The sequence below is a fragment of the Brachyistius frenatus genome, unplaced genomic scaffold (genome assembly GCF_029030835.1).
Source record: "Brachyistius frenatus isolate BFR_SWC_R1_liver_20210118 unplaced genomic scaffold, ASM2903083v1 Contig_109, whole genome shotgun sequence".
Lineage (NCBI taxonomy): Eukaryota > Metazoa > Chordata > Actinopteri > Embiotocidae > Brachyistius > Brachyistius frenatus.
Genome location: NW_027210708.1, coordinates 1116882 through 1177829, shown reverse-complemented (window position 1 = coordinate 1177829; position 60948 = coordinate 1116882). Strand labels below are relative to the sequence as shown.

The 60948-nt window shown below is 42.0% G+C and overlaps 6 protein-coding genes and 1 long non-coding RNA gene across 9 annotated transcripts in view; 3 read left to right on the top strand and 4 right to left on the bottom strand.

Moving 5' to 3' along the window:
* Positions 1-739: 739 nt before the first annotated feature.
* On the bottom strand, positions 740-9589 carry LOC138628943 (protein Smaug homolog 2). Of its 2 annotated transcripts, none has more exons than XM_069712347.1 (12): positions 8610-9589; positions 7984-8454; positions 7581-7823; positions 7342-7451; positions 6939-7025; positions 6278-6554; positions 5945-6030; positions 5611-5726; positions 5148-5340; positions 4524-4650; positions 2695-2778; positions 740-1310 (listed from the first exon to the last, which is right to left on the bottom strand). In XM_069712347.1, exons 1-12 carry the CDS (start codon positions 8803-8805, stop codon positions 1282-1284), a joined length of 2019 nt encoding a protein of 672 aa, XP_069568448.1. In that variant the 5' UTR covers positions 8806-9589; the 3' UTR covers positions 740-1281. The 2 variants fall into 2 exon arrangements, with proteins under 2 accessions (XP_069568448.1, XP_069568449.1); XM_069712348.1 differs by having other exon boundaries at positions 8020-8454; positions 8610-9587.
* A 649-nt stretch (positions 9590-10238) lies between these two features.
* gmfg (glia maturation factor, gamma) lies at positions 10239-13898 on the top strand. Its single transcript, XM_069712414.1, has 8 exons — positions 10239-10285; positions 11997-12235; positions 12667-12763; positions 12879-12928; positions 13018-13069; positions 13193-13273; positions 13470-13543; positions 13727-13898. Exons 2-8 carry the CDS (start codon positions 12233-12235, stop codon positions 13796-13798), a joined length of 429 nt encoding a protein of 142 aa, XP_069568515.1. The 5' UTR covers positions 10239-10285; positions 11997-12232; the 3' UTR covers positions 13799-13898.
* Positions 13899-14088: 190 nt separating this feature from the next.
* Positions 14089-19459, bottom strand: paf1 (PAF1 homolog, Paf1/RNA polymerase II complex component). Its single transcript, XM_069712401.1, has 14 exons — positions 19218-19459; positions 18116-18148; positions 17895-17987; positions 17679-17800; positions 17506-17572; positions 17313-17414; positions 17094-17199; positions 16766-16834; positions 16413-16516; positions 16198-16314; positions 15923-16051; positions 15613-15718; positions 15040-15118; positions 14089-14908 (listed from the first exon to the last, which is right to left on the bottom strand). Exons 1-14 carry the CDS (start codon positions 19262-19264, stop codon positions 14424-14426), a joined length of 1659 nt encoding a protein of 552 aa, XP_069568502.1. The 5' UTR covers positions 19265-19459; the 3' UTR covers positions 14089-14423.
* Positions 19460-20644: 1185 nt separating this feature from the next.
* On the bottom strand, positions 20645-22720 carry LOC138628946 (uncharacterized). The gene is made up of 4 exons (XR_011311507.1): positions 22639-22720; positions 21705-21841; positions 21238-21282; positions 20645-21151 (listed from the first exon to the last, which is right to left on the bottom strand). It is a non-coding gene; the product is annotated as an uncharacterized lncRNA (long non-coding RNA).
* Positions 22721-23012: 292 nt separating this feature from the next.
* taok1a (TAO kinase 1a) lies at positions 23013-36275 on the bottom strand. The gene is made up of 20 exons (XM_069712421.1): positions 36181-36275; positions 33111-33360; positions 31942-32013; positions 31706-31807; positions 31556-31601; positions 31313-31409; positions 31095-31208; positions 30888-30979; positions 30589-30682; positions 30157-30238; positions 29901-30068; positions 29583-29783; positions 29286-29414; positions 28728-28964; positions 28509-28637; positions 28215-28418; positions 27834-28073; positions 27447-27659; positions 27126-27308; positions 23013-26960 (listed from the first exon to the last, which is right to left on the bottom strand). The coding sequence occupies exons 2-20, from the start codon at positions 33240-33242 to the stop codon at positions 26445-26447; spliced, it is 3051 nt and encodes a 1016-aa protein (XP_069568522.1). The 5' UTR covers positions 33243-33360; positions 36181-36275; the 3' UTR covers positions 23013-26444.
* A 3281-nt stretch (positions 36276-39556) lies between these two features.
* On the top strand, positions 39557-49710 carry tsr1 (TSR1 ribosome maturation factor). The gene is made up of 15 exons (XM_069712422.1): positions 39557-39754; positions 41485-41588; positions 41672-41900; positions 42643-42777; positions 42888-43342; positions 43848-43992; positions 44352-44536; positions 46747-46961; positions 47082-47241; positions 47336-47446; positions 47550-47682; positions 48297-48413; positions 48576-48716; positions 48811-48885; positions 48969-49710. The coding sequence occupies exons 1-15, from the start codon at positions 39628-39630 to the stop codon at positions 49145-49147; spliced, it is 2511 nt and encodes an 836-aa protein (XP_069568523.1). The 5' UTR covers positions 39557-39627; the 3' UTR covers positions 49148-49710.
* A 9612-nt stretch (positions 49711-59322) lies between these two features.
* Positions 59323-60948, top strand: part of hic1 (hypermethylated in cancer 1) — a 9980-nt gene continuing 8354 nt past the window's right edge. Inside the window, exon 1 of one of the 2 annotated variants that reach the window (XM_069712405.1) lies at positions 59323-59580. The gene's annotated coding sequence lies outside the window, so the exon portion shown is untranslated. Of the gene's footprint in view, positions 59581-60768 lie in introns of those variants that run through there. The other variant, XM_069712404.1, reaches the window with a different exon arrangement.

The following is a 60948-nucleotide window of genomic DNA, read 5'->3' as shown; positions in this document are numbered from 1 at the left end:
GGCCAGAGGGCTGAGATGGGTTTCATTTAGTTTTCTGAGCCGGCATTAGAGTGTAAATTGAAAACACTCTGCCCTCCTCGCTTTTATCAATTCTATATCAAATCAGCTCTAGCACAGTACAAACCCCACCCAGCCCTTTCTCACCCCTTTGGGGATTCCTCGGCACAAAATGAGATTCATCATCATTTACGTAGTCGGGCATAAAATAACAGAGACAAATTGCAGCTGGCATCAATTCTTCAAAACCACTGTTCTTTTTTTTTTTTTTTTAGAAAACAAAACTTATACCATTCTGTTGCATTTCACTACAAATATCTCTCAAATCACACAACCCTTCTCTTTGGCTTTGTATAAGTTTAGAGGAGGACAGTCACTTCTACTTTGACTATGCGTTCAAGGGAGGGATGGGGGGGGGGGGGCAAGACATAAGGTATGTCTACGGTTGAATTGTACATTTTTCCTCAACTCTTTTTGTCCTTTCCTTTTCCCACAAAAACATGTTCTGCGGAGAGGACGAAAATGAACGGAGGAAAGCCGTTTCGACCAACACAGGCCCTGACCAGCACCAGAAATGGCGTCTGTACATCAACACCCGTCTGCGAGTCAAACCTCAGTGAGTGTATCCTTGGGCCAATCACAGTTTAGTGCTTAATGTTAAAGATCATTCAATAAAAGTGCCTTACTTCTGGCTGGGACTTTTTCTGAATCTCCACACTAAGCGGTGCGGTGTGTGTGTGTGTGTGTGTGTGTGTGTGTGTGTGTGTGTGTGTGTGTGTGTGTGTGTGTGTGTGTGTGTGTGTGTGTGTGTGTGTGTGTGTGTGTGTGTGTGTGTGTGTGTGTGGGGGGGGAGGGGGGGGCTGTGTCTGTCAGCGTGTTTTGGATAGAGCCTTGTTCCAAGGCAGAAGGAAAAAGAAAAGTAACTCGGGGCAGAACCCCTTTAAGACAGCACCAATCTACTGTTTTTCTCTCCACTTGGTTAACTGAGCCTCTGCACATCATGCCACAGTCCTGCAGGTGACACGGAGCAGTGTGCACAGTTGACCTGTTTTTTTTTTTTTTTTTTTCTATCTCCTGCAATATAATAATCATCTGTATTCCATTTTTAATAAACTTAATTGTATATAATAAAGTACAAAAATATTAGAGAACATATACACAGTTTTTTTGTCATTTTGTAGTGACTGCTTTGCCTGGTTTTCTGAAGCATACGTATATCTTTGTGCTGGGTGACGAGGAACTGAACAGGCTTCAAATGAAGTGTATTTTTCCTTTTTCTTCTTTTCATATTGTAGATGTCCGGTCTGTTCCATCTGAGAAGGAGATTGGAAAGAAGTATGTTTCAGGACATTTGCGATCATAAAAATATACTGCGTGATACACATTTTCATCCTTCACTGTCAGAGAGTTTTCCTTTTCACGGGTAGAAAAAGTTGCTGAGGCCTTTTTATGTGTTATGTGACAGTAAATCTTACACTCATTGCATGATTTCTTTGAATTTTTATGATATTCCAACTATTGCACATTGCATAAGTCATATTTACGAGACACATTTCTGTATGGGCTCCTTCGACAAGTTGGGGAAATACACCTCACTGCAGACGTTTATTACATGGACAGGATATTATTTTTGTTCTTCGGGCTGTCCTTCAGCATATTCAATTTTAAATAAAATAATGGATATTACAACTTAGATTTACATTAATACTGAAAGAAATGTGTGGGAGATGTACCATTTGATTTGTAAGATGTGATCCATTAGACATCCAGAAACTAAGACAGCTTAAATTAATTTTTTTCATATACTTTCAGACTGTACAAACCACAGACTGTATATAAAATAAAAGTGGACGTAGCTTCCGGCTCTGACAAATTAGGCTGATTCGGGAGTGCTTTAAGCTGCGATACCACCGAGGGCCACTAGGGGTCGGCTCCAAAAAGCCTCCGGCTCCATAGACTCCCATTCAACTTCTCTCATCAAATTCTTAGTGAATAAAATGTCTCCAGCAGTTATCTCGGTGTCGTTAGGTAAAGTCGCTCCTTCTTATTAGTTTCCTGGAGGTTCATCTGAAAATAATCCCTCATTCATTAGAAAATAAACTTCAAAAAAACCTGTTTTTGGAGGGCGTGTCTGTTTGATTGACAGGCCTGTGGTGCACTCAGGTTACAGCTATAAGTGGGCGGGACGTAGTATCACCGGGTTTTCCAACAGATCAGTCAGATCCACCGCTCGCTGCGCCCTTATCTCGTCCAAATATGGTCACTTCCTGCTCCAAACCGCTCCGAACTAGCAAGATGGCGACGTCACTGCGGATTGCCGCTGGAAGGCTTTTTTTTTGTGAAATGAGGGCTTTTATTTTCTAACGACTAAAGCAAGTCATGGCATTTGGCTGACCACCGGTCTAACTTTGGTTCGTCAGTCAGTGACAAACATTCATATTTACAGGACTTGCCCCGCTGATTCCGCCCAGCATTAAATATTAAAGTATAAATATCACTAATGGAATGATAGACGTCATCATTTCTATTTGTACAGGAGAAACTGATGTGTGTTGCTTTCTCTGATGAACAGTCTGTTCATTGAATCTCTTATTGCCTTGATGTATGATATTAATAGTGCGATGTTGTGTGTTTGGTAGCCGTGTGAGGTCTGTGAGTCAGAGGCTTGTTTAGTAGCCGGCTGCTGAGGACACTTACCCCCTAAGGCATGCTCTGTCATACTGAGGCACAGTGACTCCAGCGTGGGGTTGATTTCCAGGTCGGCACCTGGAACTTGGCATTCTGAGGACAAAGGCAAAAATACTCTCAGTCCATAGGAGCGTTGCAGAATATTTTATCATTACGACTTTTTTAAACACTTAATTTAAACAGAAACTTTGAATCTTTCTCTGAGCGGATAAGAAGAAGAAGAAGAATGTGACATTTTAAAGAAAAAAAAAAAAGAACAATTTTCATTATCAGGACAAAAGTAGGCTTTATCTGACCTATGTGTGCAAAAGAATAACTATTATTATGTTAATGTGATCTTCAACTAATCCGTTAGCCCGATGAAAATCTAAGAATGAGGTGATAAGATACTAAATGCACTGAATAGTTCTGTTAGCTGAACAAACAAAACATGGCGAATCCTCTGCTAGCAAAGGTTAACCAAAGCGGGAACCCCGCACACACTGCAGAAACTACAGGTGACGGTGGCAAGTGGTTTGTACTGTTGAGCTACAGGTGACGGTGGCAAGTGGTTTGTACTGTTGAGCTCAGTTCAGACCAAAGAGATGCAACGAGTTGAAACTGCTTTAGCATACTGGAGGGAAATGTTGCAGCAGTGTGAACAGACCCGTCCGTGGTGTCACCTGCACCTGCAGCAAAGGGGTCGGTTTTAGAGTTTAAGGCACGATAGTTAGTTATTTCTGCTTATAAGAGTAAAACACTGACTTTAAACAACAGAGCTGCTCCAGAAAAAGATTAGAGAAATTTACAAAACAGGGGAAATCTCCCGTCTCAAGTTCACGGCATAAATTACCCCTGGACGACTTACGCTCTTTATGTACGCATGTTCTAATTCCTTATTTTACTACAAAGTGTTCGAGTAAACCTAGAAAATGACAACACAACACAGCAAAGCACTCTGTGAACACACTCCACAGTTCACAGGCTGCAGCCACCTTCAGTGGATTAGGAAACACGACCTACGGACTTTTGAAGGTCTTGACACCTTTTAAAATGAAAAATGTAGAATATTTATGCAATTGATCCTTTAAAAATGAAATACATTTCTTATGTCCAGTCTTCTGTTATGGGCGATGGTCTATTAAAACACTATTATTCACTTTTTGGGGTTTCATATAAAATTCCTAGCCCAACAGAACTAAGCAGCTGCAGCTTGTACCTGTAGATATGAAATCTGGAACTCAGCTAAGTTCATATATCTGTATAATTAGAAACTGTTGGCTCACACAGAACGCGCTGTTATGGAAATGTCCTGTGTTGACTCTGTTTCAACAGGATGAGAGCCATTACAGGTAAATTTGCTCGTGTGTGTCATCTGGTGCACGAGACGAGGCCAGCGAAAGGTTATGTATATTGTACAAGGCGACAGATTGTTTACTGCAACATGCTGCTTCGCTGTCTTGTTATTTTGTTCTTGGCACAGAGGGAGAGCCACTCTTTATTCTGGCATCTGACCAATTCATAGACATTTGTTTTGGTTTGTTTTTTGTTTTTTTAGCAGAATTTGTGCAGCTCACTGACAGTCAAATTCCCCAGTTCCAAGTCATCTCTATTCTATTAACCATTTCCAGTTTAGTCGAAAAGGAGTTTGTTTTACTCACAAAATGAAGGTAATACTAGATAATCAACACGTTGGTACGCTAAACGTAGTAACATGTAAACAACATACTGAGGGAGGGAAGTCCGGCAAATGACTATGGCAAATGAAGACGTAAACACGGACCAGGATGACCTGTGTGCGGGTCAGTGCATATATTATTGTCGAAGAAAAGTAAAGGAGGGTTGACCCCGTGTGATACCTTGCTGCTGGAACATGAGCATGGTTTGTGGGGAAGTGTGGACAGGGAGTGAGTGGGTCCGCTGCACGGAGCTGCGACTCTGACTTGGCATGCTGTTACTGCCCCCGGGGTTGGCAAACCACAGGTTCTATAGAGGAAAGAAACAAGTTCTTATTACAAAAACAAACAACTATCAAGAGAGAATGACACGGTTTGTTTTCTCTTTTAGCTCGGTCATTACATAAATAGTCTCAAATCATATAAATCGATGATGCACCCTTGTACTGCCAGGCGTAAACTCATTAAACTCCTGTTTTGTTCTTCATGAGTCAATGACTTCAGGACAAAGCGATTGGAGAAATCAAAGGAAACCACAGAGGAATAAACACTCGTGCTGAAAAGTCTCAGGCAGACAAAAATAAGTTTTAGGTATTAATTGTGCTAAGAAACCGTGTCCAAGTTGTAAGACAGAAACACTTCCATCCACTTTTGAAGAAAAAAAAAGTAATCATGAAGAAAAATAATCAACAAATGGTTTAACATGAGACTTTTTCCATCCATGATCCATTTAGTTTAGAATTTAAATCCAGCTGTACATGTCACAAACTGATGTTAAAGTACCCATCCGTTGACAGGAATACTGACTTGTCTGCCCTGGCCTGCCAACGCAGGACTGGTTAGTGTGTGGCGTGGAGACGCTCCCCCGATCCCACCAGGAAGACACATGCGCGTGGCTGGAAGTCCGCGAGGGGTCATCTGGAACGGCCTTTGGCCCCGCCGCCCTACACCTCCACTCACAGAGCCTGCTGTGGGGAGGGAGTTGGAGCCATAGGTCCAGCTGGAGTAGCAAAACAAACAAACAACAACAAAAAAAGGCAAAGGACAACCGAAATCAATGAGAGTTAAGAGAACTCAATGTTCAACTTCTGAAGCTATTTCACAAGTAATGAGAGTACTGACTTTAATGAGAAAGAGAAAAAGGTAAGAGAGAGAGAGAGAGAATCACAGCAACAGTTAGATAGAACAAAGAGCCTGTTACATTCAGCTGCTGTGACATCCTCCCTGCTACGGAGGGAGATCAAAGGTAAAAGCGGTCGGGCACTCTCACCCTTTCTGTCGGTAAACAGGCATGTCCAGCATAGCTTTCCGAGGGAACAGGCGGAGCAGTTTGAGGACCTGCTGCTTCCACGAGACCAGCCTCTTCTTGTGGGTTTCTGTGAAAGCCTGATACACAGCAGAAGAATAAAAGGCATCAGCTCTTTAAAGCGCGTTAGCATAGTTTCTGGAGATGCTTCGGGGATTCGCAATGTTTAAAACAAGAGGCAGGTTTTATGTTTTAAGTATAGATGTTTACACCGTCATATTTAAGGCATTGCCATCTACAACACTGCGTGAATGAATGCACCGTAATGAGTTATATATTTCAACTTGCAGCTTCTCACCTCGTGCGTCAGACACTTCTCAATGAGCTGAAGGTAACAGCTGATATTTTCCTCGTCGGGCCTTGACACCAGCAGCTGGGTACAAACTGAAACAAAAGAGCCACGGTTTATATATTCATGTCCACTAAGTACATTTCAGTGTAAAAGGACATCTGCAGGTCTGTGGTAAAAAAAATAAAATAAAAGGGGTAGGTGAGAATGGATCATTTGGGATTCATGTTGAATACTGACCTGGACATAAAATAGATTTTATTGCAGTATTTCTGCATGCTGTTGACTGTTAACAGCGCTTCCTAGAAGTATCCAATCAGTGTCGATCCATCATATTCTTACCTTTACCCATGACACGGGTGAACTGTCCAGCAATGTCGCCGTCTGAGATGGGTGTGACAGAGGAGTCTCCGTCGCAGGGAGGTGGGTTGTGGGGTTGGAAGCCCTCTGAGTCCGGCTCTTTATCTGCTCCTGTTTTTGTGGCGTCTGAAGGGGAGGTGGTGACGTTGTCCGAGGCAGGCTGCGCTGCACTGGGGGGACTGTAGGCCTTGATGGGTGTGATGATGATCTGCTGCAGCTCCTGGAGGGCGTTACGCAAGTTTCCTCCTTCCAAAATATCCTGACAAGAGACGGCAACATCGGTGTCACATGCTGTGTAAGCTATTCAGAAAAGCACACATTTGAGTTTCAGGGCGATGTTATGAATACAGAGGAGGATTTTCCAAGCTGCAAATCTGGATTTAAGCTTTAGCAGAACAAACATTTTCTCTTCTGAAAGGTCTTGGAGGAAAACACAGAATCCCCTACCAGCCCTGCTCTATGTCTGTTTCTATGCCAACAGGAATGGGAATTTCCCGATGGAGCCAAGTCAAGTGTCACATGATCATTGCCGAGTACATACTCGAGTGCATTTTTGATCAGCACAGGTGAAAATTCATCAACTCAAAACACGGTTTCCTCTTCATTTTTTTTTAGCACATGATCATCATCCCATCTGAATTACCTTTTCTAAAGACTTGAGAACACACTGCCTCTCTCGCAGTTTCTGGATGCTCAGGGCAATCTTATGCCTTGCTCCTTTAGTGACGTTCTGAGAAGGAAAGGCAGAAAATAACAAGAGGGCATGAGAAGCAGTAGTCAGTTATTGTGAGAACAATGGGCAATTTGTACAGTTTCTAAATAACAAACCTAATCACCATCAGTTACATTAAAGCCAAGGGGCAGAGGTAAAATCACACCATTTGTATATGTGATTGGCTCAATATAACTGTAGGGTGCGTTGTTTAATTTCATGCCTCATTGAGAGTTGATATATCGTCAGGTTTGAGGACGGTAATGTTCCTGATTGATACCGAGTGTAGAAAAATCAAAGGCTGCCCCCACTGTGAATGTAAAATGGTAGAAACCTGTGACTCCAGGTGCTGCTCTGTAAGAATCATCATCTCCTCGTAGGTCATCTGGGAGAAAAGCGATGCGTATTTATGAAGGCGCAGACTCTTCAGCCACGCCGGAACATCTAGAACAGTCAAACAACAGTTGTGTTATATTTTAGCTTCCATCATCACAGCTGTTGGCTGCGCACAGCTTTTGCGGGAGCCAAAATGCTGGAAGTGCCCTCGGCTAAGTTAAGGTAATGAACTCGGACCTTTCATGCCGCTGCCATCCTCCTGAAAGGTGTTGCGAGCGGAGCCCTGCTCTTCTGTCTGCTCACTGCCCGATGAGGCTACACTGCTCTGAGGTGAAAGCGGCGCGTGATCTGATGGAATGAAGTTCCCTCTGCCCCCTATGTCATCCTGGCTTAGCCATTCAGAGCCACAAGCCTGGGGACTGGAAGGAATAATTGACATGGACTTCTTCAGAGGACTCGGCTGCATCTGTCCACCCAAACCTGACAAGAGAAACAAACCATACATGAGCGGCAACAGGAAACAAGTGCACTCGGAGAGAAAGAAAAGTTGACAAAATTAAGAATGCCAACAAAATGCACACAGTTTCCTCTTCAAGTTTTGTCCCCAGTAAACAGAACAGAAGCAAATGAGAAACATTACCTGCATTATTGCTGTTAATAGGTGAGGACATCCCACCTGTGAAAGGCATGTGTCCGTTCTGGCCTGCTGGAGACGTGCTGGATGAGGGGGACTTTTCGTGCCAAGCCAGGCCGGGGTCCAGAGCCTCAGCAGAGCTGGGCCATTCATCCGAGCCCTGGCGTGGGTGGTACGGGCTGGTCGGAGCCCGGGGTGCATAGCCACTGGAAAGGTGCTCCTCCAGGTGGTTTAGCCACATGGCCAGAGAAGTGCGGTCATCCAGTGTGGTGGCAGGGTGGATGAGTGCGTAGGACAGCAGCTGCCTGCTTTCTTCTACGAACAGGCTACTCTCAATAGTGTGACTCAACACCTTCTGCAGTAGCTTCATGTACTCACATTTGGCCTCGCTATTGCGCGGCTGCAGCAGAGGCAGATGGGACAATAGCAAGGACACCACTTTCTCTTTTGGCTCCTGATGCCACTGGCTGACAATTGCTAATGACAAAGGAGAAAGAGAGAAATTTACCAGTGATTAAAAACCATTTTTTAAATACATATTATATAGCCTGCTTCAGTTTTAGAAACAGAACGAACAGTTCCACAATAAAAAATATTTAATAATATATAATGACACTAAAACTCCCAGGTACCTGCATTGTTGGCCTCAGCTTCAAGGATGTGGATCTCGGTGCAATCTGCCAGCCAGTGTTCAAGGCAAATGTGAAGGAAGCGGGCCTGGGTGCGGGACACCCTCTTCAGGAGGGACAACAGTGCCACCGTCTGTTCACACTCATTCCAGCCTTTGAACCAGTCTGTGAGGATGCCTACCTGGTCTCGGAACATCATGGCGCGTCTCCTCGGTTAGGAGAACAGGAATGTGTGGATGGAGAAGGGGCTACTGGGAAGGCTGCTCTGTCAGACACAGACAGGATGAGTCCAGCCCCGCACAGCGGGGTTGTATTTTCAACAGTCCTGGGATCCCCTCAGACTGGACCGAGGGGCCCTCACATGGTTCATGTGCAGGAGGAACTGCAGACAGGGATGCCGTCGGGATTTTGGGGAAAATGTCTTGAGGCTGAAAGTGTGTCAACTGAAGTAGGTAATGCCCCAATGAGGAAAAGATGTGGGTTGTTGTTTTTTCACTCTGGCATGGTCAGGATCACATCATCTGTACCCTATTAAATCAACAAACATACACAGTGGAAATTCTTAGATGACAATTCATACAATGTCCATTACAATTGTAAAATATAAAATATTATTCAGACCAATATTTTATTCGGTATAAATTCATTCCAATTTTGTTTAGCTTCTCTTTTACTTCTTTCACCAAGAGCCAAATCACATGTGAAAATGTGAAGCTGATTGTTTAGGCAATTCAAGTCTATCCATCTATGCCATTGACTAAATACTAGAATCTGTTCTTCCTGTGATCTGAAGAAAGTTTTGTTCATATTTTTTGGACATAAGTTGTCCGCCCCAAAGTTGTAACCGAAGGAGTCGTGATTTTCTTAGACGAAGAACGAAGATGTACAATCAACCTCGGGGGAGTTCAAAAACTGAGCAGACAGCGGGATGTTTATAACGACGGCGCATTAATAATATATTTATAAAATATGGAAGGCCCGATAATAAAATGCACAGAACGGCACCGATATGAAATTGAACATCAAACTGGAGCTCGCAAATTGTTCCGTCGTTTTAAAATCAAGACTCTACATTCGTAATTCATCTTAAAGGTTCAAAACAAAATGAAATATATATATATTTAGTAATTTATATAAACAATGTAATCCAAGCGTGTTATTTGAGTTGTGCTTTTTTTTTTTTTTTTACTGATCACTTTATAAAGATTTGTGCCAATCATCATCGTCTTGGTCAGCAACGATGAAGGAGCAAGTCACTCACAAAAAAAAAAAAAAAAAAGGTGTGCCGGTCTTTTCTCAAAGCACATCCAAGCTCGGAGCAACGACGTGTACCGACTCAAAGCGGACCTGCTGTTTACGGAACAAGGGGGTCATCGGCGCCCTGTTAAGTCACGACAGATCACCGTCGCGCAAAGTTGATGATCCGCTTACTAAAAAAAAAGGGGAAAAAAAAAGCGGCCCAAGACAAGAGCACCTGTAACCACAACATGTGTAGTGTTTGTGCCATCAGCTCCGGTGGAGGGAGGCTGTTATTATCCCTTTAAAGCTGTATTAAAGCGAAGAAGGAGGAGGAGGAAGAGGAGGAGGAGGAGGAGGAGGAGGGTGGGGAGGACATTAACAGCCGGTTAGCTGAAGTTAGCTGGGTCGGCCTCGGCTGCGATGGAGGGACCCGGGACTCGGTATTGTTTTCCGGTGACGCTGTTGCTGCCCTGTTTCTCCCGTTAGCGGTGAACACGTTATAAAAATAATAAATAAAAACAACACACACACACACACACAGTCATTTTAACCGACGACAGGTCGGGAGACAGAACAACAACAACAAAATAAAGTTACACGAGCGGTGGTTAACAAGAGATTAAGACTCGAATCGGTTTGGTTGTTTACCTTTTTTTTTTGTTTTTGTTTTTTTGTGTGTGTCGGTTGTCACTCGGTTTAGCGAGTTGAGGCTAAACGTGCTAACGCATAGCTTAGCTCGACGGTGGCGAGCTACGTGTTAGCGCTAGCTCCTCGGCTAGCAGGCTTCGCTAATAAGATGCGGTAACGTTAGCTTAGCTGAAAGAAGCGCAGATTTCAGTCCCGCACGTGGTATTCCTTAAAGATATTCCTCCGCAGCGGCAAGCCTCTGCGGTTTCAAGCATACCGTGTTAAAGAATGTATGTACAAAAAAAAAAAACACAAAAAAAAAATGTTATAAGCGATACAGAAAATAAGGAGTGTACGCCTGGAGAAATCTACTCCGGTTTTGAGTTGACGTAAAGACGTCGTTTCGACGTGCGACGTCATCACGTACGTCCGAGCGTGTCGTTCCGCCCACAGGGCTCGTAAATCGAAAGGGCTCTTGATAGTTTTTTTTGTGCATTATGGGCATTATTAACCACTTTGGGGGGAAAAATAAATAAATAAATAAATAAGAGGACATGTATCTTAAAGTTATGTGGAAGCAATATGCAACATTAACAAAAAGATTCAGTATAGACTGAAACAGGGGCTGCAACTCGTGATTTCTTTCATTATAGAATGATAAATTATTCTTTTTTTTTTCTTAATAAATTCGATTTGTCAATAAAATATATATTTATATATATAAAAAAAATCTCATGTCACAAAAGCCTAAAGGGATTAACAAAATGCCTGTTTACGTCTGTTCGACAGCAATAAACCTAAATGAAAACAACAGAAAGCAGCAAAGCACCTGCTGTGACATTACTGATTTGGCGTGCGGCAAGAGCTGCTGCAGCTTCTACCAGTAGAGAGCAGTGTAGCAGCAAATGTCTTCCTCATAAGATACCAAATAAATTCATCAGCAAAAGAAAACTGTTCTCAGTTACAGATTGTTCTCTGAATTACAGTCATGCATTGAGTGTGAATGAAGTGGAGACAAGTTTAAAAGTTTAGTTTGAGGCATGTTGGGAAGTGTCCCAAATCACAACACAGAACAAGTGCAAGGTGCCTCAACAGAAACTGAAAAAAAAAGATACATTACAATCTGATCTAATACAGTTTGACGTCATATAACACAATGCAACTATAAGACATTTTCCTTTTAGGTATATTTATTAAATATATAAAATCATGGATGCAGGAATTTTGATTTTACAAATGTTATTTCATTTTTGTACTGTTAGTTTAAAGGATTTCAAATGATCTTTTTCTGCATCTGTAAGTGTCTCTGTGAGGTCCACGCCCATATGGTCATGGGAAAATGAAATCCACCGATACAGCGATAGTGACAAAGCCACACAATAGTGAAACTGATTGTCTTCAGCTTCAAACATTATGAATTTATTCTTGAAAAAAAAATCAAATTATTATTGAATTTTATTCTTTATAATTGCACCACTTCCGTCTCTCTCTGTCATACTGAAATGTGTGTTTTCTCCTTCATAGACTCTCAAAGACTGTCTTGATTGTTTCACATGCCACACAGCTGAGCCTTCACGCTGGTGTCATCTTGTGTTGGTGAAAAGAGGAAGCGGCACAAATACATGCACTCGCAGCGTGTCTGCCCTCCACTTCCCATCTGAAGGAAGATATCTTGACAGTTAGCTGTCAGTCGCTCGCAGACCGTTTCAGCAAGGCCGCGTCACCCCGAGGACACAAAGGCAGAGAAGGATCCTTTGAGAATGGTAAGTGAAAATGGCGCAACTCCTTGAAACATTTTGCATTTCGGCTGAAATGTACTGGGTTTTTGATGAACTGCCATTTGTGCATTTACTTATTTTACTTAACCGTTGCGACACCAGTCGACCGTCGCCATTGCTCTTTCGCACAGGAAACTACATTCTTGCACATTGCTGCAAAACATTTCCTGCTCTCAATATGTCAGAGAATTGTTGTGAATGTTTAATGCCTCCGTGCGGAGTGGATATAGACCTCAACATCTGAACAGATCAAGCAGAAGTCTCCTACCCACTTTCTTTTTTTTTTCTATTTCTGGCCTGTAGACCAATACGCTTAATTCTGTCAGACACAAAGGAGCAAATGGGAGATATTTTAACACTTCTCAGGTTGACACAGTTTCACTAATAACTTTTTACACCATATTTTTCTTTTGCAGTCGAGCTCTCTGGTTGTGTGTGAAGTGGATGAAAGTCTGAAAGAGAAACTGACAAAGTTCAGGTTTCGAAAAGAGACCACCAATGCTGCCATGCTGAGTAAGTATGATGGACGTTATAACTACCAGCACATCACTCTGACACATCTGGAACTTGATCAACACAAATTAAAATAACAGAATTAAAAGTCAAAATAATCTTTCTTATTTCTCAGTTAAAATAAACATGGAGAAACAACTTGTAATCCTCGAGGAGGAATATGAGGCAAGTCAGATTTGTTATTTAATTTAATTTGTTTTTTGGCTGGCTCCCTGCATTAATAGTCACTGACAATCTACTTTATCTTCTTTCAGGACATCTCACTGGATGCGTTGAGAGAAGAACTTCCTGAAAGACAGCCCAGATATCCTTAAATAAATGTCTCAAAGAAAGTAGACATACAAATCCACTGATGCAATGAAAGAAAAGAGGCAATGAGAAAATCTGTGTTTTAACTCAAACTAAATGTTCCTTGACAGCAGCGTACATTTATTGTCTACAGCTACAAGTATGTCCACGCTGATGGCAGGGTGTCTTACCCTCTGTGTTTCATATTCTCCAGTCCGATGGGTGAGCACACTGACAGTATCCTAAATCAAAAGTCCAGATTAAACTGTTAACTTAAACTTAAATGCTAAAGCAACCGATATCTCCTTGTCTAAAATCCACATTTAAAAATGTATTGTAGTGATGAAAGTGGCTTTTATTATATTCCCGGAGTCAAATTTCAGAATCCACAGAATAAATATGAATATCATTTTAACAGGGTGCAAGCCGGAGCAGCAGATGATGTATGCAGGCAGCAAGAATCGACTGGTGCAAGCGGCAGAGCTCACAAAGGTAACTGTCACGTCATTATGCCCTTTAGTTTATCGGATAGTGATGTTGAAGAATTACATAAAATAAGCATTTAATGTAATAAAAAAGACATCCTTTCGAACATTTACCTTTTGTTATAAGTTTATTGCTTGCTAAACTATATTGAGTATTGACGAGTCAGCTTTTATGTCTTTTTTCTGCGAGGTCTTTGAGACGAGAAATGCTGATGACTTGACGGAAGAATGGCTGAAGAACCAGCTGGCGTTTTTTCGCTGAATATGCATCTCCTGTATCTCCAATATTCTCAGCCTTTGTGAAACACGACTATCAGTTTAATTTCTAAATGTTGTTTGTTATTAATAAATGATTAACTGTATGTGGTTGAGTTTTGTCAATTCTACATTGAAATCAGTCCTTTAAGACATGAACAGTGACCTGGTTTTGTGAAGTGAGCGTCAACTAAGCAAATCAAACATTTTAAAATAATGAACTCGTCAGACTAAATTTAACGAGCCGATATATTTATGAAATTACTCTGCAAAAGAGACAAAAACTTTTGACCAGAGTTAAAAAAGAAAAAAAGTCCTGTAATTTATTTCAAAATTTGTATCACAATGCCAAGTCAAAAGCAGAGAGAACAAAAACATTTTTTTTTTTTATACATGATTCTGTACTGAATATCTAACAGACACAACATTGTGAGTGTGTACAAGCAGTTAACTGGCACGCGAGTTAAATCTACAAATTAAAACGGGATTCAATAGAAGCTTCAGGCCAAATGCAAGGAGCGTCACCTCGCCCATGTTTCAGCCTCGGACTAAGTAAAATAACGAGGCTCAATGACAGGCTAACGGTGCCGTGTTTGGAGCTGAACATGCACACGAGACGGGTGGCTCGGATCTCATTCACTGTCACTGGCTTCGCTGGAATCCGAGCCTCTATCGCTCCCACTTCCACTCTGAGCGTGAGTCTCTGAGCGGTCGCTGCTGCGGTCGCTGTGTGCCGGCGAGGCGCTGCGACTCCTGCTGCCTCGTCTGTTCCCTCCCTCCTCCTCCTCGCTCTCGCTGCCCTCCTCCCCGCTGCTCCTGGCCGAGGTCTTGGGCTCGTTGTCGTCACTGTCATCGTCGCTGCCAAAGATCTCCTCCTCGTCTCGCATCTCTCTGGTCCTCTCCTCCCCGCTCTCGCTGCCGCTACCGCTGGCGCTCGACTTCCTCCTCCTCTTCCCTCTGTCCTTGTCCTCCTTGTCCTCCTTGTCCTCTTTGTCCTCCTTGTCCTCCTTGTCCTCCTCGTCCTCTTCGCCCCGTTGTTCCTGGCCTTCGTCTTCCCTCTCAGATTCACTGCCCGAGTTCTCTGCCTCACTGCCGCTGCCCTTGTCTTTATCATCGCCTGAAGTGAACAACACATGCAACACTTAGAGCACATGTTGAATGATGTGAAGATGTGCCCGAGCTTTACCAAAGTGTAGCAGGCAGCCGTGTCACTGCATGTTAAAAGGTAGAGGATAAACGAAAACTGACCAGAGTCCTGCATGTCTTTGTCCATGTCCTCCTCCTCATCCTCTGGCTCATGGTTCTCCAGCTGAGCTTTACGTGCCTCCTGAGAGTCACAATGAAGGGAATCATCAGTCTTTAATACACGACAGTACTAGTCATTGGTTTTATGTTGTTGATTCACATTAATAAATATGTAGCAGAGCACTGACCACACGTCAGTTTTTAAATACTCATAATATTCAAAAGACAGTTTCCATATCAGTACTTTAGTTGTATTGCACCGGCTTTGTTCAGCAAAATCAAGTGTCAGAAAAAAACACGAGTTTGATTAATATCAACAATCAAATTTGATCATAAATACTGCATCTTTCCTAAACCTCTCCTTCTTTTGTAATTAATGATATTTTGTAATGGTAAATAGTTAAAAAAAAAAAAAAAAAATCACACACACAGAACAGTTGGGGGTTAGGTGCCTTGCTCTATGGCACCTAATTGTTTTTTTTGTTGCTGATTTTGAAGAAGCGACCCTTCGGCACCACACTCTGCTTCTTAACAACAAAGTATGCAGAAACATGAAGAACAAAGAAGTCCACCCACCTGGGCCTCCAGCTCCTTCTCATTCATGTCTCTGTGCTTACACACCAGCACAGCGTTGGTGGTGGACTGGGCTCCAGCCTTGGCTCTTCTCTTACTCAAGCGCACCCTACAGGTCGAAGGAAAAGCTGTTAAAGGACTCATTCAAAGAGTTTCTCATGAGGCCCCATTCATCATAGAGGCTCAGTACTCATCTTCTTGTTTGTACAACACCAAACCGAAACAAACAACGCCTACAATGCCTAATCTGAACATGGCAAATATTCCCATCCAGGTGCACAACAACCAAATCTTTTCCCAGGCGAGTGGTTACCTCGTCTCCAACTCATTGTAGTAAACACCATCTCCATCTCTGAAGATAAAGAAGTAGTTCTCTTCATAACCCTTGCTGGCTTTGTTCTTGACGTTCCAGTTGTACTCCCGAGCAATCTTGTAATCGTACCTGAAAAAAGCAGAAAAATTAAATACATTTGTACTTTAAGTATATAGTGTTGATTTTAGTGATAATTCTGAAGCTGAGAAAACAAACAAACAAACAAAGGAACATTCAGCAAGTCCAGCAGCTGTTTGCTTGATATTTGTACTTACAGATCCTCTGGCATGTAATCAATGCCGTCGTCGCAGTCTCTCTTGCGCTTACGGAGAGTCTCTTCATGAGGCAGGAAGTAGGCCACAAACTGATTTCCTTCCTCATCCATCATACCTCTATATTACACAGACAAGGAGTTCATGTTAATGCTAAAAGAAAGCAAAAAGAAATACTGCTCCAAGACTCATCCAAAGAGGACATCTTCTGTAAATACCGGATCATGGCCTGAGACATCATATCCACTCCTGCTGGTCCTGATATGTCTTTAGGTGCAGGATCAGAGTCAAAGATGACTTGAGCACACGGGTTGATCCACATCTGAGGAAACGAGAAAGTGTACAAAATATCAATATAGAAATACATAAAGAGCAAGTTTGTCAGTCTGAGGTAACAAGAGTAAAGACAGATTGTCTCTTTACTGTTGTGTGTACATTTTATCGTAAAGTGTTTCTTCTTCTTTCCCCTCCTTGTGCCATTGTGCCTATGGCGTGTGATTTTAAATCGACTCCAAAAGTTAAACAAACAAAAAAAAAAGAGTAAAATAATTTTGTGAAGTAGTTAGCTCACCTTGAAGTCAGGGAACGCAGGTAGGACCTCCACAGGAGTAACTCTGGGTTTACTGTAGTGCTGTGCAATCTGAAGATAAAAAACAGCATCATCATCATGTTTACAAACCACAGTATTATCTAACCATGCACACAGACTAGGAATTATTTTCCATTTTGGGTTAGCATGCCGATTCACAGATTTTTGGAGAAATGTTCCTGCAACATCCAAAACTAAACACACACATCTATAGAGGTTCCGATACCTACATTCAAACTGCCGTTTGAAATGTATTCAGGATGTTAAACAACAAAGGTTTGAGCAGAATAATAACAACACGCTCGCTCACCGACTTCTGTGCATCCTCGAACGTCTTCTCAATAGCAGAAATCTGACTGTCTCTGTCCTTGTAGATCTCCTCTTCTGTAAACTGCTGTTTGACCGACACTCCAATCCTAAACAAAAAAAAAAAAAAACATATCTAGGTTACAGAAACACCAACATACACGTAATATAAATGCACACATTGGCCGCTCTGCACTCAGGAAAGTTCATTCGTCAAACGTACTTGACTTCCACTTTCTCATTAGAAACGCCGTATCTGTTGAACTCTGTAGAAATGTACTCGGTTTTTCTCATCCACGGGACCACTTTGGCATGCTGCTGCGACCTTTAATGGAAACAAAGAAGAAAGAAAATGTTTCCAAAAGAATTCCACCTGGATCTTTTTAACACAAAAGGTGAATATTTCGTCGCCTTACCTCTTGGAACTGGACGGAGCCTGGATGTCCTCTTCCAACAGTTTCTCATCAGCGGGGTCCAACAGTACTGAAAACATTCAAAGCGTGGCTCAGTCAACACGGACGTTCAATGCATCACCACAGTCTTAAATGATGAATATGACGGAGGCACGAGGCCGCCACCGGAGACTCACTGTTGGGATCTATGCGGTAGGTGTCTGGGTTGATGAGATCGATGGTAACCCCGAGGTCCGGCTCAGTCAGGAGCTCGTGTTTGTGCTGCTTCTCCAGAGAAGTGGCTTTATACTGTACAAACCTGCCACAACAGACAGACAAAATGTCACGCGTCTGTGTTTAGGGGATGGACAGTGAACGGGGAGGCAGCCAGGTGAGTATAATTATACAATTACCTGTGCTGATCAAATGGATACGTGATGAATTTGGGATCAAACGGGATGTCGGGCAAGCTGTTGCAGTACTTCACTCGACAGACAACTCCTGACCTGTCATGGGCACAAACGTGTTGAGCAGGCAGTTTAAACATACCTGACGCTACGAAAGTTCCCAACTGCGGGATTAATAAAGTCGTATCTACGCACATTTCAGATTACTGTAATTTAAATGGGCTCACCTTTCTGGGACAGTTCTGTGAGAGGACGGCCTGCTGGAAGAGGAAAAAAAGCCATTTGTCAGCGAAAAGTCATTAACTTTTAAGTTCCCTGCTCTCTTCCACCTTCTCCGACACCGTGTTTGGAGGGACAGACAGATGTTTAAATGTTGTTATACTGAGCATCAGCGGGGGGAAACGCGTATCTCTACGGCGTACAGGTCACCGAGGAAGTTCACCTTTGTGTTTATTCCTTTTTTTGTGAATAACCTTCATTTACTGGCTGAATTTAATCATAAAATGTAGGCAGCTGTTATTAGAAAACTGTAATTAAAATTAGAAGGAGATTAACTAGAGTGTTTGTTAGATATAGGAAGTTTTATATATAAAAAAATAAATAAATAAACACCATATGCATAAAATCTGAGGTAACAAAAAAAAATAAAGAGTTGTGTGTTTCAAAACAGATCAGAGGGATCTGCGTTTATCAAAGTCGCTGGAACATCCAACCTCAGCACTACTGGGAATGAACATCGGCCTCTCTCAGGTTAAAAAACAAACAAACAAACAAACAAACAGTGCATGCGCCATTTTTTTTAGGTAAACAAATTAAGTAAATAAAAAAAAATGAAAGCATGTGTTGTTACATATATATGCTTCTGTAAGCTACCGTTAATAAAAAAAAAAAAAAATACAGGGACTTTCAGTGTCTAATAAAAGATGCCTATTATAGAATAATAACGTCAATATGCGGGGCTATTTAGAGCAACACCACAATTATTCATCAGTATAATCATCTTTAAAGGCACCAATGAAAAAGTCACTTGTTCCAGATGTGTTTTCCGTCAAACTACTCCTCCCGTTTCAGACGAGCAAACTTTAATTTGCCTCCATTTTACGCGTCTGACAATCATTTGCCGTGACGGTGATATTTACCAAGCAGGTAAGTCAACTTAGCTTGTGTTAGCTGGCTTGCTAAACGCTACCGACGCTTGTTATTCACGACAGAAATGGTCAGCAGCCTGATAAAACGTCAGCAACTCGCAGGTTCTTACACATGAATTTAAAAAAAAAAAAAGGTGATTAATATAAATCGGCGCGTAAAACCGGTAACGTTAAACGGTACCTGTGGCCGTCCTCCCGTTGGGCTTGTGTCTGAATCGTCGGGGCCATGTTGATTAAAAAAAAAAAAAAAAAAAGGCGCACAAATAACAGCGAAGCTGTTTGTTTGCACAGATAGTCAACACAAACACGCCTGATGACGACCGAAACTGCCTCAAACTCCAAATCCCTGTTAAATAATCTAATTCCGATCAGGATAGTTTGTTGTTTTTTTTTCCCACGGACAAACAGATAAAACGACCCGGTAGCGGACCAGCACCTTCCTTTACCCTGATTGGCGGTTTGCACGCAGCTTATTGGCGCCACCTGCCGGACTGGAGTGTGTTGCGCTAATTTCACTGACCGCTGATTTACGGTGAAGCCTGTTTTGACTCTTTTCTAACTGCGACTGTAAATGAAGTGAGTCGCCGTTAAAACGGTGAATATTTTCAACAACATTCAATTATCAAGCACATTCCTGCATTTCATTCCTCACTGTGGAATTATTTTATGGTTACTAACAATGGCGTAAACTTTTATTTCACAATAGGAGAAAACACAGAATTTAAAAGTAAAACCTTGAAATCAGTTATGTGCTTTCCCGGCTGATAAAAAGCTGCTTTTTCACAAACAAACAAAAAATAACTATTGTACAGATACATGAAGATGCTTTCTAACCAAATTAACTGTATATTTTATCGAACTTCTTTTCTAACTTTTAGGAGGAGGAAGCTCCAATGTACTTTCATGAATTTTCTTTCTATCTCTTTCAGTATTGCATGTTATTCCCCTTTTCTCTTTCCCAATCAAGATGCAGCAAACAAGTAGAAGCAGCACATTAAGCAGCTTCCTGCAAGCTGTTGCAGCATTCACACTGCATTTTCTTCAAGAGGTGCATAATCTAGTTCCATTTCTTTAGCATATCAATACAAAACAAAGTTGACATTGTTTGTGTAAATTCCAAAAGGAAACCACCATCAGCTTTTTTTTTTTCCAACAATAAAGCCTTTAATTGGCAGACACCTAAAAGAAAAACAAAAATGTCTAGCAGAGCAATACTCTCACAAGCTTGCAAAGCGTAGTACGGTTTTGAAAGATATGCTTTGCCTTTTATTATATTTTGTGAATATATCACCTGTTGACATGTTGTTTTACACTCTCCCGACTATTATTTCACTGCCTTTATACACGTAATCTATGTTACACCTTACTGACATAAATTTAACATTGTTCACTCTCAGGGCTTTCAGTTCACTCTGCTATCTTTTCTTCAGCAGATTATGTTTGAGTTGACCTCAGTATTGCATTTCCTTTATCCTGGAGAGATACGTGACAAATGAGCAAAATCCAGCCTCAGATAAAGGTAAAAAAAAATATTAGCTGAAAGCTCTGGAATATAGAATACCTCGTTGTTAAAGGTTGTGGCATCAAACATACACCAAACAGAACTGATAAACGTCAATAACAGATTTAATTCAATATGATATTATAAAACACAAACTTAAATGTAAATAGCAACAACTGTACTTGCATAGAATGACAGTATAATCAAACCACCACTACAGTGCGAGTATCAACACAGAGTTTAGAATGGAGTGATGGAGTTAAAGAGAGAAGCACTGGACTCATCATCCGCTGTGAACCAAGAGTTTCCTCTGCATTCATTTAAAAAAAAAAAATCTAAAATCTAAAAGTGTAAATAGAAATGTTGCGGCAGTAAGTGTGATGCACACATCATCGAGGACCTCCCTCTACGTCTCAGTTATGGTTCACCTCTCCATCACCTGCTATTAAAAGTGGAGTGCGCACAGCTGTGTGTGAGGCGGTCGGTGCAAAGGAAAAACAGCTCCTGCATTTCATGTTCTTCGGTCACTTCACTGACATCTGTCCACTGAGAGTCCTTTCAGGGATCTTTTCCCATCTCAGGTCTGCATCTCTGTCTCCATATGGGTGGCAACTCTGTGTAAAAGACATTTAGACCTTAAATACAACAACGAAATAAAATGTTATAAATTCAATTATTCTGAGCTAAATTCATACTGTACCTGCTCAATATGTATATCATCTGTCCAGGATCATCTGCAAACACCCTGTAACGTCAAATGAAAGGCTCCATTAAAAAAATGATGTTCACTTACCCATAATCTGAGTCTTCTACAATAATCATTCAGACTTAAGTTGTTTTTCCGACCATCGGTTCAGGACAGGGCTTGATAAGACTATATTTCAACGCACATCATTCTTTCTCTTCAATCAAAGTATTTACAACATTATGAACACTTTTTAACAACTGACTTGGAAATGGATGAAGAAATAAATTAAATCATAGTCACAGCAAAAACTGACTGTTCACTTACTGCCCAATATATATCCGACAGGTGCCATTTAAAGTGGTTCCTTTTGTTGTTGCTGAATGGCGTGTCTTTCAAATAGACTGATTATCTTTTGCTTTTTTTGTGCGATGATAAACAAACTATTATTTTGATGCCCATAAAATGTTTTCTACACTTACCCATCTCCCCAGTGGTAAAATGCCCGGTCCTGGTAGAACATGGACAGAAACAGCCACACGCTTATTGTCTCGACCCAGAAGATGACAAACAAGAACCATAGCGATGACAGCAGGACTTCACACAACATCCTGGAGCTCTGTGACAACAGACATCCAGCAGAAGTGAGTGACATCCTCTGGAACGAGGATCCCTTCAACCGTACATTGCGACTTTAAAAACTTTTCACCTGTACTCTTTTTCACGTATCATCGTGGCGTAAAGCGATGATATGTTTTTTTTTTTTTACAAACTGTTTATATTAACACCTTATTTCTGGTTATATCAAACTATTTGGGAAAATGTCTAAGACCAAAATGTTGTTGCTTACAATAAAACTGCTGTCACTACTTTCCTCTGCATGATTGCAACCACATCTGTGCATTGGACATCTTTATATGGACACATAAACATACAGTAAAAAGTAAATACTGAAAATGATCAACTTTGCATTGAACACGTTTTACTTACTTTCATCTTTATTATTATGCAATTGGAAGTATTTGGATAATTACACTTATAAATATATATCATATTGCAAAATTGTCATCTGTTATAATGTTGTAAAACCATCCAACATGTTGGAGTTGGAGAATATAATGTAGCGATGGAAAACAAAAACAAAAATCAACCAAGCATATGTAATAATAATTTACAAGAGATAAGTTGTCTGGCTAATGTATTGTAAACTTTTTAAGCAGCATTACCAACAAGAAATAAAAATGCACTATTAAATGAAGATACATAGCATCGTTAGCTGGTAGACCGAGCTCACTACAGACTGCGTATCGTTACAATTTAATTAATGTCCACAATGCAGGAAATACTCATTTAATATCGTAATGCTGGCTAGCGAGGACTAAGGCAGCTCGGTAAGTTTATTGCACGGTTATTTACCTGCTCAAGCCCAAGACTCGTGAGACGGCATTCCTTTTCCACGGCCAGCTCACAAGTCACTTCTGTTTACAATGCTCGTCACACAACGCGTCGCACGCGTTTCCGCTTCTGAAACGGGTCGTTCCGAAGGGTCGGTGCCTGATTGGTTCAGGGAAGGGAGGCTCTGTCTGCGATTGGTTGTCCCGCTGTGGGCGGGTTAACATTGGGGACCAGTTGATTGACGGCAAAACAACCAATCATAGCAGCGTACGGTTTATGGTTTGGCGCAGTCCACAGATCTCCAGAGGTCCTGTCAGGCTTTTACTGCAGCATATTACTGAAGCTTTTGGGTGTTTAGGATGAAATATAAAAAATAAAAATAAAACAACGCGAGGTATACTAAAATTACTTTATTACAGCTGATTTCTGTTCAATATCCCTTTGCCAACACAATGGTAAATACAATACAAACAATATAGTAAATTTGATCCTATTTTTATTCTGTTTTATCTTTTTACACAATTTAAATCCACTTTTAGTACTTAACCATCTCTTATGTAGTATCTTCATAATCTCTCTGTCATTCAATAACAAGTTCCACCATCTATACATTTTAATACAGGTTATGAGTTGTAGTGGTAATGTGCCAAAAAATACTGACATCTTCAAAAGAAATGCAATATCTTTTCTTAACTTGCCTGTCACCCCCATCATCTTTTTTTTAAGCCTTTTTTTTAATTTTTTTTTTTTACTTTGGCCACTCGACCAGAACCAACTCGTTTGCATGTTTCATATATTTAATGTCGTCAGCCCAATGATAGGTTAAACCATGGCGCTGAAACAAGTGCAGTGGTATCTGGGCCTGGCAACTCTGGTATGGCACAGTGTTTGACCATAGAAAGGATTTTCTGTTGCCGATTCTCATTCAGTATCCCACATGCTTTCAGTCAGTAGGACAATATCTGACATCAAATGTTAAAGTAAAACAATAAAAAAATAAAATAAAATCCAGGTTGGTGGAGAGTTCTTGTGACAACAATACCCAGATTCCCCTCACACACAACCATGACATAAAAGTGAACAAAATGTCTCCATAGAAACCTAAAGTTGGCATGTATATGAGGTTTAATTGGCCTAACATTCAAACTCTTGGCCTTTCACTTATGGTAAAATCCAATAATGCTAATTACATTCTCATTTTCTTTACCAAATATGAAGAAATCAAAACAGAAATGATGAATCTAACTTGCTGTGTTACAGTAGCTGGAATTAATCAGTTGGCATAAAAAAAAAAAAAGAGTTTTGGGACCAAACCATGTTTAACTTGATATAATGCATCTCTAGGTAAGATATATATATATATACATATGGAAAATTGAAATCTCACCGAGAAAAAAAAAAAAAAAAAAGAAGATCCCAGCATTTTTGTGTCCTCAAACGTGATAGGAATTTATCAAAAGAACAACATTCAGGAAGAGCCAGCATCTGAAAAAGAGGCTCTGAATCAAGTGGAATGGGGACAAACGGTCAAATGTGTTCAGTGGGGGAGAACGAGCTCTGCAGTGGTAACGCTCAGAGACGGCCGGGCGACTAAATATGTGACGTTTAAAGGAGATGACAGTTAAATACATGGATATATGAAGCATTTTGTCTAAGAATATCTTCGAGTGAGCGATGTGAACTCAACTTGATACCACTTCAACTTTGAGAATGAAAGGTTTCTACTGTCCCTGTGGTCTGTCAGTTAATTTTAAACATCATTTGAAGTATTTTTTTTCCTTCAATAAAACAGACATATATGAACATTGAACTCCAGCTTTGTGACTCAAAGGAGCATTCTTCTTTGTTATCTGTGGAGATTTTTGTTCCTTAAAGGCCTTTGTAAACCGAGTGTTCTATATTCTCTGAATGGAAATGACAAGTCTGACTTGAGAGGAGAGGCTGTTAAAAGAGCACATACTTCTACAGGGATGTTTCAGAAACCACAAACCAGAGAGGAGGGAGGAAGCAGAAACAGATCTTATTCAGAGCGGAATTGCTCAAGCTACCAAAGGAATACCCAAGTGCTTTTTGCCACATTTATTTCGTTTCTTTTTTTGAATTGAGCTTTACTATAGTAAAATGCCATCATGCAAGTATGTGCTTGATTCAGTCACTCTTGTTTTGGGGTTCAAATGAGATTGGTAAAAAACAACAACAAAAAAAAACATTAGCACCTTTCCTTTTCAATTTTTAGTCTGGCTTATTTGGGCTTTATCAATTCCAAGAGTTTTTTAGTTTAGTCGTGCCAAGCCTGCTGTCATGGTCATGACCTTCCTGCACAAAAGAGACTTAGTTCAGTTTGTTTGATGGAAACGGAACCTTGAACGCAACTAAAAAGCCTGCAGCATCTTCACAAACTCTATTCAATCAAACTTGGCATAAACACGCGCGGCAGATATCCAACACCAGCTACAGGGTCAGAACAGAGAAGAAGCTGCAGAATGGAACGAAATTAAAATGCTTTCACTCACACACTGCAGGTTGCCAGACCCTAGGCCTCGTCCGTACTTGGGGGAGGGGAAGGTGGGGATTGCTCCTAAAAATAAATCACAGCAAAAGTAAGTTTGACTCTTAAACTTAACTACATACATACCGATGAAACATTCATCCACTAGGTGCTTTGTGAAAAGAAGTCAAATTTAAATTTTTACACACATAGCTGTATAAAGTGCTTTGAAAAAAAGGCAGCGGTTTTTAAAAGGCACTAAAAAAATAAACAGAACAATACTAGGATTGTTTTTGAAGGCCAATGAGTCTCATATTTTCTCCTCCTATCGACATGTAGTAACATTCTCTGTAGAGCAGGGGTTTCCAGGTTTTCCCCTATGTACCACCTAAAGACATTAAAAATATAGTATGTTTCTATTTCTCAACATTTATAAAGACTTAAACCAACGTGACTGCATTCACTGTGAACACAATAATCTGGGACACGTGGAGCTAAAATCACAGGTGCTAAAACAGGCTGAACTGAACATAAAACAGCCCTAATCCAAAACGGATGATGAATTTTTATAATAAACGACGACTATCTGAGACCGACTTCAGTTTTCTCTGGTTAAAAGGCACTGTAGGAGTGTTCTAGTGTGAAAGGGTTCGGTTGTTTTGGCTCTGAATTTGTAAAGTCTCATGTGGTTGACGACAAGGAAATCGGGTGAAATAAAACCACTGAATAAAAGGAGGCATCTGATTCATCACAATGACCATAACAGCAGGTTGGCATGACAACAGGGAAGCATCCTCACTTAGGTCCGCTGTTTTTTTTGGGTTTGTTTTTTTTACCACTGTCAGAGAATTGGCAAGTGTGTTACTGAATATGAAGGAAGGTGGGACATGAATAGAATCAGTTGACTGTGATTGTATGTTACCACATTTCTAAGGACAGAGTTAACACATGTCAAAGGCTTTTTTTTAACAGTGTTTCATGTGCAAAATGAGAGCAATGGCTGTGAAGAGCACAAACTTGTGTTTTAAAGAGTCCTCTGCCGGAGAGAGAGCTGTAAATAAAAACAGAGAGGGGAGTAACGTGTTGACACTCAGGCTGCTTATGTAACATAAAATTGAAGGATCTGCAATGTGTGCCGATAAACTGCCGTGAGGATGGGCTGTGCCTTTTTTCCAGCCCTTTTGACCTGAGCAACATTTATTTCATCACACATCCACATCTGTACATGGGAGAAGAGGTGGGGTAGTGTCATGGGGAGAGACGGAGTGGCAGAGCTCGGCCGATACTCTGTCCTGCCGTGTTGGTTTGAATTCTACGTCTCCGGGGCTGACAGGGAGATCTATGTGTAGGAGAGGTGTGACCCGTTAGATATCTGAGAGGTGACACTGGTGCTCCTGCTCATGCCCTGCTCGCTGCGCCCTCCTGAGGGTGTCCTTCCCATTGCCTGGGGGCTGTTCTGTAGACCTCCACTGCTGCGGGAGACCAGGGCTCCGGCTGACGAGTGGCCCCAAGGTGATGGGCCCCCTCCTCCCTGCCCCCAGCCTTGCTGCATAGGTGCCCCTCCTGGACTGGAGTGATAGTGGTGACCCGACCCTGCGCCCGAACCACCGCTGCCCCAGTGCGGCCCTTTAGAGCTCCCAGACGGGTATTGTTGCTGATGTTGACTCCAGCCTCCCGGAGTCCCGGGAAAGCTGTTGCTGAGGGCCTCTGGAGAGATGTTTGATAGCACCATGTTGCTGAAGCCCAGACGCATGCTCTCCGAGTCAAAAGCCTCGACTTCTCGGGCTTGGCGTTCCAGCAGGCTTCGGATCCGCTCCAAGCGTTCGTTCTGCAGGGACAGCATCTCTTCCTCAATCTACAAAAGCAGAGTCAAAAATTAAACTGGAGAGAAAAAAAACCTGTGTTCCTGTACCGTAAAGTGCACATTATGCAGATACGTCAGGCAACCAGGATCAAAAGGTACATTGTCACATTGTCATTATATTAAATCTCTACATGGGAATAATTCCTGGCGGAGAACCTTTTGTTCCAGCAGGGCCCTTCGGAGTGACACCCTCTGCTCCAGCTCCTTCCTCTCGCGGTCATGCTGGGCTTCTGTCTGCATCTTGATCTTGCTCTGGTAGGCGTTGAGAAGCTCCAACTCCTGCTGTAGCTGCATTCGTAGGGCTTGGCACTGAGCCTCCTGAGTTTCATCCAGACGTAGCTGATGGCAGAGAGAAGATCAGAATCAGCATCCAAGGAGCAAAATTCATACCAAACCATCAGTGATTTGGACACTAGCCTATCAGAGTCTTACTTCACAGCTTTAGGGTTTCTACATTCCCAGCTTTGTCATACTCACCGCCTGAGTGGAAAGCATTTCGTTGATGGAGTGGTCATACTGCTCTGCCAGGATGGCGAGCTTGCGGTGCTGCTCCTGTTTCATCCGTTTCAGGACAGTCTTGTGCTCGGACTTTGGTGTGGTCTCCAGCAGATGGTTCCTCAGCGCTTTGTATTGTCGGGTCTGGATCTTACAGGTGTCCTGGAACTGCTTCTTGATCTGTAGCTCTTTGGACTGTTTTGTAGAGAGGAAAGTGATTAAATGTCACATGCAGTGTTTCCCCTACCACTGTCTTGGTAGAAACCAAAGAAACAAAGTAACAAAGACAAGTAAGGTAGTGAAATCGTTGCAGTCATATGTTTTGAGTCTTAAGTACTGAACACTCGATGCTCAGAAGCGTATTGTTACCTTGAGGCTCTTGGGTTGCTGGCGAACCTCCATGACGTGTTTGCGTCTGAGCTCCCTCTCCCTCCTCTTGTTGTACTCCTGCTGATTGGTGAGCTCTGTCTGGTGCTGCAGGCGGATCAGCTCGACCCTCGTCCTTTGGATGGTGTTGAGCTGGCGGAACTCCAGCTCCTGCATGGACTCGTGGTGCCGGAGGAGCATGGCGTGTTCCAAGTCCTTCTGGGTCTGACGCTTGTTTAGCTCCTGATTACATGAGGAGACGAACAAAGACAGGAAAGTCACTCATCAAATATAAATGAATGGTCTGATTTTAGTTTGTTTAGTCATTATTTAATCTTTGAAACATCCGAGGCTCAGCTGCACAATGTGGGAGGGATTACTGACCTCTCGAACTAGGTCCTGTTCAATATTGTGGCGAGCGATCAGGATCCTCCGTTTGAACCTGCGGCACTCCAGCTCCAGGTACTGCCTCTGTCTGCGCTGTAAGTTGGCATCCTCCTCGGCTTGGAAGTGTTGGAAGTTCTCCTTCTGCTTGGACAACCACTCCTGCTTTTCTTTCTTGGGTGTTGACTGGTTTTCGTTCAGCTCCTGAAAGGAAGGATGATTGCAGATCACTCATTGAGGTCTGTGGGCTGAATGGAAACGGAAAGAAACAGGACAACAGATGGATTTCCGGACCTCTTTCAGTTGTTCCTTGCGAAGTTTGTATTCCCGTTTCTGGGATTCCAGGAAGCTGTTCAGCTCTTTCTTCTGCTGACTCTGGATATGCTGTTGGAACTTCTTCTCATCATTGCTAAAGGTTTTTGCCTGATGGGAGAAATGCACATCACAATCAGTTTGATCTCTGCTGAAGTAATGGCTACTCTTAGTGGACATGTGTACGGGTTGAAAGCCTACGTCTTTCTCCATGGACGCCTGGTGCTTTTTTATCAGTTTGTCCATTTCCTGGGCAAAGCTGCTTCTCTGGTTCTCCAGCTCCTTGTCCAGGCGGAGTCTGTGCTCGTCCATTTCAGCCTTCAGCTTGTTCTCCAGAGCCATGAGCTGTTTCTGATGCTGCCGCCTCATGCGCTTGTAGCCCAGTATCTGTTCCCTTAACTCAGAGTCCTGCTCGTGCTCCTTAATCTGCCGAGTGAGCTGGAAAACACAAAAAAACCCAACAGATTTGATTCACATTTGCTGAAAAACAAACAAATATATGAATGAATGTCATATACTGTATATCCATGTTTGAGGATAGCGACAGCAATGCTTTTGATTACATCAAGACAAAAAAAAACTTTTTAGCCTTAATGCAAAAGCATTCAATGATCACAAGGACAATATTTGAAAAGAATGACTTTTGAACAACTCGTGGTTGTGGAAAATTCCCAGCAGGTATGAGCGGCTATCCAAGTCATCAAGCAGTTATTTCAACCATTTTTTCTTTTTAAGCAAACATAATAACTGTGTTGTTACCACTGAAGCTGTGCGTATAGTAGCAAAGTGTTCTCGGTTTCGTTTGGGCCGTGGTGTGTGTGCAGGAGGGGACTGTGGCTCAGTTGGCCGGTTGTGAGGCTCCGACTCTTCATTGCGTGTCTCTTCCTCCTAAACGGACAGAGGCGCAACAGTACAAGATGTTACACCATCCACACAATATCTCCTGTTGTATTCACAATATATTCATCGAAAATAAATGGAATAATAAAAAATACTTAATTATAAAGTGAACCGTGCATAAAAAGACAGGGCTTCATTGGAGCTGTAAGTTCTTACCGGTTTGAGATGTATGACAGAGCTGTTGGACATCACCGTGTGGTCCCCCTCCATGTCCACCTCACTCTTGTCATCGCCGGCGTCTGTTAGACTGTTCACAGAGCTGCTCTGGGAACTGGCACTGATTGACATGCTGGGGATGGACTGGTTACTCCCCACGCTGTTCACTGTCCCCGTCCTACCCACACTGTGTTCTTGCTCCTAAAAAAATAACATACAGCAGACTAAGAATGTTACAACAATGCTCTCTCATAACAGGATGACACAACGAAAGACAGAGGCAAACTCAAGAGTGGTTAAAGCAGTCACATGACACACCTCCTCTTCATCTTGTGCCTCAGTTGTTGGGCCATTGTGGGCTTCCTGAAACAAGATCTTCTTCATTTTACGATACTGCAGATTGTCCAGCTCCCGCACTGCATCCTTAGTCCGACTAATAAGATCTATTAGAACTGATTCTGGTCGTTCACGCTGCACAAACGCATGCTGGGGGAAGAAAACGGAAAAGTCCTCTTGCATTAAGATCTTGCATTCTAATGTCGCCACAATAATGAACCTTAAAGCATGTTCTTACCTTTAAGAGCTCCTCAGAGTTCGGCCTGTCCTGAGGAAATTTCTGAAGGCAAGAATCTACAAAGTTTCGGAAATAATCCGTCCTACGGTTGAGTGATGAAATGTGGAGAAAGTTTAGAATGTTTCATGGACTCAAGTTTATTTAAAAAAAACTTTAAAAAAACAACGCCATTCACTCAAACATTTCATTCTATAGTCAATTCAATTGTATTTAAAGAATAGAATCAACGTGGTCCCAAAAGACTTTACAATTACAAACAAACATACTGTAAGCAAATAAAATTTTAAAAAAAAAACAACCACATTAAAAAGAAACGTTAAATAATGTTAAAAGAAATGTAGCAACCTGTGCCTAAAGCTGCATGCAGGATGGAGGATTCAGGGTCACCTGAGTAACCAATAAGATTTAAAAAAAACAAAAGGAAATACTCACCATTCACTAGACTGCAGTGTGGGACTCTCATTCTGTGCTATATGGTATAAGGCACTCATTGCATTCATGTTGAACAGTGGAGGCTTCCTCTCAGCTACAAACCAAAAAACAGATAACATCATGTAGACTGAAGTTGCGAAGAAAAATAAAAAGGAAAAAAAGAGACTGAAAGAGAGAGTTTAATGCTAGCCTTAAGAGTTCTACAAAGGTATAAAAAGAAATGTGAGAATGCAACCAATTGAACAACGAATGAGATCTACATGACAGATGTGAGCAGGGTCATATTGATCGTGACGTACCTAATTCAATGCAGGTTATTCCCAAAGACCAAATGTCCACCTTTCCATCGTACTGACCCTCATCCATTGCTAAAATCACTTCTGGGGCCATCCTGAGAAATCAAAACACATGCAGCATAAAATAATTATGTAAATATTAATCTTTAAAAAAAATAACCAGATTAAGTGATAGAAAACAACCATTAATATACATGTTTAGAAGCGTACCAATATGGAGTCCCAACAAAGGAGTTCGCTGGACAGGCAATGGAGGCGGAGCCAAAATCTGCTAGTTTTACCTGCCCGGGCTCCGTCAGCAAGACGTTTCCTGCTTTGATGTCTCTGTCGAAACGCACGATCGGAAATTATTAGAGTTCCACCACAATAGAGAGAAGGGCCTGAGGGCATGAGCGCACGGCGTGCTCCCGAACACTTGGAATACTCACCGGTGAATCATGTTGTGGGAGTGAAGATATGCCAGCCCTTGAAGAGCACCATGGGTAATCGCAGCTATTTCTACTTCTTGCAGGGGTTTCTTGTGAACTGGAGGGAATGCATCACCAGTGGTGTCAATGAAGAAAGAAAGAGGGACGAGGAGAAACTCACAAAAGGGAAACTACCTTCTCTGCTTTTAGACATGCAGCCTCATGCACTGATCACGAGTTCCACATTTGTTTTTTTTAACTCACCTTCTAACAAATCTGAAGCAGAGCCGAGACAATACTCCATTACCAGCTGCAATGGAATAAAAAGTGGTTTTCGTTCATCACTCAATCGTAAATACATTTTAGTCATACATTATTATCAACATTATCACTACCACACATGTTGAGTCTTACCCAGGCAGTGTGCTCTCGCAGGTAACATCCCTTGTACTCTATGCTGTTTGGGTGTTGTATTCTCTGCAGGAATTTCACCTCCTTGATTATGTCTTGCCATTTCTGGTAAAACAGTTATAAAAAAAAAAAAAAAAAAAAAAAAAAAAAAAAAAAAATCTGAGAACTACAACAAGAAAAACAACATCCATGAGCAACCAGTCCGCTTTACGTATACAGGTGAGTGAAAGCTGTCTTACCTCAGTGGACTGCTTCCCACTATACGACATCTTCTTGATGGCCACCACATCATTGGACCGCACATCCCGTGCCTGATGAAGCACATTATATATTAGTGATTGTCATCTTCAATATAAAATTCCATATATGATTTAAAATGTGTTTATGGACTCAGGTTACACAGTGAATGGCAGAAGTACCATTATTTTGAGATACCCGTGAAAATGTATTTGGTCTTTTTTTGTTTGGCTGTCAAAATTAAATTAAAAAACTTAATTCATTAGACAAATCCACAAACAAACAAACCTCATTGTCTCAAACATTCTTGATGATACAAACTGTATTAGAGACTCAGCTTCACGTTTCACATTAGAACTACATGGACTCAGTGTGGCTGTTCGGTCAACACTGGCAAAGAACAACAACATGGGATAAAAAAAAAAAAAAAAAAAGCTGTAAGCTGCCTGACATAAGCGATGCTTCCATCAGCTTAGGCATGATATCCACATTCTAGATGTTATATAACTAATTTTATCATCTACTACATAAAAGCACCAGGTCACACCCAATATAGCACAAACTTACAGATATTAAGAAAACATCAGAATCACACATTTTGTGTATTTTTCTGTAACTTTTGCTTGTTCAGCAATTTAATGAACGTCACAGTTTAGAGCGGTCACACTGATGCAGTGCCTGACTTTTTAAATACCTCCAAAATATTCTGAAATGTTAAAAAGGAGCAGAAGGCCTCTGAGGTTTTTAGAAGAATAAAAGAAGACAGAATGATATAGGAATATGCATGATGACAGCATCCTTGAAGGTCATTGAGGACATACATCATCTCAATGACCTTCAAGGATGCGGTCATCATGCATACTCCTCATAAACTTGACAAATTGAAACACTTTCATATTGCTCTTTTAGAAAGCAAATTATGATGCAATATTGGTTGTTTATATTGTCTTGTTTTTTTTTTCTCTTTCTTTCAGATGTCCCTTGTTAAAAGGTGCCATACAACTAACTAACTCCTCTGCCCTAACAACCTTTTACTTCTTTGCAGGACCTACATGTGCCACCATGATGGTCTCGCTTAAATAAATAGGTGAGCTTCATTCTCCGAGCGGCCTCCTCAGAAGCAGTTCTGAACAGGGCTCGGACCATCGGCTTCACTTGTGAAAATACTCACAAAATATACAGCACCGAAGCTGCCATGTCCAATTTCACGCAGATCCGAGAAGAGCTTCTCTGGGTCCTCCTTGAAGAAGAGCTCAGCAACATCGGGGTCCTTCAGGCTCCCCGCCCGACTGCTGTTGGGCATAATGGGGAGCTGGGGGCAAATGCCGCTGCCGCCAGGAACTATCTGGGTCTGCGACAGCGACGTAAGAGCCCCCACCGATGGCTCATCTGCAGGACAGTGGTCTCATATGTGTTCAGAGCTGAAAGCACAAGGTAAAACCAGATTAGGGAACACTTATATAACAGAACGGCAGCACAGTAGTAGAACTTCATTTATATTTATATGTCCTCAGTATAAATTACAGGCCTTCTTTCTTTGTACATACTAAATGGACAGCGATGAAGAGTGTTTAAAGAAGATAATTTGGATGTTTTGAGGTAAGATTGACATTGTCTCTACTAATAAGTGCCTTTACACTGGTAAATTTGATGCCAAGATATTAATAATATTCTATCAGTGAGAGAGCTCTCGGACTGTTCATATGTCCAACACCGGTACCTTATTACTAAAGTGAGAGCTGGCTATGCATGACATGAGCCGAACTGTTATGTTAGGTGTGCAAAAGTGGAAAATGGCCATTTGGAAATACTGAGGTAATAAGAGATAAGTCTCCTGTTTCCATAGTAACTACAGTAATGAAATCAGTGGGCTGTGTCCCTACAACCTCGCCTCACACCTTCAGAGAGTGGTAAGTAGACAGACAGATGTGAGGAGGATACGGAGAACTGACAGTCTCTAGCTCCAACAAAGGCAACGAGGTAACAACAAGCAGCTTCACTGTGCGAGTGATGCTTGAACTGAAACAAAGCATTCCAGTGAGAGGACTACTTGTATAACCTGTAAGCACTTGGTAAACACACATTCACAAACATACCACACACTGTACGTATAATCTTCTTGCAGGTTATTAAAGGCTCAGTTCATCAAAATCACCCAGGGATCTATTATTGGTTTCTAACCATAATGCTAGTTCTGGTTTTTAGTATCCACAGCTATAACATTCCAGCTTAACGTAGATCAATAATTTGTTTCCGCTGCTCACCATGTGGAAGAATTATGTATGAAATGTGCCTTACAAAAAGTATTGTCCGGAGAACAACTTACTGTAAAGCGTCAATGTGGATGTTTTTCTTCTGAATGTAACGGTGTGGAATAACTTCATCTCAAAAGGTCACCATATAAAAACCAAACGTTCTGGATGACTAGATACCACAAGGGATATGAGGGAAAATGTGTTGGGTTTTTTTTTTCGGGTGGGGGGGTTTGTGGGTGAATTCACCTTTTAAAATGACAGAAATGGAAAGAATACAGGATAAGTACACAACTCGACTGTCAAGGTTCAACTGTTCCTTGTAAAGTAGTTTCATACAGCTTTACTGCAGTAATACCGATGTTGACTGTAAAAGATCACAGAGGAGAGTTTACCGAGTGCATGCGGCTCAGATGATCAGTTGCAAACAGATGCAGAGCTGACGCTGGAGTCACAAGACTTCTTTCCCAGCCTGGGAGAAACAGCCCTCAGTTCGAGCAGACATCTTTTGTCTCACAACAACACTGAACAACTCACTATTCTACACAGATGCAGCCACGGCCCTGAAATAAAGCCTCATTACCATGTGGGACTGTGCCTCTTTATTGCCAGTGTTCCTCACTACATTGTTGCTCATGAATGAGCTTTGTTGTCATATCTCATGATGGCATTTTCAACTGCGGACACATGGAGACAAAAAGCGAGTGATGATAACTGATACCTTCATTAAACACCCTTGCTTTCCAACTGGCGCACACATCCACACACAAACGCACAAGAATGCAGCAGGACAAGACAACAAAGCTGGAGGGCTGGAATTCCCGATGTATGCCCTCACTGCGCTGCATTTCTCAGCATTTCCTGTTCGCACAGCTATAGGGAGGTAGGAACGGGCCCTGGTGAGCATTATGACTAGTCATTATCCGTCTTCGACTTAGACGTAAGAGCGTGCTGCAATTTAGGACGATAGATCCAACACTTTTTTTATTTTTTTTATTTTTTTTTAAATCTGTCAAGTCACACAGATTGTGCATCCATGACTTCTGAGAAATCAGTACACATGTTAAAACTTCTAAACAGCAATGGAAGTCAGTTAACCTGGACGGGAGTCAAATTTCCTTGTATGTGTCAACATACATGGCCAATAAAGCGATTCTGATTTAAGTGGCTTCCTTTCTGGCAGTTCAATCCACTGCATAATAATAATAATAATAATAAAAACAACACAGAATCACAGTGACAACCTCCAACGCTTTCTTTATCTTTACCAATCAGTGTCAGAGATCAACAACTACGATGGGATATTTTAGCCAGCGTATGTTTATATGGAGGCCTGCATTAAAGTACGCGAAGTAGGTTAAACGGCATTTGGGCCGGACTTTGTCTTCGGGGATGTAAAAACACACTCGTCACTACAATGTTATTGTTCCGATACAATTATTATTTTTTTAAATGACCCCTAAAATAACATGTGCGGTGTAAAACTGGCAGCTTTACCTGCTGCGTCGTCGCTGCAGTGAACCTGTGCCGAGTCTACAGTAAGTGGAGCAACACGAGAGGAGCTCAGAGAGTTTGTCACCTTCCGACAGCTGATTGTCGCAGAACAGAACAGGTGTCAAAACAAAGTGTAAAAAAATGTTTAAAAAAAAAAAGACAACAATACCGTCAAGAGTAAAAAAAAAACCAACCTGAGATTTCAGGAGCAACTAAGCCGACGTTGACTCGAGCTGTTAGCCGCACACCAAAAACTTCACGCTCGCCAAGTTACGTGTCGCACGATGAAACAAATATCCCGGCGATATTAACGTCGAGTTTTACAAACGTTAAACAGTTGAGCCGCCATCGAAGGAGCTTTTTTAAAAGAGTCGTTTACCGGAGGGAGGAGGTGGGTGTGGGGGAGGGGGGGGGGAGAGGTAAATGCTAAATTAGCACGCTAAGCTTGTGTGATGTTTGCTAAGTTAGCTTAGCCAGTTAGCCCCTGAAACTCACCCTCCTCCTGACAGGCCAGCTCTTCAGCGCTTTGTCGGACGATGTCGTGTAAAATTCACAACACTTCGGGGTTATAAAAAAAAAAAAAAAAAAAAGTCTTCCCGTTTCCTCCTCCTCCTCCTCCCCCTCCTCCTCCCCCCCGCCGGTGCGGCAGTTTCGCGCGCTAAGTCCCCGCGCGGTTCCTCCGCGATGTCAAGTCGATTAAAAACGCGCACGTCGGTTTGTGTTATTCCAGGTTTATTTAAAAAAAAAAAAAAAAAAAAAAAAAAAAATCCCCACCCTTGAAGCGACCGGGGTGCCAGGAGGAGTCCAAAGAGATCCCAGGCAGGTCCAAAGATGGCCGCCGAGCGCTGCACCGCCGCCTCCCTCCGGGAAAATACAGTGAGGGAGGAGGAGGAGGAGGAGGAAGAGGAAGAGGGGGGGAGAGAAATGTGAGGGAAGTTCAAACACCTCCGAAACAAGCCGCGGCGGCATCCGCGATGTCGTCGGAACAAAACTGTCGGTTTCGTTGAGCTCAGCTGCAGGTTGAGCGACGAGCTGTTGAATTGTGTCCGTGTCGCTGAAACGCTGGTTTCCTTCCGCCCCGCCTGGTGCAGTAAACTCTCTCTGACCCAACGACATGTCCGCAGGCGGAGGCATCGGACCAGCATTCAAACAAAACAACAACAACACCCGAGATATTTAATAATGTATTTGGCAAGTGGTTACTTTAACTCTCACGCAACCTCTTTTTTTTTTTTTTTCCTTCCATTTGTGGCATAGTATCTCCTCTTGTCTGTGGAAATATATTATTTAAAACAATTTAAATTGGAAGTACTCTGAAAAGTAGAATTTATTTGTATTCTTATGATGAACAAGATGATCACGTATTGTGAAGTATTCATTGCGTGAGACCTATTGTTATTGGGACTGTTGAAAGTGGCAAAAAAATAAAAGACTGGTTAGATTATTGTTAATTCCATATTGTTTTATTGGCTATTTCTTTTAAATACAGTTTTGCCTTGACAGTGGCATCCAATCAATATCTAATTAATTCCCTCTGTACCACAAATATAAATAGTTAGCTGTCTTTAAGCAATGATCTAACATTTTGGTTTCTAAAAATGTTGTGGAAGAAGTTTTTTGTTTTTCCAACTTTATGTTTGAAAAAACAAAAATCAAATTTAGGGATTTGCCAAAGGTTTTAGGAACTAGGACCAAAAAGATAGATACCACAATGGCCAAACATGATATAAAGATGGACTGACACACTGTGCTGCTACATTGCCACAATAACAAGGCAATAAATCAATATTCATTTAAACTGAAATATTTGTAAACATTCCTTAATCTGTTTTAATGATTTCAATGAAAGTATCATTGTGTATGTTGTATGCTTTAACGAGATATAGATTTGAACATTAAAGAATTTCTCCATTTGAGGTTTTTATGATTTTAAAATTATTTGAAAAAGAGCATATTTACAAGTAATAAATATGCTTTTTAATAAATACCTGGTTGTCTAGCTGGTGAAAAATAATCTACAAGTTGCTATCATACTGCACTGGCTCATACCATTTTAAAATATATAAACACATTCCCAGGATATTATTTATGTGGTAGTTAAATGGTCAAGGTGAATTATACAGCACAAATGGAAGTATTGTAAGTGTTGCCCTGAGGATCCTCAGCTGGGTGGTTGTTGAGGGGACAACGAATGCATATAAGGTCTTAAACTGTAGAAACATTTAATGCAGCTGAAACGACCAACTGTCAATAGATCTAAATATAGGGAAGTACTGAAATCAATCGCAGAATTGTTCTTAATTTCTCAAAGTTCATAATAAAAAAAAAGGCTTCCTCTAGAATGGATTTCCAGAGATTACTGATGCAAAGATCACAGAAGTATTGAGTTTTCCCTTTCAGACAGTGCATAGTCAGCTACCTTTGGTGGATCTAGTACAGATGAAAACCTCTGGTTCAAGTTCAAACCCACCTTGTTTGGTAAACTCAGCCTGTACAGTGACCGGTCTGCTGTAAAGCCAACAATGTTGTCCTCAAGTTGGCTCTTAGGGGGCATTTGGCTCTCATTAAATTCAGGGGAGGAGGCTGCATGACTTTGGCATACTTCCTCTGCGGTGGGTGCCACATGTGCCTGGTGCTAAATGTGTATTGCACAGTGTGTGGTTCTCTATAAGGAGAGGAGACCCAGAGACATCAGGGGTAATTATGGCTGTTTAAAGCCCATAGGTAGTTTTTCCCATAAGCCTTAACTAATTACCTAATATAATAATAATCTAATTCTATCAATCTATTGTATAAGTATAGTTAAACTACTTTAAACGAAATATTAAAATAAACAACTATGATAATTATGACAGTAAAATAAAGTGAATGGAAAATATTTTTTACATGACACATTACTCATCTATCATCAATTACACGTAACAAAATATCCTCTTTTTCTCTCGTCTCTTTTTCATTTGGTAGGATTTCCTAATACTCCTTCAGCATTCACCAGACATAAAAAAACGTGAATTTTCACGGTTGAAGTCATCGATGGCTTTGTTTGATTTCCAGTGATGTAGTTTTGGACTGGGTGGCACCAACTGTGTCACCATACTTTGACCAGAAATCTTTCTGCGTTCAGATGCTGCCATCTAACTTCAAAAGGAACAAATCAGACTTATTTTCCAAAAAGGCACATATAATGTTCTCACAGGTGGTTGTTAGCTATAGCTTTCTTATTGTAAAAAAAAAAAAAAAGTTAAGAGGTGTTGGTCTCAGTCGCAAGGGATGTATTGTTGTCATGTTAGAGAATGGTCTCAGGCTTAATTATAGTGCATGAGGCTGAAACAAAGGATGTTGGTTTCGAGGGAACCTGTTCTCTGAATGAACAGGTGAAGCAGCTGCAAGCTCAATTTTGGCTGAGGCTGTTTAATCAACTAGACTCCTTCATTTTCTTCTATCTCTCGCTTCCATCGCTATTTCTCTTTCCTCTCTCACTCCTTGCAGATTAAAGGAGAGTGTCTTGTGTAAAGAGGGGCTTTTCCACTCTGGGGAAACTCCTGAAGTAGATAATTGGAAAAAGAATGAGTCATTAGAGCCTGCTAAGAAAGAGGCTTGTCAATCTTAGTCTCAGTAATTGTGGGTGGAATTGTACAAAGTGCCCACATCACGTGCTATTATTTATGATAATGTTTATAAACATTTTATACCGTGTTAATAAAAAAAACAACAACAACAACAACTTAGCAGCCTAATATGTTCTGTAAAATAATATAATCTAATGTGTCATGTTTCTTGGCATATACTTGAATTGCATGCGGTAATTACACTAATACAAATGCATTCCACAGTCTTCTCACTACGCTTTTATTTTGAAGGAAACCTCGCCGGGAAGTCTTGTAGACACGCCCCCGTCGTGACGTTGGTGCGAGTGCGGAAGTAAATGAACTGACTGTCCACATGTGGAAAATGGCTGCGAATGAGGAAAAACAACAGGGCCACAGACCCGGCATTTATAAACAGAAAAATAAAGGACACAAACATGGCAAGCACCGGACGAAAGGCGAACTTGAACGAGAAAACAAAGGTAAGTCGGGTTCGATTGCGACCTGTTACAACTGACGTCAGATGTATTGTGGTAGCTCGTGGCTATGGCTTCTGCAAACACGTGTTTAGTTTTCTTGTGAGGGCTTCGGGGTGGCATTAGTTCAGTAGAAAATATGTCGCATGTAAGTCAAGTCATTGTAGGATATTTCGTGAAAACGTGTAATTGTGTGCCGGACATATTGCTCCAGTTGATCTACGGTCCTTTAACGCTCAGGGAACCAATCAGATCTCCCAAATATTACAGGAGACTTAAAAAAAAAAAGAAGAAAAGTTGTCGCACGATTTGACTCTTTATAGTTTGAAAGCGGTCAATTTAAAAAAAAAAATTGATTTCATTGATCATCACATAAATTAAGATGGCACCATTGCACACTATTGCACACAGTACAATAACAATGTAATTGACTGAGAAGCTGTTCCCAAGTACAAAGTTTGAGTTACAGATTGGAAATAGCATGGACATTGTGACAGATCCCAAATTAGTGAGTCTGTTAGATAGAAAGGAACAGTAGCAATCGGGACAAATAAACACATCTATTCATCATTTAAAAAGTTTAGTTTCCATTTACGATGTACTGAGACTGACAACAGAGACTTTGTGTCTGTTGATGTTTATTTCTGACATGCTGTTGGTTCACAGGGATATTTATACAGAATCGAATGTCCAATGTGTATAAATTTCAAATTTAGTAACTTGCACAAGATTCATGTATTGAATTAATATAAAATATCCCTTCTTCTGTTCAGTGTTTTTCTGTTATTAGTCAATTTAGATGTGGCATTTCAGTGTGTTTGAGTATTGACAAAACAAAAGTAGTGTGGATACTATCCATTAGAGGAATAACAAAACACTGTATGGCCCAAGAAGGATGCAGCGATTCTGTATTTCTCCAAAAATGTACGAGATATAATGTCAACAATGACACAGCGCTGTTACACCTTAGTGATCTTACCTCCTATTCACCATTCACTCCTATTCTGAACATCCTAACCTTCCCAAAGCAAAGGCAGCTGGTCTGTTGGATTGGACTGCATCGCACTCTACAGGTGTTTTTCATCTGTTGTGCACCAAGCACATGTTTTAAAGCATCAAGGGTATTGTAGACATCAATCAAAACTACTACAGTCCTTGTTCGCACAGTTTTCAAATATCTTCTAAAAACTTATTGACAGCTTAGATCTGCGTTGCACATTTTACCTCTGGGATGTGTTATATCATAGCAGCAGGTGAAATATGGAGTTATAACCAATGTTTACTTGAACATGTTGGTGCACGATGCTGCAACACAGAAGGCAGTTGCCAATATATTATATTTTTTATACTGGAGGCTCTTTTTGTAATGTTTGTGGTTTATATTCTAGCATATCTTGGAAGATATTTCTTAACTAAACTGGGCATGGATGTGGCAGTATATTAAATTGCTTCATACATTAATATTGTACCAAAGAGCATGTTACTAAAGCAAAATCAAGGAATTATTGAGTTCAGTTTCACACTTGAAACGTACATCAAATAAATGCTGGTTAACATTCTCTGTTTTGTATATCGCCAATTCTTTAAGGGTTTGCTCAATTAAAGCCTACAAATCGGTCTTTGAATGTATGCACCTAAATATATGTGCATGTTGCCACTTCAAACTGTATATATTTACCTCTTTGTCCCAGACAACATTTTGCAGTAGTAAATTGTTGTGTTGAACTGTCTCACAGGGAGAGTTTCAGTGACGGCCCTCACCAAAAAACAGAGGAAGGAGCAAAAGAAGATGGACAGAAGACACAAAGCCAACCAGCTGCGCAGGAATAAGAAAGACATGGTAAATATTATGTCGCATGAAGAATAAACCTTCTTTGATTTCCTAATTGATGCTGCAGTGTGTGTCTCTCACCTATTTTTAAGGTCCTGACGGAAAAGCGCCGTCTGGGCAGCAGGGACGGTCCTCCTCATTTGGTGGTTGTGGTGTCTCTTCATGCCGGAGTCGATGCTGGTGTCACTACCAAACTGCTGCGTGGAGAAGGTGCAGGGGGCGTCGTGCATCAGGAGCGGTGCATCGGTGGAGTCAGTGACAGCTTTGGGCTCATTATGCCTCGTTTTAAACAGAGGTTCACTTTTCTGAGCCTCAGCACAGGTGAGTGTGGAGGGATATGGGACGTTAAGTCAATGAAACTAAGTGAAATGCCATTAAGTCTTTTATGAACAGTTGTGGAGAACTCTTTGATTAGACCAGATCTGCCCAATTTATGGTCGACGGGCCAAGCTTGGCCCTCGACTTTTTTGTTTTGGCCCACGAGCTTATTTGACAAGTTTATTCTCCCAAAAAGAATCATGTGGATGCTTGATGTTTTTTACAATAATTTCTGCAAAGTAATAATATTACTAGTAAGCCGATAAAAGAGTAGTGTTTAAATTGATCTAAAAAATTTCTAGGTTTAGATAATTAATTTTCTGGAAACTATATAACATTTTAATGAAATGTAATTTCACATAACATAAACGTGTATCTTTGGCCCACGACCCTCCACCCAGATACATTTTTGGTCCTTTATAGGAAAGAATTTGGGCACCTCTGGATTAGACTGAAACTGTTTTTCAAGTATAAAGTTGCTTATGCTAGTTAAAAATGCACTTCTGTTTGTACAGACGCACTTGTGATGCTCCATAGAATAACTACAAACTCAAAACCAAACACTTATTATTCAGAGACAATGAAATACGATCTCTGTGTCTTTCACTGGGTATAATGGCTTTGGGCTTTACATTTGTATTCACCTTGTCATTTAAATTATCCTAATACAAGTATTTACAGTTGTACTGTTTCACCTGCTTTTGTTTTCCCATTCTGAAACCTCTGTAATGTTTTCTTTGGACAGCTGACATGCACTCCCTGCTGGACGTGGCAAAGATTGCAGACAGCCTCGTGTTTGTGCTCGACCCGACTGAAGGCTGGGACGGCTATGGAGACTATTGTCTCTCCTGCCTCTTTGCTCAGGGCCTCCCCACCTATGGTGAGCAGAAATCTGACCACAGCGCTGGAGCTCATTAACATTTTTTAGAAATTGATTTCTTGGTGTACATTCTCTAAGCCCCTGCCTCTCTCCGAACTCGCCTCCTGCAGCACTGGCGTGTCAGGGTGTGTCTGATGTTCAGGTGAAGAAGAGGGTCGAGTCCAGACGAGCTTTGGCAAAGATCACCGAGGTCCGTTTCCCCGATGCACGTCTCTTCCCTCTGGACTCGGAACAAGATGGCACCCTTCTTCTCAGACACCTGGGCAGTCAGAGACAGAGGAAGCTGGGTTTCCGCTCCAGACGTTCCCATCTTTTAGCTCAGCAGGTCACTTTTACGCCCAACAGCCCCGCTGAGGGGACGGGAGGTGGACCTACCAGCCTGGGCACGCTCTGCGTCTCCGGGTACGTCCGCGGCCGCCCGCTACAGGTGGACAGACTGGTGCACATCCCTGGACACGGAGACTTCCAGCTCAGTCAGATTGATGCTCCATCAGACCCTCTTCCCCTCAACGTAACGATGGCTAGACCTGCAAAGCCTGGCAAAGGAGCAGATGTTGACATGGTGGTAGGTAAAATGTGTCCCCACCCACACATATTTATGAATTAGGAAAATTGTGATTATTCTATAACCTGACAAATATGTTTGTTTATGCAAAAATAATAGAATGCAGTGTTAAACGATAAGTCATGTACACAACTCCAATATACACAACTGAGAAGATGATCACTTTTACTGTTACATAATAATTGAAGTGCACACCTCTTTTTTTTTTAACTGCTTTAGTGCAGAAAATATTAAAATTTGACAAAAATGAAAGCAGTCCTAGTATTGATTCTTAGCATGGTACTTTACATTGTAGTTTACTAAACAAATAGAGTGGCCGACTGGAAGGTCAAGGAAAGGAAGGAAGGAAGGAAAACTTTAAGAATATATAACGATCCACTGTTCTTTTAATAATGTTACACGTAATGAGTGGAAGTCACTGGGCTGTAACCTGCAAAAACTACATTTGAAACCTTTTGATTCAGAACTTTTGTCCCATTGACCCAGTCATGTGTGTATCCCACAGGAGAGAGGGGGGGATGAGGCTCCAGTGCGGATGCTCATGAAAGCGGACCCATCCTGCAGGGAGAGTCTGCAGACGGAGGCCGAGGTGGACCCCATGGACGGGGAGCAGACATGGCCAACGGAGACAGAACTGCTGGAAGCTGAAGGTGCAGAATCAACACAGAACAGCAGTTTGAGATGGTGCAGGTGGTAAAATGAAGAAATATTTGAAGGCTCCCTATTTCACTGAGATGAACATTAAAGTATCACTGTGGCCGATCACCTTGGCAAACCTTGAAGTGAGCGGCAACAATTCTTCATCTGCACGAATGGTTTGCCAAGTATTGTTGACATTCGCCACATCTGTTGAGCGCAGTCTTATAAAGCACAGATTTTTACATTCAAATGTAGTTAGTTTTTAAAAAAAATAATATATATATTTTTTTAAACTGGCCATATGTAATTTAAGCTGCCACAAAAACCGAGAGCTCTCAATCTTTCTCTGATGTTTCTCTTTGCTTTTCAGAGGCCAGGAAGAACAAACGAGTGATGAAGGTTCCTAAAGGGACGTCAGACTACCAGGCCACGTGGATCGTTGATGAAGATGAGGAGGAGAATGGGGACCTGGATGAGGAAAGCAGCGATGATGATGACGATATGATGGATGAAGCCATGGATCGAGACGAGGAGGAGGAGGAGGGCAACTCTCAGGTACACATAGAAAGGTTCAGTGTGTAGGATTTAGAGGGATCTCCTAGCAGTAATGGATGTTTTCATGAGTGTACAATCACCTGAATCTAAGCATCATGTTTACATTACCTTAGAATGAGCTCTTTATATCTACATATGGAGCAGGTTTTCTGTTACAGAGGCAGCCATGTTGCACTGCCATGTTTTTACAGTAGCCTGAAAGGGGCAAACAAAACGGAGGTTTTCAACCTGCAACCACGCAGCTAGATGGCGCTGAATCTCACACACTACACTTTTACACAACTTCTGTCTTCTGCCAGCGAGAGGAGTTACAAACACCCTGTTCACAAGTGCTCATTTTCAAAGGCTCCACAGTAGCCTACTAGTAGTCGTCTCTACTGTTATCAAGCGGTAAATGAGTTGTGGATAAATGAAATAGAAGGCATTACCACCTCCACACCAGGACTCGTTTCATTGTCAGAATCTGATCCAGTCGGTCTGAAAACATTTCAAGAGTGGCATGATTGAATTATTTTATCCCCGCTCTAGGGATTGGCATTTCACTGAAAATTACTATTCAAAGATCGCTCTGAACTATTTGATTTAAAAAAAAAAAATTGGACTATTTTGAAGGAGTTTGACTCGGAACTTGTTGACAGCTGCCGTCATCTTTTCTTGTTTCTGCTGCTCGCACCGTCACATCTAATCCCTTAACGACAGGAACCTCTTAACTTTAGTAGTCCGGCAGTGCACGCTCGTGGGGGACGATGAGGACAGTAACCTGCGGAGGAGCTGTGAAGTGTCTGCAGCGGTGCATACGTGACCCGCGGTCAGTGCACCTCGCTGCTGGGAGGCACTGTTTGTTTTCTCAGTGTCTGTCTCAGGCCTGGAGTGCCAGGCTGCTAACCGCAACAATAGTGTTTGGAGCTGGGGTCCCGAGAGAAGCCTCCTGTCTTCCTGTCCTGTGAACAGAACTTCCTGTCTGGACGAAGGGAGGGGTCGAGCATTTATTTATTTCCAGCTCTGCTTGAAAAGAAGTCGGGGAAACTCTCCTTATGCAACGGGATCATTACGATTTGTGATTGTTATTAGCATGCATTTGATGTCGAGGTTAGCGCACAGGAATACGTATTTAGGAGGCGGTAACAATAGTGGAAGGGGTACTTCAAATGATAATGATTATTTTTATTGCAGCGAGGATGTTGGAGAGGTTGTGAATCAGCCCCATGCTGAGTGCTTTCCGCTCATGTGTCTGGCTGCTGCTGTAATTCACCAGTTGAGGGACCAATGTAAAGCATGTCTTCTTTGATGATTCGTTTCCTTTTACACATGCATTGCCAAGGGAAGCAGAATTTCTAGATGCTGCGATAAGACACATTCTTATTTAACACACTCGAGAAGGTGCTACATTTAAATGTATGCAAATCAGTTTGAATTCAGGAAATTCCTGATCACATTCACACACAAATACTATTCTGCAGGCACCTTGGTGTGTTTACTGTGGCTCTTCTGGTCTTGGTTATGTTTGGCTATTACACAATTACAGTTTCTAAACTTTTATTCCCAACAAATAAAAGTACAGTGCAATAACAGCATTATACTATACAGTGCAACAAGGGAATACTAACTGAGACACGTGTTTATGGAGGGCAGTTAGCAGTGGATCTGACTGATCTGATTGGAATCCTGATGATATCATCCCGCCCACCGATAGCGTGACCTGACTGCACCACAGACCTGTCAGTCAAACAGACACGCCCCCTAAAACACAGCTTAATTTTGAAGTAATGAAGGATTATTTTCAGATGGACCTCCAGAAAACTAATAAGAATGAGTGACTTTAGTGAACATAATGACTTGTAGAAAAAAGATATGACTTTGTATTTAATGACAGAAGTTGAATGGGAGTCTGTGGAGCCGGAGGCTTTTTGGAGCCGACCTCTAGTGGCCCTCGGTGGTATTGCAGTTTAAGGCACTTTGTAGCCTGGAAGCTACGAACAATTTTATATACAGTCTGAGGTCTATGCAGTGCAGTGTTACAGTAGATGTGTGCTGTAGGTGGTGACGTGTAGAGCACTTCAAAATAAAATATTTCAAATCTCATGTGGTGGTGGCAAAAAAGTCAGAGACGTATCTCAAAATCAGGACGGAGCATAACCAAATCTGTCTGAGGTTAGATACCACAACAGTTTCTATCACCATAAGATTCATTCTGTATCTTCCCTGCTCAGGAGCCTGGTTCATGCTGTGCTTCAGAAGATGATGATGAGGATGAGGAAGAGGAAGAGGTGTGCTCCACAGAGCGAGGTGGAGCCGATCAGCGCTACGATGAACACATTGATGAAGCGGCAGAAGAAGAAGGCCTGAAGCGCTACAGAGAGGCTCGATCCAATGAAATGTTTCCCGACGAGGTGGACACGCCCCGCGACTCCAAAGCTGGAATCAGGTCAGCGTTTCTTCTATGACAAATAAATCGCCAATGTTTAGACATTAAGTCACAGGTGAAGAGATGATTCCTTTTATGCTGTTGATGGTCGATGATCTGTTGCTGTCCTCCTGCTCCCAGGTACCAGCGCTACAGGGGCCTCAAAAGTTTCCGCTCCTCCCCCTGGGACTCCATGGAGAACCTGCCTCTCAACTATTCACGCATCTTCCAGTTCCAGAGCTTCGAACGCACTCGCCACCGCATCCTGGCCGAGGCTGCAGCCGAGGAAGAGGGAGCCATGGTAAAAATACAAGAAAGAAAAGAGAAGCTGTCTTCATCTGTAACTGCACTTGTATGTATTGTGTCTGACTCTGCTGCTGCTCCACTGACTTCAGGATGGCTGGTATGTTACGCTGCACATCATTGACGTGCCTGTTTCTGTGATGGAGAGCGTCCAGTCTGGCAAACCTCTGGTGTTGGTGTCTCTCCTGCCCCATGAGCAGAAGGTATCGATCGACACCTGAAAGCCTGCGTTTGACTTTCTAACTGTCCACTAGAGGCAGAGTGTGACAGTTACTGACTCTTCTGGCCTCATTATTTCCTCCTCAGATGTCGGTGATGCATGTCTTGGTGCGGAGACACCCCAGCAACACGGAGCCGATCAAATCTAAAGAGGAGCTCGTGTTCCACTGTGGATTTCGAAGGTTCAGGGCGTCGCCTATCTTCTCTCAGCACACCTCAGGTAGAACCATTAAATGTATATACAAGTGGACGTAGCTTCCGGGTCTAAAAAATGAGGCCGATGCAGAAGTCCCTTAAGCTGCAATACCACCGAGGACCACTAGAGGTCGGCTCCAAAAAGTATCCGGCTCCATAGACTCCCATTCAACTTCTCTCATGAAATTCAAAGTCAATAAAATGTCTCAACCAGTTATCTCGGTGTCGTTAGCTAAAGTCACCCCTTCTTATTCGTTTTCTGGAGGTCCATCTGAAAATAATCCCTCATTCATTAGAAAAAAAGCTTCAAAAACATGTGTTTTTGGGGGCGTGTCTGTTTGATTGACAGGCCTGTGGTGCAGTCAAGTTACAGCTATAAGTGGGCGGGATGTAGTATCGTCAGGTTTCCAATCAGATCCACCGCTCACTCCCCACCAACTCGTCCATATATGGTCACTTCCTGCTCCAAACTGGCAAGATGCCAAAGGCCAATATCTGAACTCAAAGATTCACGACAGCCGTTCACAAACCAACGGGTGAGGTCACTGTTGGTTGCCGCTTGGGTAGAACCCTTGCTAATCAAACAAACGTATCCCCACACCCACACTAAGCCTTAACTTAAACTCTGCTCTTCTTTAGCTGACAAGCATAAGATGGAGCGCTTCCTGCAGCCCGATGCCCCCACTGTGGTGTCAGTGTACGCTCCCATCACCTTCCTGCCTGCAGGAGTGCTGCTCTTCAAACAGAGGAGCGACGGTGAGATGAAAAAGTCCTGTTTACACTTGTAGACAAGTAAATTTAGTTAGCAGTCCGTCTGCATTCCTGTTCAACTTTTGACCGTGCATCCTGGTGTCAGTTTAATTGTTCGATTTAATTATCCACTCGAGCTGATAGTTGAGCTTGTGTCCTTCTTTCCAGGCATCCAGGACCTGGTGGCTACAGGCAGCCTGCTCAGCTGTGACCCTCAGCGCGTCGTGCTGAAGAGGATCGTGCTGAGCGGACACCCGTTCAAAATTAACCGGCGCTCTGCGGTGGTTCGTTACATGTTCTTCAACAGGGGTGAGAGGACGTTCTCGTACTTTCGCTAATTTGACCACAGAATATCACATAACGTGCGACTTTAATGTTCTTTTTTTCTTTGTTTTCGTGACAGATGATATCATGTGGTTCAAGCCGGTGGAGCTCAGAACCAAATGGGGTCGGAGAGGCCACATCAAGGAGGGTTTAGGTGAGAAGATCTGAGAAACAAAGCTCAGTGTCAGCAGCTTCTTATCGCCGGTGAATTCTGACTGCCATGTTTTATTTTTGCAGGGACACACGGTCACATGAAGTGTGTGTTTGATAATCAGCTGCGCTCTCAGGACACCGTCCTGATGAATCTGTACAAGAGAGTGTATCCTCACTGGACATATGACCCCTACGTGCCCATGCCTTTACCCTGGGTCAAGAGAGAGGGCGGTGTGGAGATGGATGACTTGGACATGGAATAGTTGAGGGAGACATTATCAATGTAAGACATGTGTTAACAAAAAGACAAAACATCAATGTGAGGGCATGACACTTAAAAAAAAAAAAAGGAAAAAAAGTATCAAATTGAACTATTTTCATCCAAAGTATCTGGTTTGATTGTTTTTCACCCCAAAACCTCCAACTTGCTGCGTCTATTTTAACCACTAGGTGGCAGCGATGAATAAGTATTAATAAAACTTTCTTAACTGTTTCTTTGAGCAACTTTCACCTTTGTTTAAAATGGGTAAAAAAAATCTTTGAGTGTCCACCACTTATGATCAGCTCAAAGGCTGTTAGCACAACAAACAGCTGCAGGTCAAGTCATTCAGTTGTTTTCAAAGTCTCACGAAGACTGGAAACTCTTTGAAGTCATGCGTGCCTACAGCTACATTAAAATGTAAGAATTGGGACGGAATCATTTTAGAAATAATGTTATTGGTATTTGAGGAACTGCAATCATGAAAAAAAAACCAAGCAAAGTTGTGTTTTTAAGATAAAAAAAAAAACTCAGTAATGTGTCTGAACTGTGTACAATTTGGACAAATAGCAGTCGTCAGTCTTGTTTATTTATATTGTCTGTTATCACAAATACGCCTCAGTGGACTAAAATAAGAGAGGCTGCAAAGACCCTAATTAGTCTCAGACTAAATATAATGCAGTACGAAACAACAACAGGCAAGACTTCCAACTCCACCAACAGATTTTAAAACACGGCCGTCAGTGTGACGGCGAAGAAAATAATAAAAGCTTTAACAACAATTCTCCAAACAAGTCGTTGTGCAACACCATGTACACCACTGTTTCTTCATGTCACTTACAAGAGAAGTGTCTAAAAATAAAAGTACTGATAACACTTCCAGCAGGACTCAAAAACACACACACACACACACACACACACACACACACACACACACACACACACACACACACACACACACACACACACACACACACACACACACACACACACACACACACAGCTTTGACTACTCTGCCCCTTTCAGACTGAAGTGTTTGACAGTTTTGCATCCTTCCCCCGCTCCGTACTTTCCTGCTCAGGGACTCACTGATTTATGAATTGAAATATTTATCATAAAAACTGAGCTCTTCCATGCCTGCAGCAACATGATTCATCCGCAGCCTCTGTTGGGACTGCACCGCAGAGGCATGCCAATATGTCTGGGAAACCAGAAGGTGAAGACTTCGGGATGGAGAGGAGAACATGATCCAAGGAGAGAAAGGGGGGGGAGCAAAAGTTCACCCTGTGCATTTTTTTTTTATTTGATTACAGTGGAAAAAGCTGAAGAAGAAAAAAAAAAAAGATAATACGACCCAGTAAGACAGATGTCTCTGTTGCCCATGGGGGGGGCACACGCTGGGAGCTCTGGACAGTTTTGTGGTAACACTCAATTTATTTCCTACTTTGCTCTTTTAAAAAAAAACAAACAAAAAAACGTATTAAGGCGAGGGCACGGGGACACTGATGTGTTGAACACATCTTGTTAGGGAGGGGAGGGGGGTGTCCTCTGTAGGCCAGCAGTTCACAGTGAGGGGAGGGGGAGGGGGAGGGGGGGGGCAGCCCTCCCATGATGGAGAACGCTCTTATAGTAACACATACAAACATGGAACTGGATTTAGATGCGTACACTAAATTTTTTCGCTGACACTATCAATTTGAAACAGATAAACATTTGGCTGCTGGGGGACCGACTGCGACGTGGTAAGACTGCATCCAGCCCATAAGTGAAGTGTGTGTTTGGCACAGTCCACTGTCAAAGAGGACGTGAATGCTGGTGACTTAGTGCTGTTTGGATCAGGAATGTCTTGTGGTTCCCAGTTCGCTGCCACCACACTCAGTTGGCTCTCACTGAAGATATAATGGGTGAGAGATTTTTTCCGTTGGATGTGGATGGAGAAGCGGAAGGAGAAGAAGAAAAAAGTGGGGCAGTGAGGGAGATAAGAGAAGATGTTCGGCGTGAATCAAACCAGAAGTGGAGGGGAGAAAGGAGGAATGTAAAAAAAAAAAAAAATTAAGTGGTGGGACGCATCAATTTTACAAATTAAAAAAAAACAGTGGGTGAGAAAGAGGGAGAGAGAGAAATGGAGGAGTGTGAGAGGCGGTGTGGGCGAGGGAGAAGGAGAGCGAGAGTGGCTGGCGTTTATGGATTGCAGATGTGGCGCTGTGGGGTTTTGGCAGGGGCCGAGCGCGCCTGAATCCTGCACCGGCTGGGTGGCACCGGGGTGAGAGGGAGGTCACGGCACCGCAGCACACAGCCCATAAAACACTGAGTAGTGGGGGAGAAGGGAAAGAGAGAGAGAATACACACCAAACCCAGCCTGCAGGGCAGTGGAGGTGACCAGATTCAACTTTGGTCTCAATCCCAAACATCCTGAACCTCTGTATGATGAGGCTACCAGTACCGACTAATACATAACACTTAGCATGGAGTTTGGAGCTGATAAGCTTATCTCTAATTCAAAAGGAAGAGCCTCCTCCAACTATGAAAAATCACACCATCTTCACTGTGAAAGAAAACTTTCCACTTCTGTACTCATGAACCTGTTTAATCCCGCCGGTCACAATTTGTAAATGTGAAGCTCTTAAAGTGTTGTTCTTGGCTTTTAGGGGGAAATTCAACCTCTAATGTAAAAACAGTCTTCATTAAATTTAATCAAAGTCACGTGACGAGTGTAAAAGGTCACACTTCCAGGTCAGTTTACTTCCTGCTTGAACCTCTAGATAAAGATGTCCTCCTCAGGCAAACCACTTCATTAAAAGATAGAGCTATCAGATTTTGGAAATTTGTAGATTCCACGTCTCCTCTCACTCATGTAACTGATCTTCTCCTTGAACTCGTATATATATATATATATATATGTAACCTGGACCTTTGAAACGATGACTACAGAGGAAAATCTTAAGAAACCTCACATTCTTTACAGGGCCTACAACTTCTATGTTTTGTGAATTATACTCCTGCCTACAAATAAGAAGTGTAAATATCTCTATTTTGACTGAGTATACAACTTCATAATTCACTAAATTAAGCAACAGAAAATCAAAAAGGGCATAAGGTTTGTGTGTGTGTGTGTGTGGGGGGGGGTGGGGGTTGGGGGGGGGGAGTCGAAGACGTAAAATGCATGCTCTGAAATTGCAAGGAAAATTTGTGGTTAAATGCATTAATGCTGAATTTATTTATTATTGTATTTATCTAAGTGCTTTTGACAAGATAAAGAGAAACAAGGCAGCCAAGTGTGAAACAAAAGTTTGCCTGGGGTCTGTTTTCTTCGGTTCATCGATCATCTTGCATTAAAATTCTGCCTTTTTCTCTTTCCGTCCTCAGTGCATGGTGGAATAAAGTGACCCGAGCTGGTCTTAGCAAAATTGCACATTAAAAGTCGGTTTTCCTTTTTCTCCTTTCTTTTCCATATACAGGTCAGTTACAGTGTTCTGAAGATGGAGATTATCAGAGCAGCAGTTTACAGTGAGTATTAGCTTTTTGTCAAAGTTGAGTTTTGCACAAAGGGGTTTAATCAGCCAACCTTCTGCTTATTATCACTTCACAGTTGTGACACTGGCCAGTGCTCACCACTGCACCATCGTGCCGCCCTAAGTGTCATAAATACATCTTACTGGAAATTCATTATTTACATTTTTTTTTTTTTTTAAATGCAATAAAATATTGTGCAATCAACTACATATTGGCAAAAAAATATTTCAGCATGAGTTTTTAATGGAGTGCTAGATAAGGAGAAGATACTGCCTCAATGCCAATGGTTTGTGTAACATTAAACAACAAAGCACCATGCTTTCAGAACAGAGGGTGCAATGAAATCAACATTTATACCATTTTTACTTGTCTATCAACAGATAACCAGAATATCTTAAGTATTAGTGTTTATTTAGTTCTTAGATTTGTCTGAGTTAGAAAAAAAAAATTACATTTACTTAGTGAGTAAATGTATTTTTTTTTTAAATTTTTTAACTCAGACAAATCTAAGAACTAACTTCAATGCAACATGACACCAAATGAAAACATCAAACAATAAAATTAACTTGAACATGGCCAAGTGTTGTTGGAAATATGATGCTTTGCACCATATTTAAAAAACCTTTGAGGACCATCTTAAGCGTTCTGCTGTTTGTGTAGGTGCTGCCTGACAATGCTCGCATATTAGGTCAGCTCTGTTTTTCTCTTTCTTTTGTGATATCCTTCCTTTCCTCTGTTGTTCCCCCCTTTTTCTCCCTCTTACCCTGGTCCTGACTCCCTGGTTCCTGGGGCCAGGCCAAAGCCTGTGTCCCTGGAGGAGCCAGAGAGGAGATGGAGAGGGGGCAGCAAGGGGGGGCACAGACCGACTCCAAAACCACAGCTGCAGCAGCCTCTCCTCTCCTCCTTCTCCTCTCCTCTCCTCCTCTCCTCTCCTCTCCTCTCCTCTCCTCTCCTCTCCTCTCCTCTCCTCTCCTCTCCTCTCCTCTCCTCTCCTCTCCTCTCCTCTCCTCTCCTCTCCTCTCCTCTCTTCTCGGCATCATCCCCAGCTCTGCCATTAATCAGAGGGGAAAGGGTATTTTAGTACATGTGTGTTTGTGTGTGAAAGATGCTGACTGTGTGAGTGGCCAGCGGAGTGTTTATGTGCATCTGTGTGTGTGTTGATAGAGAGCTGGATGGGTCGGTAGTGATGGTATGGAGACCAGGATCTCACAACAAAGCTGGAGAGTTCACCCAGAGAACAAAAGGAGGAGGGAGTGAGGCTGACAGACATAAAGCCTGGCGAGCAGATTGGGACTGCCAGCGACTGAAAGGAAGAGGTAGACAGATGATCTGCAGAAGTTTTTAGCATCATAGCATGAGACCAGAAAAATGTAAAGATGGCCAACAACCTTGTTTGTAAAATCCCTCTGATGGAGATTCTTTGGACACCTGCACACAAATGTGAAACAGGCTCATTAACAGTCCATGACCTGAAATGTTCACAAATTACATCAAGATTCCTGACAAGGTGTCTGTACTTGCCATCTTCCTCTCTCTGATTATCCAGGTGGGAGTGAAATGTGACAAGAAAAAACTTCCAACCTGCTCTGTTTTCACCCCCCAACGGGCCTCCCAGAGTGCTTTTCTGCTGACATCACTGCGCAGAGACCTGGCAAGCCAATCTCTCCACTGCTCTATCATTCCCTGCTTCCTGCCCTGATGATGTCACACACCATATGGTTTTCAGCAGTATCGAGCCGGAAAAGAGATTTAAGCCAGTGGAGAGGAGGAGAGAAAAAGGAGGAGGGCTGGAACGGGGCGCAAGGTTGGACGCGAAAAACAAAAGGTTCGCTCTTCCCCCTCTTGTGTGTCCTCCGAGTGGAAGGTGGAGAGGGAGTGGAGGCGTGGGGGTGAGGAGGGGAGGGAAGGGTTGCATTGTGTGAGGCTAATGAGGAGAGACCAGGGAGCAGAGACCACGCATCGGACAGCCATGTGCAGCACAGACGCCCAATTTGATTGGCCGACACAAACACGCATACACGGAGATACACACACTTTAACGTATCCAATGATACACACTTCAGTGCAGGGGGGAGGCAGGACTAACAAGGCCATGATGGCAGGTGAGGTTGGGTGTTGCCTCACCGTTTCATTATCAATGAAATGTTCTCCAAATTTCATGCCCTTTAAGATATTTGAGCTGCAACGAGCGGCTCGAATCAATATTTTCATAATAACACTGGATCACATGAATACTTGCCAGTAGTACACAGACAGTTGGATTATCACCTGACTAGAGTTCCTCAGCTTTAATGAGCGTTTTAATATCTTTCAGCTTACTATTTAGATTTTCCTGTCCACAACGTTTGGTTTAGTTGAACCCCTTTCAAAGTTTTAAACAAAGGAGGTGTTTTAAGAAACAAAAAGCTCTTAAATCCGACTGTGTGCCTTCTCATCACCAAACAAAGTAGGCATAACAGAGCAATGCTTCCCTGAAGAGAAGGTGGAGACCCAACCAACGCTAAAAGGAGAGTGAAAATGGGCTTGCATTCATGACGTGGCAAAAGAGACCACATCAGCATCGGTTACATCTTCTTATAGTTGAGGGGTTGGTCAAGATTAAAACTTTGTCAACTTTGACCTTCAATACAACAGTGTCAGCCCAAAGTCAAAGCTGTTCTAGGGCATAGAATGTATATAAAAGTGGATGTGGTTGCGGAAGTGCTTTAAGCTGCAATACCACGGAGGGCCACTCCAAAAAGCCTCCGGCTCCATAGACTCCCATTCAACTTCTCATGTAATTCAAAGTCAATAAAAGTTCTCTGCGAGTTATCTCGGTGTTGTTAACGAAAGTCAATCCTTCTTATTCGTTTTCTGGAGGTCCATCTGAAAATAATCCCTCATTAATTAGAAAATAAGCCTCAAAAAGACATGTTTTTGGGGCCGTGTCTGTTTGATTGACAGGCCTGTGGTGCAGTCAGGTTACAGCTATAAGTGGGCGGGACGTAGTGTTGTCCTGGGCAAACAAGAATAGCGACCGATCGCACACAACAACTCTGCTCGTTTCAAATGACATGCCTTGCACGCCTATGCACTAAAGCTGTCGCAAAGCCGCTCATTACGATGAATTAAGAGAGGTCTGTGTGTAAATGTTGAGCCTACCATTCAATTTTTGGTGGTGAAGGGACTCCGAAGCCGTAGGGGTGTGTGTGTCTGGTATGGTGGGGCGGTCGCAGCAAGCATCTGGAGATATGTGTGGCCGTGTCCACTGCAAAGAGATAAAGAGAGGAGAGAGGGATGATTGATGATTGATGACGGTGAAAGACAGAAGAGAGAGAGAGAAAAAAAGCCTGGTTCTGGTAGTTAAGAAAGAAAGCAACGTTACAGTCACATAGTCTGTCTCAAGGTGTTCGAATTCCTTCTGGACTGTCCTGTCTATTGTGCGGTGCTGCTCCGCCTCACTGCTGGCAGTCACAAATGGAGCAGTAAAAAAGGGGATTGCAATATTCGTATCTCAAAGCCTGAATTGAAACGAGGTGCTCTGGGCCTCGGAGACACGGTGACCCAGCAACACATCTGATCACAGATGTCTGAAAAAGTTGGCCACAGTCGTTCGTACAATTCAAACCCCTCACTGTTTCCACCAAACCTCAGCAAGATATATGTCACAAGTAAAACCTGCACTTGGAGAGACGTTGGGAAAGGTGTGTGATTTAGAGGGTGACAGCAAACTGTGAAGGGATTTAGCTGTTCGGCCTGCCTTATCTCCAGCTCCGGTTCCCGGCTGAGTGTTGGTCTTTGGGAAAGTAAGACGTGCGCAGGCTTTGGGATGGGCTCCCCGGCCTGTGTTTCGGGCTCAGCTCTGGCAGCTTTAATTCAATGATTGCTTACAACCAGCAATTTGGAGGCTTTTTCAGTTCATTAAAAGTTCAGCATTTGCAGATCTGCTGTTCTCCACATTACGGAATGTTAAAAACTGTGTTTTGACAGGCTGAAGTTGAATGTCCAGTGCAGGCTTTTGGAGGCTGATTGATTAGTGAGATAAACTCTTTCTGGGAAGACAGTGGCTGTACCCAGAGACACACAGAGCAATAGAAATTCAACAACATATCTACAGTACTATGATTTTTTTTTTTTTTGTCGTTGTTGCCATTTATTGGACAGTCAACAGTGAAGAGACGGACATGGAGTGAAAAAGGGGGGCATTATATGCAACCTGGTAGCAACCAACCCACCCATTGATTTGTGAACTGTCGTTCTGAAGCCTCGAGTTTGGTACTTTGGCAGTCGCCATTTTGCTATTTTGGAGCCAGACGTGACCATATTTGGACTAGCTGAGGAGGAAAGAGCAATAAATCTGACACTACGCCCCACCCACTTATAGTGGAATCCTGACGGCACCGCAGTCCTGTCAATCAAACAGACACACCCTCAAATATACCACTTTTTCAGGCCTAATATATAATTATTGAAGGGATTATTTTCAGATGGACTGCCAGAAAACTAATAAGAAGGATTGACTTTAGAGAATGACATTATTATGACTTGAGGAAAAATGTTTTGACTTTGTATTTCATGAGAGAAGTTGAATGGGAGCCTATGGAGCCAAAGGCTTTTTGGAGCCGACCTCTAGTGGCACTCAGTGGTATTGCAGTTTAAGTCAATTCTGCATTGGCCTAATTTTTCCGACCTCAAAGCTACGCCCACTTTTATATACAGTCTATGTATGCAGCACCGGTCTTTTGTGGAATTGCTACAGTATTGGGTGCATGCCACTGCTTAGCATATCAAAACCATTTAAATTGCCTTTAATCCTAACTGTCCTGGCTGCACTGTGGTGTTCACTTTGAGACAAATATATCAAAAAGTCTGGTCCTCGGTGCAAAATGAGCTACGACACTCAGCTGGTAGCCCTCTTTATGTGAGGTTATGGTGCTCAAAGCAACACATGTCATAAAAGTTGTTTTTTTTGGTTGTGATACTCTTGTAAACTATTAAAATTCAAGGCTTTGACCCTTGACATCATAAAGAGTTTGGCTTTGTTATTTATTGGTTTTGAGGCTAATGCAGGTGCACGTTCACTGCCAGTTACATCAAAAACTTCACAGATTTCACTGTGATTAGTTGGATTATTGTTCAGATTTCCAATAAAGTGTTGGGCAAATCTAAAGTTTAAATAAGTATAAACGCTCACATATTTACTGCAGTTGATGGCCTGGGACACAAGCAGTTGAATGACACTACCAGCCATAACAACACTATTTAAGTGTGTGTTTGAATAAAAGAAATCGACAAGCAAGAGTCATAACCTCCCTAACAAGCAGCTCATGATATCACTAAGTGTTTCCTTCGTTGGAAACTATTTTGGACCATGAATTGAAACACGCTGTCACATCCTTGATAGAAGATATCTATTCTCCAACACAACTCTGCCTTCATCTGTCTGTGAGGTTATCATCAGTTCATCGAGGGAACATGGAAGTGAGAGACAATACCTTCCTCCACTTCGGATCATTTCAATGAAACACCAGCACCTTGTACTCTGGCAACTTGAAGAGGAAGAGACCCTGCATGCTTTATGAGATTGTCAGCTGCTGTTGTGATTAAAATAAATATAAATAGGCCTCGGTCTTAGTTAAGTGATTCACGCCGGCTGTCTGTCTCACTGTGATGGTAAAATAATTAGTTCAATCAATTAGAATGTGTGGTCTTTTAAACATCACTGATTTACATAATCCATCCAAATGAAGTTCATTAAACATGAATTAATGCTCATAGGAAGTAAATGACTCCTGCGAACTACAGTGTACACACAGAATCAAAATGTACAGTTTCAGAGCCGATTAGCAGCTGTATATACGCAGACATTTTTTTTGGACATGTTTTGTCAATTACTTCTACCACATAAATCACACAACAATTAAGCCCTCAGTGATGTCAATAACAACAGCAAAATCTTCTACATGGTGCCATACGGCGTCTTTTGCAATAACACAGTGAAACGCAATTTGATGGGCAGACAATCTAAGCTTTAGGTACAACCTCGACTTCTTAAATAAGTGCATTTACTCCAGTTCTTGAATTTTTTGGTGCATAATTTACTTGAACATTTAGTTCCTGCTACTCTATACCTCACCACTCCACTAATTTAGCTGACAGATTACATTTTATATTAACATTTTGCACAACATATAATCAAATTTGATGCACTGTTATGGAGTTATCGGCTACCCTTAAAGCAGTTAAATGGGCTCCAACTCAACTAACTACAATATTGGCGTACAGTTAGCATGTTAATGCATCACTCCTTTGGTGGAACATTGTTATTTTTGCACCTTTTGAATTCACAACTTTTACTTATTTGTGGGCCGTTTTTACTTTTGAATATTTCCTCCTCCAGTACACTTTTTTTTTGGGGGGGGGGGGGGGGAAATCATCATTGAACATTAATTCACTTGAACATATTTTAACTTTACAAATTTTTGACCAGAAATGACGTTGATTTCTCTGTAAATGATTCATATAACTACTTAATGGTCCCTGTGTGATTTTCCCAAATAACGCTGACCAATTCGAGGCCATGTCTTTCCAAACTTTTCATTTGCCCCCACATCGCTGCGCAGCACGTCCTCCTTGATAAAGGCCTGTGGGACGCGCTGCCGTTGGGTGTCGCTGTGCAGCGTAAAGTCTCAGCCGGCAGGTTTGGTCCGACCGGACCCCAAACACAGTCTGAAGTGTCAGAAAGTCTAGTTAACACGTGAGAAATCCAGAGTGTGGAAGACGGTGGAAGAGGGTGAAACCGGGAGAGTGAGGACTGCTAAAATTACGCGGAGGAGAAGTTTTGAGAGAGACAGCCGGACTCGCAGGCGCCCGCGGAGATCTTAAGGAGGGAATGCCGAAAAGGAGAGGAGACATACGGCCAGAGCACCAGACATGAGTCCGAGGTAAGACCGGGATACGGCTGAGAGGCAGGGAGGGCATCCAGGCAGAGACGTGTGACCAGACGGTGGTGTGACACTGAGCCGCTTTTAGTGGACTGCAATGATGAGTTTATCCATTTTCGTCTTATCTTTATGTTTTGGAACGACGGTCAAAGACAAGAGCATCCGGCCTAAAGCGTATCTGATGCACAATAACATCAACTAGGCTATTCAAATATATATTACGATATGTGCATATAGAGTCTGTTATATAAATCATCCAAGACACTGGAGGTGTTGAAAGGCGTTTCACCACTATTGTGGGTCAGTAATAAGCATAGAATTTATAAAAGCTACATAAAATAAGATGCTTTAATAATTTGTTTTAATTATGAAGGGGATGATTGTACTGAAGAAAAGATTTAAAAAAAAAAATTATAGTTTTTTAATTTTTTTATATGAAAGCAGCTCCAGTGCCCTTAGTGACATGGCACACATCTGGGATTTCAATATTTATCCTGAATTATTAGTTTCATCTGGAGGAAAAACTTGACTAGTTTTAAAGCACAAGCAGGTGTTTTACCTGAGACAGACAGACAGGCAGAGTTTTCAAGTGCTTTCAGTGGTTTAGTAAACTTTTTTAGTTTCCCCCCAAGGTACTTGTTTTCTTTAAGACTTATTTTCTGGCAAATTTTCTAAAGTGAGGTCTGAATTTTAATGACCTTTTTATTAATTTACTTCATTAAAACGTGTTTAACTATAGAATGTCTGTAACTTTAACGCCTTAATTGCACAACCTCCCCCCCCCCAAATTTTTTTTTATTTTTTTAATTTAATTTTACTGTGAGCTCAAGAACAAAATAAAAGGGGAATCTTGAAGCTTGAAGGTCTTTGACATGAAACGTTTTGAAAAGTTATTTCCATCATTGAACGTCTCTCCAAAGTTCAGGTGCTGCCTGAGCTTCAACATGTAACATACAGTACATATTATATATACAATAGCTGCCTGTCTCTTTAAGACGATGTGTTGAGAAGTTCAAGTCGGGGTCATCTGAAGTTCCTGCCCTCGATTTTACCTTTTAGTTTTATTATAGACTGACATCACACGGGGCGCTAAAACACTTAAGGCGCATAGAGGCTCCATTATCATCCCGGTGCGCGGTATTCCTCCGACTCAAAAATAGCTAAGGAAATTACTAGAGAAAAAAAAAAAAAATAGGAGGAAAATGATGCTGGTCTAAGCACGTATTTTTTTTTTTTTTTTTTTTTTTTTTTTGGTAAATGTTATAGGAGGGGATGAGAAAGATGGGAGAGGAGGGGCAGTGAGACAGAGGGAGGAAAGTGGGTGGGAGGACGGACCTAAGGAGCGAGAAGAAATTCATATCAATTAAT

Coding starts and splice junctions, on each gene's coding strand:
- taok1a (XM_069712421.1), bottom strand. CDS start 33,242: ATGCCCAACAGCAGTCGGGCGGGGAGCCTGAAGGACCCCGATGTTGCT. Junction 28,074..28,214: donor AACAGGACCTAGTTCGAGAG/GTCAGTAATCCC, acceptor TCATGTAATCAG/GAGCTAAACAAGCGTCAGAC. Junction 27,309..27,446: donor AAATGCTTTCCACTCAGGCG/GTGAGTATGACA, acceptor CTCTGCCATCAG/CTACGTCTGGATGAAACTCA.
- paf1 (XM_069712401.1), bottom strand. CDS start 19,264: ATGGCCCCGACGATTCAGACACAAGCCCAACGGGAGGACGGCCACAG. Junction 16,052..16,197: donor GATTACATGCCAGAGGATCT/GTAAGTACAAAT, acceptor TGCTTTTTTCAG/GTACGATTACAAGATTGCTC. Junction 15,119..15,612: donor AGAAGGAGCTGGAGGCCCAG/GTGGGTGGACTT, acceptor TGTGACTCTCAG/GAGGCACGTAAAGCTCAGCT.
- gmfg (XM_069712414.1), top strand. Junction 12,929..13,017: donor TCCTCGAGGAGGAATATGAG/GCAAGTCAGATT, acceptor ATCTTCTTTCAG/GACATCTCACTGGATGCGTT. Junction 13,544..13,726: donor AAGCGGCAGAGCTCACAAAG/GTAACTGTCACG, acceptor TTTTTCTGCGAG/GTCTTTGAGACGAGAAATGC.
- LOC138628943 (XM_069712347.1), bottom strand. CDS start 8,805: ATGATGTTCCGAGACCAGGTAGGCATCCTCACAGACTGGTTCAAAGGC. Junction 7,452..7,580: donor GGATGGCAGCGGCATGAAAG/GTCCGAGTTCAT, acceptor TGACTGTTCTAG/ATGTTCCGGCGTGGCTGAAG. Junction 5,341..5,610: donor CCTGTTTACCGACAGAAAGG/GTGAGAGTGCCC, acceptor TTGCTACTCCAG/CTGGACCTATGGCTCCAACT.
- tsr1 (XM_069712422.1), top strand. CDS start 39,628: ATGTGGAAAATGGCTGCGAATGAGGAAAAACAACAGGGCCACAGACCC. Junction 47,447..47,549: donor TCCTGCCCCATGAGCAGAAG/GTATCGATCGAC, acceptor TTTCCTCCTCAG/ATGTCGGTGATGCATGTCTT. Junction 48,886..48,968: donor CCACATCAAGGAGGGTTTAG/GTGAGAAGATCT, acceptor TTATTTTTGCAG/GGACACACGGTCACATGAAG.